At 44.3% G+C, this 72,089-nt stretch overlaps 1 protein-coding gene across 6 annotated transcripts; it reads left to right on the top strand.

The window, feature by feature from the left end:
- Positions 1-36,321: 36,321 nt before the first annotated feature.
- C11H18orf21 (chromosome 11 C18orf21 homolog) lies at positions 36,322-68,063 on the top strand. Of its 6 annotated transcripts, none has more exons than XR_008597846.1 (7): positions 36,322-36,403; positions 38,326-38,348; positions 38,782-38,984; positions 39,920-40,089; positions 41,696-41,945; positions 66,435-66,565; positions 67,694-68,063. XR_008597846.1 is itself a non-coding variant. In XM_054991708.1 (5 exons), the coding sequence occupies exons 1-5, from the start codon at positions 36,327-36,329 to the stop codon at positions 41,847-41,849; spliced, it is 627 nt and encodes a 208-aa protein (XP_054847683.1). In that variant the 5' UTR covers positions 36,322-36,326; the 3' UTR covers positions 41,850-42,055. The 6 variants fall into 6 exon arrangements, 1 of the variants encoding a protein (XP_054847683.1); XR_008597847.1 differs by lacking the exons at positions 66,435-66,565; positions 67,694-68,063 and adding exons at positions 46,684-46,966; positions 48,071-48,269; XR_008597848.1 differs by lacking the exons at positions 66,435-66,565; positions 67,694-68,063 and adding exons at positions 46,684-47,159; positions 48,071-48,269.
- The last annotated feature ends 4,026 nt before the right edge of the window (positions 68,064-72,089 follow it).

Below are 72,089 nucleotides of genomic sequence, written 5' to 3'. Positions count from 1 at the left end.
TTGCCAAAAGAAGGGGCACATAGCACGCATAAGCAGGGTGCCCATGAGCAGAGGTTCCCTGCTGCAGATGCCGCACCAAAAGCGGCTGGAACAGAAAGGTTCTTTCTGGCCTGAAGAATGCCACTCCATGACCAAGTGTTCCAGCTGAACCACAGTCCTGAACACCCAAATACCTACCAGAGAGAAATCAGGGTAACGGTGCACATCAAAAGGGATGCCATGCAAGACGGAGGTTGACACTGGGTCGACGCTCTCAATCATCTCAACGGACACCTTCCACCAAGTGTGTCCCAGAAAAATAGACTGACAGCTCGAGCCGTGCGACATATACTTGATGGACTTCCAGGGTCGTCACGTTCTGGTGGTGGGTGTCGGCAAGTTCAAAGTCAGTTTTAAAGACTTTCGTGGTCCCCTCTGCCTGGTTGTCATTGAGGGCCACCACACAAGTTTGCTGGGACTTGATTGGTTTGAGGCATTGGGAATCCACATCACCAGCATCCAAGAAATCAGCCACTCGGACATCGAGGCTGTTTGTTCTGAATTCCCAACCATATTCGATTGCTCCTTGGGGCAGTACACCGGACCACCAGTATCCTTCGACCTGGACCCTACAGTGCTGCTGATCCATTTGAAAGCTCGTGTTCCCTTTGCTCTCAAGCCACGAATTGATGAGGACCGGCTGGTCACACTAGACCGGCTGGTCACACGCCCATTGGGAGACTCTCATTGTCATGCCCATCAAGGCCAACGGGACAGTACCTATCTGCACGGACTATAAGTGCACCCTTAACAAGGCACAGCAACAGTAAGCTCATCTGGTGCTGGTAGTAAGTCACCTCCTGGCATCACTAGCAGGGGGCAAGATCTTTGCAAAGATCAACCTGCCACAAACATACCAGCAGCTTCCAGTAGATGACACCACTGTGGAAGCACAGACCATCATGACTCATAGAGGTGCATTCAAGGTGAAGTGGCTCCAGTTTGGGGTCAGTGTGGCACCTGGAATTTTTCAAGGACTTATGGAGGGACTGCTCAAGGGCATCCCTGGTGTCATTCTGTACTTTGATGACGTCCTGATTGCGGGAATGTCCTCTATAGAACTTGCTGGCCGTCTGCAACAGGTACTCTGTTGCCTCCAGGACGCCAGACTCAAAGTTAAGAAGGAAAAGTGTCAGTTCAGCGTGTCTCACGTAGAATTCCTGAGATTCCTGATTGATGCTGATGGCATCCACCCCATAGCCAGTAAAGTGCAGGCCATTCGCAGTGCACCAACACCTTGCTCCAAGAAAGAACTCCAAGCATTTCTTGGGCTCCTGAATTTCTACCACTCTTTCCTGCTACACAAGGCACCACTAGCCAAGCCACTGCATAGATTACTTGAGAAGAAAGTGCCCTGGGTCTGGGGTTGGAAGCACGACCAGGTATTCACTGCAGTTAAGGACCTCCTTTCGTCAGACAGCATACTCACCCATTATGACAAACTCAAGCCTCTCATGCTCACCTGCGATGCCTCACCTTATGGAATTGGCGCAGTCCTGAGCCATCGAATGCCTGAGGGGCGAGAGGCCCCTATCGCTTACTTTTCCAGGACCTTATCACGGGCGGAATGGAACTATGCTCAGATTGACAAAGAGGCTCTTGCTCTGGTCGCTGGTGTCAAGAAGTTCCACAACTATGTTTATGGATGGCACTTGGAGATTACCACAGATCACAAAACACTCCTAGGCCTTTTTGCACCAGACTGACAGACCCCACAGGTCGTGTCCCTGAGAATGCTGCACTGGTTGGTTTTCCTGTCTGCTTATGATTATGAACTTTTCTATTTTCCAGGCAAAGCCTTGAGACATGATGTTGCCCTTAGTCGCTTGCCACTACAGGGCCCAACCGCAGACCCCGCTCCTGCTCTTGAGTTCATGAAGCTGGAAGACCTGCCCCAACCACCTCTCCATATGGCAGACATCGCAGCCCACTCTGCTAAGGACCCAATGCAGTCTCAGGTTCTCACCTGGGTGTGGAGGGGGTGGCCTGCAGGCCAGCAAGACACTGAGTTCCAGCCCTTCAGCTCCCACCAGCATGAGCTATCTGTCCACAAGAGATGCCTACTCTGGAGGAACAGGGTCATCATTCCGCCCAGGCTGCATCAGCGTGTGCTGGAGGCACTTCATGTGGAACACCTGGGGATTGTCAAGATGAAGGCTCTGGCCCACAGCTATGTGTGGTGGCCAGGGAAGACCAAGCTGTGGAAGGATGGGTCCAGACCTGTCAGCTCTGTCAAGAGTCTCGCCTCAACATGCCACAGGCCCCAGTACACCCATAGGACACTGTGGTTGTGGCTCCACATTGACTTTGCTGGACCTCTTCAGGAGCAAGTTTTTCTCATTGTAGTGGACTCCTTTTGGAAGAGGCTGGAAGTAATCCCTGTATCGACCATGATGTCCACGGTGGTCATCCGCTCGCTAAGGCGTCTGTTTGTGACCCACGGCCTGCCAGATGCCACAGTCTCAGACAACAGAGCACAATTCACTTCCCAGGAATTCCAGAGATTCTTCGAGAACAATGCCATCCAACACATCACTTCACTGCCGTTCCACCAATCAATGAATGGATAGGCCAAAAGAATGGTGAGGGCCATTAAAGACTCACTCTGTAGATTAAGCTAGGGGGATTTGAGTCAGCAGTTGGCTGACTACTTATTGCGGCAGCACATCACGTTGCACTCCTCCATGGGATGGAGCCCAGCAGAGCTCTTGATGGGGCGACAACTAACAACCCTGCTCACTCGGCTCCACCCAGACTTAGATCCAGACACCTGGAGGGAGCCAGAGGTTTCAGAAACGCCCAGGTGGTTCCAGCAGAGTTACTTAGTTTACGCCAGAAACTACAGGGAAGGGCTGATCTGGGTTCCAGCTTCAGTGCTCAGGACCGTCTATATGAGCAGGATTGCGTAGGTCTCAGCGGCTTTGCCATCCCTTGGCATACCTTAGCGACTTCGTTTGCGATGGGGTAGCCCAAACTTAGGGGGGAGGGGTGTTATGTATTGCTTGAGTAGGGATGAAGGCTCCTGAGGCCCACAAGAGGTCTTTTGTGCTGGATAACTGTTGCCTTATAGTCCAATCACTGTGCTGCAAGTAGTTACTTTATATATAGTTCATGCAAATGTAGGGTTCCAGCTGCTTACCTTGTATTGGTTGTTGTTAAAAATGGGTGTGGTTTCTGCAAGTATCAGTTAGTTACTGTTGAGCCTGAGTGTTGTCTGTCTGCTTCCAATAAAAATGTTTACTATAATAAAGAGCTGTTAATCTCAATATATAATACACATGCTCCGCAGCTCCCTGCCTGCCTCTCCTCTCCTTTCCGTCCCATTGGCCAGGAAAGTGCGGGGGTGGGGGGGAAGTGGGGGGTAGGGAATCCATAGGTGTAGGGCACATTTGGGATTCACACAATCTGATTGGAGACTTTAAATGTACTTGGACTTTTTGCATGTTGAGCTCAAGATAACTTGTTATGGATGGATTTTCTTTGATGACTTTGTTCACATTGATTTGCATATGTAATTAATTTAATTCAGGCTGTATTGTGGTTTGGTTTATTTCACTACAGCATTTGGTCCAGGTCTACTTCAATTTGAGGCATGAGCACTTTATATTATAAAAAAATCCATAGGAATGGAGTTTACCTAGCACTTTGCACTTTATAACACTGAATCTAAATTTTGCTGTAAATGCTAGCCCTTGATGCTAGCCCTTGTGCCACAGTTTTACATGCATCTAATGTTATATAAAAAACAACTTGCAAATTTTTTGGAAAGAAAACTTATTCCATTGTATTACTGATTATACCATTAGTTAATTGGTCGCCTGGTTTGTTTCATATTCAGCACATTTGGGAGGGAGCAACATGATGATGCTTACAGTCAAATCCAAGTCTTAAAAGTAAAACAGAAACAAGGGGTACAGCAATATGTAGTATGATCACTAACAACTGCTGGCACCACACAAAGATGTGGGGGTATGAAAAATGGGCAGGGGCTCACTGATCCTGGATGCCCTCATTTCAAAGAAAAAAAGTTCTACACAGAGGGTTTAGGCCTCCTCTATTTCCAGAGCCCAGATGCAATGTCAAAACTTGATCATATTGAGAGAGCTTCAGTTTTAATAGGTGACCATCTCTTTCATCAAATGCCTCCAGCTGGGGCAGATTGGCCATTTTACTTGCAGGGAAATTTCCTGGTAGGCAGAAGAGGCCCATTGGGTGGCAAAGTGGCAGCAACTCTAGCAGTGGCTCAAGGCACACTTGGCTCAAACCCTTCATTAGAAATACAGATCCCATTCCCCCTGTGGGGGCAGGGGATCCCCCATTCCCAGCCGCCGCCCCATGCCACCTCTTACCTGGCTGGCCAGAATAGGGGGAGGTATGGGGAACCCTGCAACATGCTCCCATGTGCTCGGGAGGACTTTCTTGTCACTCCAGGAATGATGTCATTCCCAGTGCAACAAGGAAGTGAAAGCCCCTCATGGGACTGATTTGAAAAAAAATTGGGTAGTTTAAAAAGACAGAACCAGCAGAGATTGCTCCTCAGGAGGTTTATTAATTTCATCTTTGCCTCCCCCAAGGCTCTGTCAATTTCACCTCCCCTTCCAGGTGAAGATGAAATTAACAAACCCTCTGAGGAGCTATCTCTGACAGTTCTGGCTTTTTAAATTACCCTCATGTAGAGAGGTGAAATTGACAGAGCCTTTGGCTTTATCTTTTTAAACTACGCTTCCTGGCTAACCTTTGTGATATGAGATTTCTTACTTGAGGCCTTGGCAAGCACAAAAACAAATTGGGGCAAAATTCCTTTCCGGCCACATCACACATCGTAAGTCCATTCTTCTGGAGGATGGCTGCGCCAAGAACTGTATCAGATTGTCTGGAAGTATTGAAATGTTTGCTCACAGATTGTCCATTTTGTGTGTGCACGAACTCATGCTAAGTTCCATCTGCCCTGCCATCCCTTTAAAACGAGGCTGGCAATTTGGCTCCTGTGGATCAGTTCTGCAAACTCTGGTGCATTCACCTGAGAGAGAGAGAGAGAGAGAGAGAGAGAGCGCTGCCACTACAGGAACAGATCCACGAGAACCAGCCCACTTTATTCACTGAGGGAAAAGGCAGGAATGAGTAACAGCAATTACGATTCTGAAGTCTCCAGTCTAATAAAAGTGCATTGCAAAAAGTTAACATTTTATTGGTCATATGAACTCTGAAACCTGAAATTGATGCATCCGAATTCACCAATGAATTTCTGAAATTGTAATCTTTCATCAAAATCTGAACCATGCCTCTTCTTTATTTATTTACAAAATTTGCATGCCTCCTTTTTACCCATTTAGAGCAGATTGGTTAAATTGATTGCTTAAACAAAATTCTATAAAAATTATTCTATTCTACTGCAAGATCTCTCAGATACTGTTAATATTGAAAGCTATAGCACTGTGTCAAATATTCACTGTTACATGTAAAGAAGGATCAAAGCTAATGCCACAGCAAAATCTTTGGATGCCTAATACAGGTACTTAAGAGCCAGGGATCAGCAAACATCTGGAGAGTATTTGCATGTCAGGAGATAATATTCATCCAAAAAATGTGGAGAAGTGTGAAAATTATTTGGGCCAAATTCATTTCAGTTCTACCAGTCAATACTCTGGTCACACTTACCAGCAACTTTCCAGTAAGTTGCTGGCCAACTTACTGGCAAGCTGGTTTCCAGGGGCACAAGATGAGGGCAAGCTGCTGAGGATTCTGCTGTGGCTGGGCCCTGGCTACTTGCCAGCCCCTGTGTGACCAAGTGGGAGCCTATCCCAGGGCAGGGCCCGGCCAGTCAGTCGAGAGCGGCCAGCCGGGCTAGGGGGCATACCCTGCACATCACAATAAGCTTTTACTTCTCTCATGCTTCCCCCCAGATGCTGAGGGACAAATTCATAATTTGTTGGGTTGAAAGGCTGTAATTCCAAGTATTGCTAATTCCATTCTGCATCTTATTTGTTAAATTTTTAAATGGTGTCTCAGGAATCAAGAATCATCTTTTAAAGAATATACAACATCCCATAACCGTGCTGAACATCTTTACTCTTATTTTATGAGCCAAGAAGTGAATTATTGTTTCTCACTTTCCATGAAAATGCTTTGCAGCAATTGAATGGTAAGATTTACTTGTCTTGGGTCCTGATTGTATTACGGCATTCTTGAGGCAATCTGGAATGCTCACTTTTCTTATTCCACAACACATCTAAGACACACTAACAGGCAGAGTAACTTACTTACTTTTGACTTCTCTAAACATGAGTTGTTTTTCATTTGAAAACCAGGAGGCTAGATAGAGGTATACAACAAGTATGTTTGGAGCAAACAGCAAGTAGTGTTTCAACAATGGACTCCCAAGAAAAAAAGTCCACTCCTTAGTCACCTGAAAAAACTGACTGGCTGATGCAACAACATATTCTGTGCTGTTTGTGTGGTATGAGAGAGACTTGCTATTCATTCATTTGGGCAGTTATTTAAGCAAAGCTGTTGTGTAACGCTAATGGGGGGAAAGGCAGCATCTCTTAGCAGGGGAGCATATTTTTGCTGGCTTCTTAAAGCATCTGCATTTGCTGGCAGTCGTAACATTTCTGCTTTCTTATGGGACCAACTGTGGTGCTGTGACCTCTTTCAGCTGTCTCATGGAAATGCAGCTGTCGCTTCTGATGAAAATGGGAGGCAAACTTCACTGCTATAGCTTGGAAGGCAAACTAAGCACCCATGCTCGGTGGTTCTGTATGAGTCAATGACCTGGGCAATCTTCTTGATTGCAAGGAGATGAAGCCAGAACAGCGACTCATCCAGACACTCAACTGGCAATCTTCTCTCTTGCATCACCCTATTGTACAGTGTGGGAAGTCTTGTGTTTGAGAATCTATATGTCTGAATCCAAGGCTATAAATAGCATGTGCCTAAGGGGGTTCCCAATCTGACATTCTTCCCCTTTCTGGGATCCAGTACCACATACACTGAAATCCAAATAGGAGATTTTTTTTGTAACATGAGTATAGAAGTTAAAAGCTTAAAACAGGACTTACCTCTGGGCTGAAATTTGTGAGGTCTGATTGGTAAAACTCTGGAGGGAGTTAAGAATGATTTGGGACCTTTATGGATAACTGCTGCTGGAACGCCAAGTTCTCAAGAGTGGAGCAATTGCTAGAAGTTAGAGAGGGCAGGGCTTCCTGCCTCACAAACCTTTCGTGCCACTAGGGGGAGCTCCTGGAGGGAGCAAGGCCCTAGTGCTCTTGAGGTCCCTCCACTTCTACCACCAAATCTCTTGCCTGCCCTCTTCCTCTGAGCAGAAATGGAGAGAAGCTCTGCCTCAAACCTTCCTGCAACTCACAGTAGAGTTGCCAGGCCTGACCTGACCTGGCAACCAGTGAGAGACAGGGGTTGCAGTAGGGGTTGCAGGTCCCCTTGCCCTTCTGATGAGAGGGAGGGACCTGACACTTCCTTTTGTATGTGTGCTCCCATGATGTCACTTCCAAGAGAGATCTTATTGCACAAGCCCCATGAGTGCTCCCAGGCTTCACATCGGGCCAATTTGGCACTCCTAGGGTCTGTGCAATGATGTCACTCTCCCAGGAATAGTGTCATCACACCATGCCAGGAATGCACACCGAGAGACACATTCCAATGACATTTCCCCTGCTACCCAGGTGTCTAGGGATCTCAGGTGCCTGCCGGTGGCGGGCAAACTCCCAGGAGTTTGCCTCCTTGCCTGCCAACCTACTAGTGATTGGTGGGAGGTGGCAAGCTTCCAGAGATTGCCTGCCGCCAGCAGGCTCCCCAGCAATGCACGCTGCATGCGCGCTTCCAACAGGCACAACCATGTCACTCCTGGAAGTAACGACATCACGCCAGATGCAGGAGTGCTTCCGTACTTTGTTTAGGCCAATCTTGGTCCCAAATGGGCAGAATCAGCTCCACATGGAGCAAGGGAGAGCTCACGTGGCTAGCGTGATGACTGTCATGTTCTGACTGTGTTTCATGTATGTTCAATCCAAAGAGACTCCATTTTAATCCTGTCAGTGTTTTAAGTGCTTCTTTTGCAGGTGACAAGCAGTTCAGTAGAAGATATCTTAGAGAAGAGGAATGTTATGACTACAACCTTTCCAGTCTTGGGAAGCTTTCGTTTTCTCAGCCTCGGGCCGTTTGTTTTGAGAACTGAGGGGGAGGATGAGGCCTACAGGGATTTGCTATTCTGTACCTTAGCCTTTGCCTGTCATTCGTAACAATACTCGTGTATCAGCCAAGATCCTAGTATCTTGGATAGTGGACTATAATGGTTGTTTATATTCAGTAAATCTTTTGGAATCAATGGATCCTTGTCTCATTGCAAGAGGTAGTCTGGATTACAACTTTTAGCAAGCCACTGTCTGACATTTTGTTACAAATCACATCTGTTCCAATGCCTAAGCCGGGGGAGACGGATACCAAGGCTGCGTCCAACAGGGACCCTTTGTTTGATCCTTATGCCTCCAACTCGGAAGGACTGGAACCTTCAAATCAACCCGTTCCGGGGGGAACGGTGTCAAGCCGTACAACGGTGTATACCCTCGTGTCTGAAGGAGTGGGAGCTCGACCAAGGGCGGCGGCGGAACCCCTGATATCGCTACCCACAACGAGGCAGTGGGGTTTGAGGCCGAGAGAGATGAGGGAGAGGAGAGCGAGTACGGTGTTTTCCAGATCGCAAATGGATGGGAATCGAGTGGTCGGTTCGTCAGTGGAAGTGTCCAGTAGTCAACCATGGTATTACTGGAATAGAGAATCCCACCAAATACAGTGGGACCTAAGAGGTTCTGAAAGTACCCAAGTATGGGAAACCTCCCGTCACGATCTGATGAGTTGGGACTACGCAGAAGTCACCCCATGGACTGGGCAGCGCGAGTCGAGTGATCAAAGTTGGCAACAGTTACAAAGCCGAACTTTAGCTGTGGATGCTGGAATTTCAGCAATAACGGGACTAGCGAAAGGAATCCTGGCAGGCATATCGGAGGAAGGAGAAGGGGCCACCGGAATGGGAGAGGTTCAGCCATGGCCCCAAGCTGCCGCTTCCTGTGCGGAATATATAGAGACTACACAATTTCCAACTAAACAGCTCCGGGATTCACCAGAGGAGGATGTGGATACCTCCGTTCCAAGACGTGCAAATATTGGAAGAAAGAATCAGTAGCATGGAAGAGAGTTTGGCACATGCGGTTCATTTGTTGTCAGTGCTGGTCGTAAAAGGCTCGGGAGAAGAGCCCCTGCAAGAAGAGCACACCAGAGTTTCGATCAGTCGAGGGGTGGCAGCTCTTCAAAGACTCTTACCTGGAATACATCCAGCACCAGACCCGATTCCCCCTCAGGAAGAGCAACCGGTCTTGCCAGCTGATGATCAGCAAGAACCGGTGATACCACCACCTGAACGACCCCAGGACCTCCAAGAAGAGGTACCAGAAGGCCCACCAGGAGACAAAGGAGGAGGAGGTCCGCATGTTCAAACTCCTCTCCAGCCTCAGGAACTGCCAATCCTCCCAGGAGAACAACCTCTGCAGCCAGGGGAGCTTCCTCCGGGACTCCCACCGCCTCTTCAACCTCTTCAACCACAAGAACCTCTTCCACGAGGTCCAGCACCAGGGCAAGTACCACAAGGTCCTCCACCTTTGCGTCCGCAAGGCCCCCCTCCACTTCCACGAGGTCCTCCGGCCCCGAGACCGCAAGGACCATTGCCAAGGCCACAGGGTCCTCCGCCTCTGAGACCACAGAGGCCCCCGCAGCCAAGACCCCAACAACTTCCAATGCAGCCCATCCCCGCAGACCTGACCTACAGCCGAGACAGGGGCCAGCACCTTTACTGTACTACCCACTCCCGTCACCAGTCGCCAGACCTCAAGAGCTACCGATGGAATGAGTAAAGCTAGAAGCTACGTTCGATGGGGACCCTGCGAAGTTGGGATTTTTTCTCGTACAAGCGCTACAAATCTTCAATCGTTGGGGGACACTTGTTTGAGGACGAAGCTAGTCAAATTGAACACCTGGGGTCCCGGTTGCAAGGAAAGGCGGCGGAATGGTATGTAGCATTGTATGAATTGGGGGCCCCAGAATTAGATTCCTTACAGGGATTGGTAGCCGCACTCCGAGCCCAATATGAGGATCCCTTGGAGGACAGCAGAGCCCGAACGGAATTACAAACCATTAGACAAGGCAGTATGTCGGCCAGAGACTATGTTACTAAATTCTGACAACTAGCTGCCAAATGTCCAAGGTGTGAGGAATCTACCAAAATAATTTTGTTCAAACAAGGCATGAATCCCAAATTGCTGGACCGAGCCCTTATGCAAGATAATCCCCCTACACTCTTGGGTTGGATTCAACTGGCATGTGAAGTAGAAAACTGCATGCAGGAAGTATGGCTCATAGAGCAACAGCAAGCGACAGGGCACCAGCGGACTCCAATAATTGTAAGAGGGGGAAGGGGAGCAGGATACGCAGCCAGAGGAGCGAGAGATGCTAGATGGCAACAAGGACTATACCTGCATTGTGGCCAAGGCGGTCACTTCGTTCCACAATGTCCACTCAGGCCTGTGCAAAGAACTCCGTTCCCACCACGGCGAACAGCTTCTACCACCCCTCCCCCACCATACCGCCCAATGCCAACTCCACGGACTATGAGGGGGCGAGGTACTTCCCGAAGGAATCCTCCCGAGAAAGGATTAGAACTGGAAGAAATTATGGACCTTGATCCAACCACTCTAATCAGTGAAGAAGGACCCGAGAGCCCCAGTTCAGGAAACGAGATGGATCTGTCGTAAACGGACCCAAACGGCAGATCAAGCCCCAGTCGGTTCCCACAGTGGAAAGACCTCGAGGGTCCATATTATTCATGCCTGTTACCTTAGTTAATCCTGAAAGAAAAACTCATATTCGTGTACAAGCTCTCATTGATTCTGGATGCTCCAGAGACATTATTGCACCTGCTCTAGTAAATGGATCCCAATGAAAGAACTCAAAACTCCAGTTATTTTTGAACAAATGGATGGTACTAATATGAACCCAGTCACCACTGAAACAATACCTGTAATCACAGGCATGGGTCAGCATTGGGAAACAAGATCATTTGTAATTAGCTCTACAGCTAAGTACCCTCTGATTTTGGGGAGCAGATGATTGTGGGACCACAACTCAGACATAAACTGGACAGCTGGAAGCATTATTTTTAAACATGATAGCTGTAAAAATCATCGTTGGAACCAAAATTGGGATAACAATCCTACCCTTATGGAACAAGCACTCTTTACCCAAGAAGAAATTAATCAAATACCTAAGGAATACAAAGCTTATTTGCAAGCCTTCACAGAAGAGGAGGCCAACACTTTACCTCCACATAGGAGGACAGATTGTGCAGTAGAAATCATTCCTGGAGCCACCTTACCCAAAGGCAGACTATATCCGATGAGCCCAATAGAAAGAGAGGAGCTCCGCAAATTCATTGACACTAATCTCCACAGAGGATTTATCCGACCAGCAAATAGTCCTCATGCCGCTCCAGTACTATTTGTAAAAAAGAAAGATGGAGGATTAAGACTGTGCACCGACTTCAGAGGACTTAATGCACTCTCCTCCACAAACGCCTATCCCATACCTCTCATCAGAGATCTACTCAACGTCGTGGCACAAGGTAAGATCTTCACGAAATTGGACTTAAAAGATGCCTACTTCTACATTCGTATAAGGGAGGGGGATGAATGGAAAACCGTGTACAATACGTCCTTAGGGCAATACAAATATTTAGTTATGCCTTTTGGCCTGGCTGGGGCCCCTTCGGTTTTCATGTCCATGATCAATGAAGTATTGCACGACTTTTTATATAAAGGAGTAGTTGTTTACCTAGATGATGTCTTAATTTACTCTGAAACAGAAGAAGAACACATATATTTAGTACAACAAGTCTTAACTACTCTAATGTGCAACAAATTGCCCATCAAATTGTCTAAATGTGAATTCCACAAAACTGAACTCAATTATTTAGGATACTGCATTTCAAAAGATGGACTAAAAATGGATCCGGGCAAAGTGAAAGCAGTCCAAGAATGGCAAACCCCCACAAACCGTAAAGAACTGCAATCCTTTCTGGGGTTTGCCAACTTCTACAGAGAATTTATACAAAACTTTGCCCGAATAACTCTTCCCCTCACGGAACTATTAAAAACAAAAAACAAAGGGGAACAAGCAAAAAAGCCACACGCTAAACTACCGTGGACACCACAATGCCAATTAGCTTTTGATCACTTAAAGCAGCAATTCATATCCGAACCAGTGCTGCAACACCCCAATGAAAATCAACCATTCATAGTACAGGTGGACGCCAGCGATGCGGCGATTGGGGGTGTCCTCCTACAGCGGGGGGAGGACAATATTCTTAGACCTTGTGCTTATCTTTCTCGAACATTTTCTGAATCAGAGAGAAATTGGAATGTTTGGGAAAAAGAAGCTTTTGCTGTAAAGGTGGCGCTCTCCTCTTGGAGACATTGGCTAGAAGGGGCCCGCCATCCTTTTGAAGTTTGGACTGATCACAAAAATTCAGAAGCTTTACATAGTCCTCAGAGATTAAATGCCAAAGAGTTGAGATGGGCAGAATACTTTTCAAAATTCAATTTCACCCTCAGATTCCTGCCCGGTAAAACGAATTTCCTTGCAGACGCCCTATCGCGCATGCCCCAACTCAGAAGCAGGAGGGAGGAGACCGTGGACACGGTCTTCTCACCTATGCAATTAGGAGGAGTGGTCATGACGTGCAGCCGCGCAACGCAACCTCCTCAATCAGATCAGGGGTGGAGACAAAAACTGAAAAGCGAAGTGGAAAAGGAGGGGGAGAATGTGCCCAAAGAGAAACTAATTCGATCTGTGCAAGGGGAATGGCTTTGGGGTGATCGATTTTATGTACCAGCCAGTTTAAGGAAAGAAGTGTTGCAACGCTGTCATGATGCCCCAATCGCCGGCTATTACGGATATTTAAAAATGCTCCATTTAGTGCAAAGGCAATTTTGGTGGCCAGGCTTGCGCAAAGACGTGTCACAATATGTGGCTTCCTGCCCCATTTGCCTCAGCGCCAAAACACGAAAAGGCAAGCCTCCTGGACTTTTACAACCCCTTGAAACCCCACATAGACCGTGGGAAATCATTTCTATGGATTTCATCACAGATCTTCCCCCCTCCAAAAATCACACCTGCATTTTGGTCGTAGTGGATCTGTTTTCAAAGCAAGCCCATTTAATTCCTTGTACCACTATGCCTTCAGCAAAAAAGTTAGCAGACATTTTTCTGAAATATATTGTAAAACTTCATTCTTTTCCATCGAAGGTGATATCAGACCGCGGCGGACAGTTCGTTGCCAACTTCTGGCGGGAGCTTCTTCAACTTATGGGTATTGAACAAGGTTTAAGCTCCGCCCACCATCCGCAAACTGACGGGCAATCGGAAAAAACTAATCAATTATTAGAACAATTTCTCCGCTGCTACATCAATTTCCAAAAAGACAATTGGATTGACTTATTGCCTTTAGCAGAATTTTCCTACAACAACAGTGTGCATACGTCTACCGGAGAAACACCTTTCAAAGTAGTTTATGGCTATGACTTTAAAACATTTCCTTTTGAAGCTCTTCCCCCCGCTACACCTTCTAAAGATGTTTCAGAATGGTGGGGGGAGGCAGCACAGCAATGGACTCTTATTCAAAAACATCTTGACAGAGCTAAGCAGGATTATAAGAAATACGCCGATTGCCATCGTGTGGCTGAGCGGGAATTGCATCCTGGAGATCTTGTCTATTTATTCAGTAAAAATTTGAAAATTGCACAAACAAGCCTTAAATTGGCGTTAAAATTTTTAGGACCTTTCCCTGTTCGTAAAGTAATCAACAAAGTGACTGTAGCACTTGATTTGCCAAAGAATCTACGTCACATCCATCCCACTTTCCACATCAGCTTATTGAAAGAAGGCCCCCCCCAGCAAATCAATGGCACACCCGCGCTCCTCCCAGACCTACCTTAATTGATGATCAAATTCATTACGAAGTACAACAAATTTTGGACTCTAAAAACAAACGCAATAAGTTGTTTTACCTTATCAGATGGAAAGACTTTGACTCTGGGTATGATGAATGGGTGGAATCTATTCATGTTCATGCTCCTAGATTGTTAAAAGCGTTTCACACCCTGTACCCTCTCAAACCTGGGGGAGGGACATTTTAGAGGGGGCAGAATGTCATGTTCTGACTGTGTTTCATGTATGTTCAATCCAAAGAGACTCCATTTTAATCCTGTCAGTGTTTTAAGTGCTTCTTTTGCAGGTGACAAGCAGTTCAGTAGAAGATATCTTAGAGAAGAGGAATGTTATGACTACAACCTTTCCAGTCTTGGGAAGCTTTCGTTTTCTCAGCCTCGGGCCGTTTGTTTTGAGAACTGAGGGGGAGGATGAGGCCTACAGGGATTTGCTATTCTGTACCTTAGCCTTTGCCTGTCATTCGTAACAATACTCGTGTATCAGCCAAGATCCTAGTATCTTGGATAGTGGACTATAATGGTTGTTTATATTCAGTAAATCTTTTGGAATCAATGGATCCTTGTCTCATTGCAAGAGGTAGTCTGGATTACAACTTTTAGCAAGCCACTGTCTGACAATGACATCACTTCCAAGAGTGATGTCACTTTGCAGGCACTGAAGCACATGCATGCTCTGCATGTGCAACCCCCCCCCCACGCTGCTGCCACAAGGTAACTGCCAGGTCCCCCCCCCCCACTGTTCACCTGACAACCCTACGGGTGATTGGTGGCAAGGGAGAAGAGACTGGGAGTGGAGGATCCCCCGCCCCCACCAGGGGACCGGCAACTGTAGGTTGCTGGGACATGAAAGGCAGCCATCAGTGATGTCAGCATTGGTTTTACCAGAAGCGATGTCACTCCTCACTAGGAATTGTTAGAAACTCTATGGCAAATCCCAGAGAGGTGTGACATCACTTACAGGTTTTCCCCAAAAGTGACACCACATGGTCACACCATAGGTCTGATTGCCATTTTTTCCTTCTGCTGCTATAGCAGCTGGTAACAGGAGCTGGGGGCAATGGATCTCCCACTTCACTGTTGGACTGGCAACCCGAGTTTAGAGACAAAGAGCAGACCAGCAGGTGGAGAAGAGTGACTATGCTTACTCTTTGTTGCTATTGCAGCTGATTTGCTGCCCAAGTGGAAGGGATAAGTGCCTAGTTCTGCATCTGGCTGCTATAGGGTCCCCAACACTGCCTCGACAAACACTGGAAGATTTGGGATGTAGTGACTGGAGAAGGCAGTTTTGGGGGCTGATGTGATGCCATTTCTTGGTGATGCTCTTGACTGCCTCCCTTAGTCTCTATGGTCTTTACCACAGAACTAGAGGAAATTCCCACAGCAGCACTTCCTTTTGTTCTTATATTTAAATATAAATAGCCTTTTGGAACTAGTGTTGGACTTTTGTATCTCAGAATTTGAAATATCATTTCCATTTCCAGCATGTCTTAGCCTGCAGTCACAGCTACTAGACAGAACTTTCTCTCACCCACAAGCGTATACACGTAGACACTTAAGAGATCGCATTTTAAGCAGCTGAATAACCCTTGTCTAACATTTTAGGTGTCATATTGATACATGTTTGAGCTCAGTACCTTATCTCCTGTGCTATCCTAAATGCAACAGGCAGTAATTGTGTATAGGTATTTATTTAGCAAAGTTTGATTGTGTTGTTCTTTTATAAATAATACTCAATATGGTGCATAACATTTCTTCAAAAACAAACAATACAATAAAATCCCCACAATTCTCCCTACCACTTCTCACCTTTCCTGGAGGGAGAAAAAAGGTACAGAAATGTGCTGATGTACTCCAGAGAGCCCACGAGCGCAGGCATGTTGCACCTAGAATGACATCATTCCTGGCACAACACGGAAGTAATTGGTCGCACTGGGTGCCAATTGAGTGAAAATAGGCCTGCAATTTAGAGGCCAATATTCACTCAATCAGCCCTGGCATGACCCATTACTTCCGTGTCGTGCCAGGAATGACATCATTCCTGGCATGACATGGAGCATTCCAGAGAGCATGCACACAAGGTTAGTGCCCCCCCGAGACCCCCACACCTCCTGTTCCTCAGTTTAGCCCCCCCCCCAGAGACCTGACAACCCTACAATACAACCACCCATCTGAATACCACACTAAAACAGCAGCAAGCAAGAAAAAGTCTAAATAGCACTGAAAGTAATAATGCTTACAAAAAAGCAGCTACCACAAGTATAAAACACAAATAAGATAGCATTATAGGAGAGTAAAGATCAAAGACAATCAGAGCTCTAAAGCAGCAGAATTTAAATTGCAGAAGTAGAAAAAAATCCAGTGAATCAACAAATGGGGCAAAGCTTTCCAAAACAAAAGTCTGAACTGCCTTTGGAAGGCCAAAATGGCATAACACATCTCCTGGGCAGGCCACTGAGAGGGGTGGGGGGAGAGACAATTCCAGGAGTCTGGATCATCCTGGGAGGTCACACTCTAGGGTCAAGTCATATGATTTTTTTTCATTGGGGGGGGGGGGTAAAGGGATTTTTGTCTGGGGGTGGGTCTTGTGGCAAATCCCAAGGCAGAGAACTCTGTTCGGTGGGGGCCAGCCTCACCTCAGCGAATGTAGGCACAGAGAGAAAGGCACCAGAATATGATCTCAAGCATGGAGTGCAGATATGGAACTAGTATTTCAAGTGCCTCAATATGAAGACATTTCAGGCTTTCAAGGTCAAAACTGCCACTTTTGAGTTGGGCCTGGAAATACAATCTCTACCAGTGCCATTGGGATAAAATGGTAGGCTTTTTCAATCAGCTGGTGTTTTCAGACATTCTTTGAAGTTGGCCCCACATAATGTGCATCAACATATCTGATTTTCAACATAGCCCCATCTGTGGATAGTTAAATCTAGAAAATGGAGCTGTAAACAGCGAAGACATAACTTTTTACAAACTTGAGGAAAACCCCACAAAAATCTGAAATCTACAAAAAAGGGGGGGAGGGGTTAAAGCCCTTTAGAATGATAGCAATGCCTATACTTTTAAGAAATGAATGTCCTCAATGACTGTTGAGGAGCCCCATGGCGCAGAGTGGTAAGCGGCAGTACTGCAGCCCAAGCTCTGCTCACAACCTGAGTTCGATCCTGGCGGAAGCCGGGTTCAGGTAGCCGGCTCAAGGTTGACTCAGCCTTCCATCCTTCCGAGGTTGGTAAAATGAGTACCCAGTTCCTGGGGGTAAAGTATAGATGATTGGGGAAGCCAATGGCAAACCACCCCGTAACAAAAGTCTGCTAAGAAAACATCGTGATGCAACGTCCCCCCATGGGTCAGTAATGACTCAGTGCTTGCATAGCAGTGCTTTACCTACCTTTACCTACTCAGTGCTTTACCTACTGTTGCTAGGCAACAACATTGGTCACACTAGCTTTCAAGCCTTGGTTTCTGTCAATACAAGGCAAGGAGTTAGGGCCCTTTCCAGGGCTGTTTTGGCCATGCCCAGGAGCAACCACTGGCCACCGTGCTACCACCAGACTGGCTTGACTCACCAAGGTTGGGCTGCATGCAGCAGCAGCCACCTTACAATAGCCAGAGTGGCTTAATGGCTAGAGTTTGAATCCTTACTCTTCAGTGGAAGTGACTTATGTGCTTAGTCTGTGTCACAGGATTGTTGTGAGGATAAAATGGAGGAGCAAGAATGGTGTAAGCTGCTTTGGGTCACCATTGCGGAGAAACGCAGGGTATAAATGAAGCAAATAAATAATAAATATAGCTGAAAATGAGGACAGACAAAAGTAGGGATGTCACACACACACACACACACACACACCATCTCATCAATCTGGTGCACATACGTGGTAGATGCTTTAGCAGTTTTCAAAAGATCTATGGTTTTACCCAACTCGAGAGCAGAGAATGTAGCCTGTCATCTGAGGGTATCATGCCTGCAATGCATATAATGCTTAGTTGCTATTCAAAGGACTTTACTGACTGGCTACATGACTGTGTTGCTAATGACTCATTTCAACTTTAAGAGATGGGCTTAGAAGAAAGAGGCAGAGCCTGGCCTTGCTTACTTATTTACATTCCCAGTTAAGCATGTTTGAACAGTCAGCTGTTATAGTTTATCTGATTTTTCTTTGAGCCAGTGAGCACTTTTATGCTGCCCAAACTTTTAGCGTGATAATGAATGCTATATTTGGAGCCTCCAATTTCTCCTAATTGGTTGCAAGCTCTCTGACAGTGTGTGTGTTTTCCACGAACATTTCTCCTTTCTACCCTTCCCTTTTGTTTGAATCATACTTACGGGGTGTGTCCTTTGTTCTGTTTTCTCTGCTGTGGGCATCATTTGGCTCTCCTTGACCTGTTTTGTTCTGATAACGTTTAGTGTCATGTTGGTGACTTAAGAGAGCAACCCTAAGCATGCCTCTTCAACAGTCCCATTTTATTCATTGGGGCTTACTCCCAGGAAAATGTCTGAGGGCTTGCAGTCTATGCCAGCATTACTCTGGTTTTACTGGTGTCAGACTGATGTGTAAGTGCAACAATTGGCCTCTTCACAGGCTGTCCATTTATTTCCTGGCCCCGTTTAGGGTGTCGATCCTTCACTTCGAAGGCCTTCTTGACATGGAGCTGGCAGTAGGGTTGCCAGTTCCAGGCTGGGAAATTACTGGAGTTTTAGGGATGGATCCTGGGGCCAGTGGGGTTTAGGGAGGAGAGGGAGCTCAGCCAGGTATAATGCCATAAAGCATTACTCCACCCTCCCCGCCTTGTGTTGGCTCTCTCTATTCAGTTCCTGTGAGGGCAAAGCCACTTACGAGACTCAATAGCTCTTTAGGCTTGTCCCACCTCCACTTGCAGCCTCAAATAGGAACTGTTGTTTTCTAGCTTAGCATATTACCATAGGGTGAGAAAGCAATTTAATGACTCTTATTCTATTTGAGTGTTGTTTGAGATGCACTTGAAGGAAGCAGCTGGCTGCTGCCCGGCATCTTTCTCCAAGGGCATTCTTCACTCTAACAATCCTGAGAGCCAACTCCAGACTACAACGAAGCCACGTTGCTAAGGTCTCCTTAGCTTTAGGAGAGCTAAAACTGACTGCTTGGAAGTTCACGTTTAACTGTCTCTCACAGCAGGCAAGCCTTCCTAGGCTAGCAGTCATCTGGCTGTGGGTGATTTTGCAGAAGATCCTTCCTGAATGTCCATTTGTCTTAACAGAAACTCTGTGAGAAGTGCTCACCTTCCTGAGTGAAACTGGGGAACAGCCCCCTGGCCTCTGCACAGGCAGTCTAGTGGTCCAGTCCCTGTTCTCCGGAAGCAGAATGGAAAAATCATGTTCTTGATCACACAGAAATGTGGTGCACTTTTAGCAAGCAAATAGTCCTTTGGTTTCTTTCTGCCTCACAGACAACAAATCCCGCCTTTTCTCAGCTTATATTATAGGTTTCATTTGGTATGCTGATCAAGACTTTCACAGGAGAATTGGAATCTATAATATTTGGGAAGAATTTTTGTCAAGCTCCTGAAGGGTGACGGATTGACAAGGCTGGAGATGGAAGATTAATGGGGGCTCCAGCTGTTTTCCCCCTTAATTCCTAATTTGCATTTTAAACACTTAGGCTCTACTTTTATTGTACTTGTTCCCACTGAACAACTCTATTTTGTTTCCAGGTGGGCAGATGTCTGAAGCTAATTAGATGCTTGGAAGACTCGCTTAGATCAAATTGGAACTGTAAGTGCTTGCCTGCACAAGCATGTCAGAGAACAACATTACCAAGGCAACCGGAATGAGGAAAGAAGAGACTGCACAGCACTGTGATAAGTCAGCGTTCCAGAGTTTACAGTTCTGAAATGCACCCCAACTTCTCACCCCAGACAATCCTCTGAAAGTCCACCAACTATCATGGCCATGTACAAATCATAGCAACAGCTTGACATTATCTCTTCAAATGTATTCTTTTTTTAAAATGGCCAAAACGTTAAGATTAACTGGAGAAAGAGACTGTTGAACCAACGACTTGCCATTTTTTCCCAATCCTCAAGTTCTCGCTCTGAAACTTCAGCTTCCCAGTTTGGAAACTGCAGAAGGGAAGGCCTCAGGGTTCCTCAAAAAGGAAGAGCAGTATTTTGATGAGTTAACATGAAGGCTCACAGCAGCTTTTCTACTGATGTGTCACAGTCATGGATATGGCCAGGAACATAGGGGAGCACTTGCTGTTCTTGACCAAAAAGATCATGGAAGAAGTTCTGCAGGCCAGAATGCTCCAAGATTCCCACTGAAACGGAGATGCTTCAAACCTTGTCAAATTAACTAAGGAATAAAACCAGGTGTCATGTCTGTATCCCTACATCCATGCCATTGTTCTATGTGTTCTATGTGTTGAACCGTTGCTAAGATTGTACCTTGATTTCATTTTGCAAATGCTCTAGCCATCACTTTCATTTCTCCCTCTAGCAGCCTGAGAACGCAGCTGTCTTATCTTTTCTTTCTTTGAAGCTTACAGGAGTGACCTTGCACTGTCTGAAATGTTACAGTTTACTTTCATGCATTCCCAGACCCTTTCCCACGCAAACCTGTGGTCTAGCTGGGAGGGGGGAAATGAGTGGGTATTTAGAGTTGTACTTTCCTCAAGTCTTTATTCCTATCAAGGAAACATGTACTGCTTAGATGCTTTCTTGTCTCTGAGTAATTCTATGGACATATATATGGAAAAGATTGGAATTCTGAATAAAACCATTTAACCGAGAGCTTGGACTTCTTGTTGCAATGGTACAGGGACCTGTCTACCATATCCTGTCATCCATAGCCTGACATTTTGATAGGAATCTTTCAATTTTCCTCTGCACCTGCAACCCTTTGGAGAATGGCTACCAGCTTTACATCGTCAGTGCCTGACCTGGGGCCAACAGTGCCAGAGGAGCCCATCAATCCACTGGGAACTTGTGAGCCTCCGGAAGGGACTTCCAGAGAGTTGGCACCTGAGACCCACGCAAATTTGGACCACCTTATGGACTATAATATATCTGCAATGAGGGGACTTAGCGCTGCAGGGACCCTCCTGATGTATCTTGAACTGGGAGCAATCCCCAAAGCCGGGTTTACCTACTACCACTGGAATCTACCACCCACGTGCGAGTGGGGCCCTCGTAGATCCCTAACTGCAGAAGAGAGAATGCAATGCCATGGAACAATGTACTTTCAGAGTTATATTGAAATGGGCGGAATGCTGGTGAGCCGGTGGCGAGGGGAGCAGCCGCTCCAATGGGCCACGCGGGGTGGTGTATAATGCCCCCGCAGATAGCTGAGACCAGCGAGTACTGCTTGTTATGAGACATAGCGGAGGATTTACAAATATCAGGGGACCCTGGATTACCCCCTGGAAACACTGGAATATTGTGGAGTTACCACTGAGACAGGAACAAATCCTTTGGACTTCTGTAAGTCGGGAGCTGCGGCCGGGCCAAACACCCAGGATTGGGGCCAGATGCTACGGCTACCTGCACTGCAGGGCAAAGCAACACAATCGGTGTTGTTGGATTTACAAATACAGGGGGACCATGGATTAACCCCTGGTGATGGGTTGGTGGATTATACCATCGAGGAAGAGATGGAATCCATAGAATCAAGCGACTTAAAGGCTGCGGCCGGGCCAGAAATCCCTGTCGGGGGCCAGACACTGCAAACTGTGAGAGACAGGCTGCATCCAAATCAGGAGGAGTTAGCGCACGCCTTGAGGATACATCAAGAATGGGAGTGAAACCTCCTCAAAGAGCAAAAGAACATAAGACCACTGGGAGCATACGGGGAACCAAGGAAAACCCCTATCCTGCCACAATTGGGGAGAGCCCCACAAATTGGACAGTGCCCAACAAACTTTACAGAGATGGCGCTGCTGGGAAGAGGAAGAGCGCTTTTAATGATTCCTGCCCAATTCGGGGATGACCAAGTAGTTCCCTCAATTTCAGGGGTAACAACAGGAACAGAGGGATGGAGTATCATTCCACCTTCTCCCTTAGTGACTGCACCGAATGTACCCTCCCAGGGAGTAGGGATGGGTCAGTATAGAACAGCACAACCATTGAACACTCCTCCAATTGTGGGTGGTGTCTCTGAGTAATTCTATGGACACATATATGGAAAAGATTGGATTTCTGAATAAAACCATTTAACCAAGAGCTTGGACTTCTTGTTGTAATGGTACAGGGACCTGTCTACCATATCCTGTCATCCACAGCCTGACACCAGGGATACAACAAAGAAGTAAACTGGATACCTGGATGGGAATATCTAGCTTGGCAGAGTTGGTATTCTCATGGTCCTGGGGAAAGGGTCTTAGCACTGAAGTCAATCACAAGCTTGAACATCAATCAGAAAGGTGATGTGGCTGCAGAAAAGTCTGATGCAATTTTAATAGAAGCATAATATCTAAATCCCAAGATGTAGTATTTCTGCTCTACTCTGACCTCATTTTGAGTACTGTGTCCATTTGTGTGGACATAAGTTTGATACCAAAAATTACGATGTTCAAAAACCAGTGGGAGAACATTTAAATCTGCCAGGACATTCCATCACTGACCTAAGAGTAGCAGTTCTCAAGCAGAGAAGATTCAAAGGGAAATTACAATGCAAGAAGGCTGAAATTGAGTTTATTTGTAAATCTGGAACAATGGAGTCTCCAGGGTTGAACAAGAGCTGAGGATTTTTCTTGCATTACAGATGCTAATTTTCTGCACTTCACACCCAGGCTTTATCAAGCTAATTACATGTATTGTAGCTAGCTTCCTGACACTCTACTTTACAATACCCCTCCCACCCTCTGCCTGGATTATAAGGGCACCTTCCTTTTCCCAGTCCTTGTATCTGATGAAGGGAGCTCTTGCTCTCAGAAGCTCATGCTCTGGAAATCTAGTTGGTCTCTAAGGTGTTACTGGACCTGCATGTTGCTCTTCTACTACAGACCAACACGGTTCCCCATCTGAAACATTTAAGAGGAGTCTTTTCAGCCTGCTTCTCCAGCATCTTCCCCTCTTCCTTACCCATACAACTGGCCAAACGCAGCCTCTCCAATGGCAAGCCAGCCTGAGGGCTGTGCAAGTTCAGATAACATTGCTTCTTGAACACTTTGCTTCCTAACTGTTCTGTGTTGAGCAAACCCCCACCTGTCCCTCAACCAAGACCGATTCTCTGACCAAGCCACCCAAGAGACTCTCAGGGCAGCATAATGAGGAGGCTTCCATTGGGGCTGCCCTTCCTTCTGGCCATACATGGCATGGGAAGGCAGCCGTCATCTTCCACCTGGTCCCACACCACAAGGGCTTGCTTTGCACCTGGCTGCAGCACAGCATTGTTTGGGGCAAGAGAATACCTTGAACCAGCCCTCTCCTGTGCCGAAAGGCACAGCCCGCCTTACTGATCTCACAGGGGGAGGGGGGTATAATTTCTTGCATTTCCAGTATGAACATATCTCCAGTATTGAAGCACTGATATAAGAATCATGGCATCATATTCAAAGTCAGGCTTGATTGAATGCTTGGCAGTCCCTGCAAATGTTCTGACCCACATTAACATTTCCTCTCAAAGCATGTAAGCTGGCTAAAGAAGCCGGCAGGGAAACAGACTACTTTACTGGGAACATGGAATTTGAGGTCAGAATCCAACACCAACCTATTCGTTGAACAAGTATTGTTGCAGAGTAAAGAATTATGGACACATACATGTTTTAGCTTCTAGAACAAATGTTTACTATATATAGGGGAAAATAGGGTACATTGGAGAAAAAATAAAGAATAGCTAACTTAGAGCTAAACTACGAGAGACAAATTACATGAGGACGCACATGTGAAGGGTGTTGCAATGTTTGCCGGGAAGCTGAGTTTTAAAAGACAGGTCTGAAGGCTGTCAATTTCCCCTCTCTATAGAGCCACAAAAATTGCTCCTCAGAGGGTTTGTTAACTTCCTCCTTGCTTCCTAGAAAGGGAAGTGAAACTGACAGAGCCTTCAGGAGGTGAAGAGGAAATAAACCCTCTGAGGAGCGATCTTTGCTATATAGAGAGGGGAAATGGACAGAGCCTTCCGATCTGTCTTTTAAAACTCAGCTTCCTGGCTAACATTGCAACACCCTTCACGTGCGTGTCCTTGTGTAATTCTTCTCTTGTAGCTTAGCTCTTAATTTCTACATCCTTACATCCTGATGATTTAAAGGTAATGGTCTAACTAACTGGAGAGCAATGGTGTCTTGAGAACAGGAAAGAATGTCAATTGACCCCCAATAAAACTGGTCAGCCAATAATCAATCCTAGATCTGTTCATTTAGCACGCAACTCCCCTTTTACCCTGGCAGGAAGAACAACTTGTCATCTAACTGGTCTCATGCAAACTAGTTGTGTCTAACTTAACACAAACAAATTAACTCTTTCATGACTGAAGAGAATGACCCTTGTAAGAATCCCAACACTAATTCTACAGGCTGAGATATTTCTTTTTAGCTGCCTTTCTTTGGGGATTCATTTATACAAGAATGTGGTGATTCCTCAGATATCCCATCAAACCGAATAATAAGCGTCTACTTAGGAGGCCTTCCTCTCCAAGTGGCTCTTGCTGGGGCTTATTGTTTGCAACTAGCTCAGTTGAAGCTACGGAATACACAGCGCTGTCACAAAGCACGGGCAGGCAAACCGAATGTTTCCTGGGATGATAAAAATTACTTTTGTGATGAAACTGTTCTGGCTGCATTGTTCTTTTATTGTAAGCGGTGATATTTTATTCTGGGCTTCTCATTTTCAAAAAACATTAAATATAGCATGTGTGGAAAAGAAAAGCAGACATTAAAGTCATCATTGCTTTCTGCAGGGTAATCTTGTCAGCAGCATTGAACCAAAAACAATGACAGCAGAGGTTTAAATTATGAATTCAGAAAATAATAATCATGAAAAATGAATACTACAGGAGCCTGCCCTTCCATCCTCTCCATCAGAAAAACAAGACAACCCCCCCCCCCACAGCCCCACCAGGAGCAGTTTCTTTATTCAGAATGAAAAGAAAACAGAGAGGTATCTAAAAACTGCCTTGCTCTGCCTACTGCTATCTTTCTATCCTGCTGTTTTTCCACAGTGCTGGTGTTCAAACTGTGTCCCAGGGAAACTTGGGATTCTTCTGAAGTTCCTCAATGAGGAAATCAGTCATGCTGGAAAAGCTTCAGAAAGACTGTTGAGCTGCAAGGGAACCGCCATTGTGGAGTGTTGAATGCACTTGGAGTTCATGTATTGACTCCTCTGTCCCTTGCGCACTCTACATTGCAAAGGAACACTGTAGCAGGTAGGCAGGACTTCTTGGAAATGAGAGGGAAACAGTTCCCTGAAAGTCTGAAATCCACTGTTCTATGGATCTGTTGCACTCTTGATACCAGGCTTCAGCAGTATATGATTTGTCTACCCAAACCCCACCTGCCATCAGTGGATTGCAGTTTGCCAGGGGTGCAACAATCCGGCGTTTTTGCTGTCTTAGGTAGACTGAGAAACCAGAAGCTTTACTAAGTCACTGGTGGACCACTGGGCTTGGTGGGTCAGATGTGGTATGAGACAATGCCACAGATTTGCACTCTTTCCTTGTGTGGAAATGACTGCAAATACTCAGGGCATGATCAAGCAGCTGGGGAAAACAACTGTCACCCAACACCAACCATTTAATTGAGGAGCAGAGTTGTCAAGAAGCATCCAGCCATTAGGAAAGCTACAGAGGGCAGGGCCTGGAATACAATCAATTACAGAATGTATATTGGTGAGCTCTTCAGGGATCAGAAAAGAACATAGCTATTTGAGCTATTTGAGCTAGGTCAACCTCAAGGTAGGGCTGGGGAGTTCTCCTGGAACTCAACTGATCTCCAGAGTACAGAGATTAGTTCCCCTTGAGGGAAATGGCAGCTTCAGAAGGTGGATAATGTGATATACCATGGAGTCTAGAAGAAACTGAAGTCCTAGAGTGACATCTAGAATTGCCAACTTCCTGCTGGGGGTGGGAGATCAGTTTCTGTTGCCTGCCACCACTCAGCCCAGGCAAAATGGGGGGCAGGGGGGGCGGGGAGCATTTAGTGTCCATGGTATGATGATGTTGATTCTGGTGCAACCTAGAAGTGATGTCATCATACCAAGTGACACTCTAGCATTCACCCTAGCAAATGCTAAAGCATCAACCCCCCAATGTGATGATGCCACTTCCAGGTCAGACACAAAGTGACATCATTCACCACAGACACTGATCGCTCCCCGCAAGGAAGTCTCCATCAATCTGAAGTCCTCCCAGTCACCAGGCTGTACCTGGCAACCCCAGTGACATCACATCCCTATCCAGCTCTCTCCCCTCTCCAAACTCTATCATCACAAGGCACCATCTGTAACTCTCTAGGAATTTCCCAAGCCAGAATTGGCAGCCTAAATTAGGCCCATTGTTTTGGTTTGTTTAGTCTGCGGATCACCTCACTTCTTACTTTATAGCCACCAAGTGGGAATTTACTTGAAAGACCTGTTGTAAGATAGTATATAAAATACTGCCCAAGACAGTCACCTGCTGCCTCCTCTTAAATCTCACCATTGACGTGCATCAAGCTGTCGCCTGCATGCACAGCAAAACAGACGGTGTTTATAGGTTCTGCAACTTTTCACCTGCAAAGACTATATACTTAAATAAGCCTGGAAGCGGAGGAAAGATTTCCATGAAGCACTTTCCACATTCAGAAAGTATCATATAAATGCTAAGTATTTTAAAGCAACAAACTGATTTTCATGCAGGAAAACTGAAACCATCATCAGCGCTTAAGATGAACTAAATCACTCTAGTTGACAATGAACCATATTAAAACTCAACAACTCTACCTTTCACTGTAAGTGTAATTGTCAGTTTAAAAAAATTGTTCCCCTACATGAAAAGTAGAGTTGCCATCTGCCTGCTGGATGCAGAAGATCTCCTGCCCCCTAGAAGGAGTTGCCTGCTGGCACTCCAGTGGCTGGTGGGTAGGAAAACAATGCTATCAGTGACAGCGTGACATCACCCAGGAGTGACATCTCTGTAGGAATCACAGAAACGTTATGATTTTACCACAGAAAGACATGACATCACTTGTGGGTTTTCCTGGAAGAGATGTCATGCCATCACCAACAGCTGCCTCCCCCATGTCCCAGTTCTCTCCACCCCACCCCCCCCAGTCTCGTACTGGTTACCAGGCCATGCCTGGCAACTCTATGTGCAAGGGAGACTTTTGCACTGTAAATCTGTACATTTTAGAGCTTTTTAGTAATTTTCATCTAGATGGTTCCAAGTTAATAGACTTTAACTTTAAATGAAGCTGAAATTTGAAAGAATTTAAGTCTGGGAGGGGTTACATGCTTGTATTAATTATATACTTCAAATCTAGCTAATTTCTGTTTACTATTGTAAGAGTCAATACCGAGCTGAACAAAAGACACAATAGCAGAACAAACTGTGTGTGGGGTGGTGGTGGTGGTGGTGGTGGAATATTTTCAGGAGTGGGTATAATTGGAATCTTACCCCAGATTCCCCCCTCTGCAATTCCTTAAATTTGTCAGGGGTTCAGGCAGGATAATCTGTCCCTTTCCCTTCAACGGACTCTCCAAGACTGCTGAAGTATACTTGGTTCTCGCCAGCCCTTTCGAGAGGGGAGATCTTATTCTTTCAGTTCCTTTACAAAGTTATATTGTACATACTTCAGGAGCCCCCACAGTGTGTCGAAAAGCTCTGCCTTTTCGGTAGGTGGACTTGTTCTTATTGGCATTATGAGGGCCAGTCATGGTACAGCATGCAGCAAAGGGAAGAAGGTCAGGAACTCGTCTCAGAAGAGTCTTGCTATTTCTTGGAGATTCTCCTATAAGTGATCTGTCGGCACCTTTAAAACATACACACACACACGTTGCCATTCTCTAGCTGGGGTCTGAAGTTGCCCTGGAATTACAAGCAGATCTCCAGGAGCTTCAGGGTGGGGGTGGGGGGCTGGAGACACAGAAAACTGCCATTGCCGCATACTTTGAATTGATGGCATGGCATTGGTGATGCTCTAGGAATTATCCAAATTTCTATGGGTTTTACCATACAGATTTGGAAAATTCCTAGTGTTGCCTGACAACTGACACATCACAGATGGTCCAATGCGAGTTTTCTTCCTTGTCTGGCTCTTGCTGTCCCACTGAGTATTAAAAGCCCAGAGGCTGGGAGGTTGCTTGCTGTAGTGGGCAACATGGTCTCCTTATTTCCAGATGCCAGAAATCAGTCCCCTGGAGAAAATGGCAGTTTCGGTGGGTGGATTCGATGGCAACGCAATCCCACAGAGCTTCCTCCTTTCCCCAAACTCTGCCTTCCCCAGGGACTCTCCCAAAATCTCCAGGAATTTCCCAGGCCAGGGCTGACAACATTAATGCATATGTAGCAGGAGCAACCCCAGCTCTCAGGACTTGGGGCTGTTTGCCTGTTCACCTCCACTGTTGTACACCAGTATATTTGTTTATCTCAGATTGATGCCCATTTCATGAACTTTATGTATCCGTAACATGGGACATAATCCATCCAAAGTGAAGCACTTTTAAGACTGCAGCCTAAATACACTTCATTGTAAGCAAGGCCTGAGGAACACAGAGGATTTGCTCTGGACTAGGTTGCACATGCCTCAGTTTGAGTGAACTATTTGGAGCCAATTCCCAAGTAAGCCTACTCAAAAATAAACGTGTATTGGGTAGCAGCATTAAGTATGTCCTAAACTCGGGCCAGTGAACCCAGATGCTCAGTAAGCTCTTGCCCTGCCCAGGGCTGGAAATGCACATGCTTTCTCAGTCAAGCCCCCCTCCCCCATCTGAGCAGGAGTCTGGAGCAGACTTAACCCTTTCTTTACTCTGAACTTTGCTTCCTTCTTGTTTCACTTCTTTTGCTTGTATCCTCTCCTTGCATTGAAAGAGTTAACAGAAATCTTCTGTGGTCTCTGAGCAGAGGAGTGGATCCCAAGAATATGCATTTATTCCAAAGTTTATAGAATGGGTGAGGGAGGATCCTCACAAGAGCAGAAGAACTAATTCATGCACCCAATCTGTGCTTCCTTGTTAAAGCAAGCAAAGGAACATATTTACATAGCTCAGCATCTCCCAAACAGCTGTCTTTGGGCAATATCAGTACAGCTCATGCCGGCCCATCTATACCCCTGGCAAGTTCCTTCGTGTCTGAACATCTTTCCAAACATTGTCCACTTATATGCCAACAATTCCTTCTCCCTGTTACCTATAGATCAGACTTCCTACACCTTACTGGCCAGCCCAGGGCAACCTCCTCCCTTAGGATGGATCTGCTTACCTGGTTCACCGGCCAGGGCTCTAGGAAATCCTCTTTGTTATGTTCCATCTCCAGTCTGTCTTTGCATCTTCCTGTAAGTTCTAGTTAAGTTACCAGAAAATATTTTGAGGGAGAAGTGTCCTCTCTTCGATGTTGTTGAGTTTTATCTGCAGTCCTTACAGATAGAGCCCCACTAGTAAACTGAACAAGCGATGCTCCCGACTCCTCTTTTTCATCTCTGTTTTTTTAGTAAACATATTATCACCCGCAACATTCTTAAGATGCATGTCCAATGGTACATCTCTATTGCCCTCTACTGGCCACTAAGATCACATACCTATGCAACAGATGTTAAAGAGCAGATCTGTTCTACACTAATGTTTTCTTGCTGCCTTGGTTAAATGCATGCAAACATGAACACTAACCATTCTGCTTCTTCATTTCCCTAGTCTGCATTAGATTTATTTTAGGTGTACAGCTTGCTGCATAGCCACACACAAAACACTTGACAGTAGAAGGTGCTAAAACAAATTTGCTAACTGAATGTGCCTCCATACTGGATGACTGTAAAGCAACAAATATTACACCATTTTTTAAAAAGGGTGTTGGGGATGGGTTGCAGGAAATTACAGCCAGTTAGCCTAATGTCTGCCCCAGGTAAATTACTAGAAACTGTTGTTAAAGATAAACTTATTGAGCACATAGAAAACCAAAGCCTTCTGATGGGAAATCAGCTTGGCTTCTAATAAAGGAAAGTTTTGCCTCACCGACATTTTGGAGTTCTTTGAGAAGGTTAACAAGCATGAGGATAAGGGTGATCCAGTAGATACTATATAACTGGACTTTCATAAGGCTTTTGACAAACTACCTGACCAAAGACTACTGGGTAAGCTTCTGAGGGCCAAGCTACACATGACGAATGACACTTGAACGGCAAGTGGATTGAGTGGAGGGCAAGTGAACAGGGAGAAATACACTTGCTGTTCAAGTGTCATTCGTCATGTGTAGCTTGGCCCTCAGTCAGGAGATAAGAGGACAGGTCTTTATATGGATTAAACACTGGTTAAACAAAAGGAAGCAGAGATCAGGAATAAATGTACAGTTCTTGAAATGGAAGTAAGCAAGCAATGTAGTCCTATAAGGATCGACATGGGGTATTTGTTCATAAATGATCTGGAATGATGTAGTGGCCACCCTGACCTGGATAGCCCAGCTGTGCCTGATCTCATCAGATCTCAGAAGCTAAGCAGGGTTGGCCTTGGTTAGTAATTGGATAGGAGACCTCCAACGAAGACCAGGATTGCAGAGGCAGGCAATGGCAAACCACCTCTGATAGTCTCTTGCCATGAAAACCCCACTAGGGGTCGCCATAAATCAGCTATGACTTGAGGGTGCTCTCCACCACCTCTGTAGTGGCCAAGTTTGCAGACTATGCCAAATTATTCGGGATGGTGAAAATCAAGAGCTACAGGAGGTTCTCTATAAACTGAGTAAGTGGGCAACAACGTAGCGAATGTAGTTCAATGCGGGTGTAAGATGATGCACACTGGAACAAAACAACGCAATTTTAAACTGGCCTAGACTGAGACGGAACAAGAGAGATCTTGGAGTTGTGGTGGATAGCTGAAAACATTGACTCCATGTGCAGTAGTGGTGAAAAAGGTAAACTTCATGCTCGAGATTATTAGAAAAGGAACAGAAAATAAAACAGCCAATATTGTATTGCCCTTGTGTGAGGCCTCATTTGGAGTACTCTGTGCAGTTCTAGTTATTGTATCTCAAAGAGGATATTGCAGAGACCTATGAGGACAGGCTGGGACTTTTCAGTTTAGAAAAAAAAACAACTGAAGGGGGTTGAGATAAAGGTTATAAAAGTGTGTATTGGGTAGACTAAGAGAATAAGGAGAATTTTTCTCTCTCTCTCGCCCATAATGCTAACACTCGGGGGCACCCAATGAATTTGATAGGCAACAACTTCAGGACAAACTAAAGCAAATACTTCTTTTCTCAGCAGGTAATTAAACTGTAGATTTCACTGCCAGTGGATATAGTGATGGCCACATGCATGGGTGGCTTTAAAAAGAGCTAGACAATCCAGGGAGGTTAGATCCATCAATAGCTACCAGCTATGGTGAGTGGGCACCTCCCTATGCACAGGCAGTCAGCCTCCGAAAAGCAGTGCCAGGAGGTGACCTCAGGGGAAGGCCTGAGCCTCTGGGCCCTGTTGCCCTCTGTAGTAACTGGCTGGCCACTCCATGAGACAGGATGCTGGGCCCGATGGACCACTGGTCCGATTCAGCAGGGCTCTTCTGAGGTTCTTAAGAAAGAACTGTATTGCGAGCTCACCTTCTAAGAACATCGAAACATTGAATGGGGCACCTTAAGTTCATTATATATGAGCTGTTTTCCTTCTAGCTTTTATGGTAATTATATGGGAACAACATATATTCACTTTTCCAGTGACCTCTCTCCCTTGCTAGCAGACACAGCGACTTTCCTGGCAGGAATGAAACACATCCTGTGTTAAAAGAAAAGAGAAGAAAGGCTGCATGTCACAGAGACAAGCCCCAAACAAGCAAGAGTGCTTTTGCTCACCTGTGCCTGTTTTTTTCTCCTCCTTTCACCTCAGGGTGAAATGTAGAATGTAACCTCCCAGAAACTTTCCTTGTAATCTCTGGAAATACCATGGAACGTGACAGAAGGATTGGTATTTCTATCACCCCTTAGCAAAGTGGCCCATTATGGTCATGAAAGTGGCAAAATTTAACCATAAGCTAGAGAGAAGCAGGCAGTTTCTATGTGTTCAGAGGGCTCTCTCTGCCTGCAGATTGGCCATGACTTTGTAAACTGACCGAAGAACGCCACCCCCACCCCCGCCAAGAAACAACTGCATATAACTCAAGAACAGAACACGCTGTAGAGTAATCCAGGGTCTAGCTCACATATTGTGCACAAAAATTATACCAGAGCTGTTTTTGCCTGTGAGTCCTATTTTGTGGGTCCCTTAGACTTGGGGAAAGTAATGTTATCATTTGGTTCTTTCAAGATGGTGGCTCTAATTCAAAGTGGCTGCCAAACATATTACTGCCAAACATAAGGCCAGAAGGAATAATGACGATAAAAGTAGAAAATCATAGAAAATTCACAGAGTATGGGGAAAGGAATTTGCAACCTCTATATTACCACATTATTGTCATGCAACCAAATACCCATTCCCAAACTGCATGCTGAATGTGGCCAGCACCCGTGGATCAGCATCTTCCTCCCAAGAAACAGGGCTGCGGCACAGAGGCAGAGCATCTACTTTGCACGCTGGCAGTCCGAACTCGGTCCCCGGCATCTCCAATTAAAAGGATCTGGGGATGTGGAAGACCTGAGACCACGGAGAACCTCTGCCCAAGGAAACAACAATGACCTTGACAGACCACAGGAGCGACATGGATAAGGCAGTTTCACGTGCTTGGGATCTGTAATCTCTTTGATGGTCTCAGACGAGCGTTTCATGTCCCCAGATCCACCAGTCAACCTAAAAGACAAGTATATTTTGAGGAAACGTTGCCTTTCCATCTTTCTTGATTGACAAATAGGTCAGAAACAATCTTGATCCAAGAAAGCCTGTGACACTGAAACAGGTTTAACAATGTACAACAGAACACAGCTGGTAACCATCACCAATAAGCATGGGTGACACTGCCCCCTTGCTGGGGCTGCTGCCCATCCATCCATAGTAGAGTTGCCAGAGCCCCTTATCATCCTCCTGGTGGGTGGGGGGACCTGGAACTTACCTTGACAATCTTTTCCTGTGCCCACAAAGCACATGCATGCTCCCAGCAGGGCATGACGACTGGCCTCCAGGGGCCTGGTCATGCCGTCAGTCCTGCCATCCCCAGGCCTCAGTAGAGTTGCCAACCCCCTTCTGGGAACGGGGCTCACCTGGTCCCAATCAGCCCCCCCCCCCCAAGCTGCTCAGTCGGCCAGTGGGGGAAGAAATGGTGGGAAATAAGTGGCACGCCTTGCTGGGGCATTTGCCAGTGATGCTGGCAATGCACTGATTTCACATCTTGTATGCCCAGAAGTGACATCATCACATCACTGGCTGAAGTCCTGGTATTGAAGCAAAAATCATAGAGTTTTTGCCCAAATACAAGAGCAGCTCCAGTGGGCCAGCGACATGATGATGTCACTTCCATAAGTCATATCAGTATGTTGCCAGTGATGTCATTAGTTTACATCACTGATGAGTGCCCTGGCAGCAAGTAAGTCCTGTCCCCACCCTCTGTTGTGTCATTCTCACCCTGTTGTCAGGGGGGAGGAGAGGGCTGTACCACTTGATTACAGATTCCTGCTCCTTCAGCTCCGGAGAAGGGCCAATACTTCCTCCTTAGTCTGTTGTGGAATCTGCCTTTTATGGGTTGATCTTTTTCCCAGTCTCCCCAAACTTTCCTTCCTTCTCGATGGGAAGAGTGGCACCCTAGTCAGAGAAGGGAAGAGCAGCCTCCTACTCCAGGATAAGCCCTGATTTGATCTCATGCCAGCTTCCAATTGCCTACCCTCAGGAGGCCCTCCCCCCACTCGAAACCGCTACCACAGCCGACTCTCTTTCTGCTGGCCGCCCAACCCTCCTGATGTGCTGTTGCCGCCCTCCCCCTTTCTGGGCCAGACTTTTGGGTCCCTGCTGTGGTGAGCAGGGCCACTCTTCTATCAGGAAGGCTACAGGTGCTAGGGTGGGGCACTGAAGAGTCTCTGGGCAGGCCTGTCTCCAGACAGCATACAATTCCTCCATCTTACTTCATGAACTGCAGCCATGCCATCCACTATGCAAGTGGTTCTACTCTTCCTTTGTGGGGTATGTTACTAGCAACAGCATCTCTACTGGTTCGAATCCCACCACTGCCATGAGCTCAGTAGGTGGCCTTGGGTGAGCCCCTCCTCTCAGTTCCAGCTCCCCAGCTGTATTGTAGGGATAATAACAACACTAACTTGTTCACCGCTCTGGGTGGGGCACTAATCTGTCTAGAAGAGCAATGTATAAGCGCAGTTGTTGTTGTTGTTAGGGTTTCACCAACATTTTTAACAGCTCTTACTAACTTCAAGGGATGCTTCAAGGACCCATCTGCATAGACTATGGCAGGATTTCCCAGCAATTCAGAGATGAAAACTATTCACATTGTATCCTCCATTGATCATCTAATGAAAAGTAGAACTAGGATCTAAGATGTATCTGAACTTGAAACTGTTCTTTGTTCAGCTACCATGCTATTGTTTTAAGATATGTTTGGCATGTAGGATCCAAGAAAGATTTTATTTGGAGAGCCAGTATGGCATAATGGTGAGAGTGTTGGATTAGGCTCCGAGATGCCCAGGTTTGAATTCCCACTCTGCCTTGGATGAATGACCTTGGGCCAGTCACACCCTCAGCCTAACTTACCTCACAGGGTTGTTGTGAGGATAAAATGGAGGAGAGGAGAATGATGCCAGCCATTTTCGGAAGAAAGGTGGGTACAAATTAAGAAAATAAATAAATGTGTGTTATTTCCAAGTATTATACTCAAAATGGGTTGTGCTTATCCTCACCCATTTGTTTGATACATAACACATTTCAGCTAATGTTGAAGGGTTGCTACAACAGGTATGATAATGAGGGAACTGAGTACACCTTTGATTGAAACTTTTTTTTAAAAAATGCACACCTATGGTTACCAGGAAGAACACCTCCCCGCCCCCCCCACCAGTTGCCTTTCTCTTGTTTGCAGCTAGCCTAAGTGCATCTGCAAAATTCATGTATACTTCTATGCCTCTGATGAAGTGTTCTGACTCATGAAAAGCTTATGCTAGAATAAATTTTGCTAGCCTACTTTTTCTGTAGCTACAAACTAACATGGTTCCCCCTCTGGAATTTCCTCCTTCTGTATAAATCTCAGTAGCTTTTTAAAGAATTCAATGAATTCTACAAGCTGTTGGACATCCCAATATTCATCTTTATTCATTCTACTTTTGGACCACTCTGTGTGCTTGGTAGATAAAACTACTTTTATATTACTAGTAACATTTCAAAACTGTTATTTTGCATTTAGTGTAAATTTACATCAGATGCCATCAGCCTTTGCACTCACGTCTATGACAGCTCCATCAATTTTTGACGAACGATTTATTATCTGCTCCACTGCACGACCCACAGAGAGTTGATTGAAAGTTCCACAGCGTTTTTAAGACAAAAAAATGCCAGTATAGATTCTAGAGTTTACTTTTGATGCACTTTCAGAAAGCAAGCTTATCTGCAAGGCAAATTTTGCATAATGCTGATGGCCAAATGAGGGGGTGTGGGAGTCATGTTTTGGAATGATAGACAATATTTATCTATGATTCCATCGTGCTCTCTTCTAATGAAATTTAACAATATTTCAACCATGTCATGTCAAGGGATATGTTCCACAATTTAACTTTTTTTTGGCAATGGGACATAGTGTTCAATGAACTCATCCCGTTACCTTTCAAGGATTTCATTTCCAACATATTATTATTATTATTAATTAAAATGCTTATATCTTGCTTTTTGGCAGTGTCTCCAAGATGGCTTATAAAAATATAAAATTTTCCATCTAGGCAATAATAAAATACTATATACTATAAAAACACAGAATTAAAATCCACAAAGCATGGTAATGAGGGAAGCATCAAGAGTAAGCATAAAAAAAGAACAAACCAGTCTCCAGAAATGATTTGAAATCTAGCAAAACAAAAATCTAGCACTCCCGTTCTCTTCCGCAGCCCGGAACCTTCGCGCAGGGTTGCTGTTCCCGCCCGGAAGGGGACGCCTCTCGCGCCCTGTTTCCGGCTCCGGCTCCGGGATCTCCGCGTCGCGTTGCCAGGGCCGTGCGAGGTACATGGGCAGGCGGCGCTTCCTGGAGGCGGCCGCCCGGCGGCTGGCGGGCGCTTGCCCGGCCCAGGCGCGGTTTTTAATGTAAGGCCCGTTCCGCTGTCGCCCTTCTGGGCCCGGAAGCCCTCTCGGGCCAGCGGTGGCTTCTCCTCCCTCTGTCCGGCTGTGGCCCTCCTGGAGTGTCTGGTTGGAGGCCGGCCTGGGCCTGGGCCTGGGCCTGGGCTGGGCTGGGCTGGGCTGGGCGGCCCCTCTCCCGCCCCCTCAAGGGTTTCGTGCGGGCCCGGCCATGATTTTCAGGGGCCGTCCAGACTGGGGAGTAAGCGGCTGTTTTTTTAGGCGCGTCTCGGGTTGTCAGCTCCAGCTTTGGGGGATTCCTGGAGATTTGGGGGCGGGGGCTGAGGATGTCATTGATAGGGTTGCCAGCCTCCAGGTGGTGGCTGAAGATCTCCCGGAATTACAGCTGGTTTCCAGGTGACAAAAACCAGTTCTCTTGGCAACCCTCTTGGCTGGGGGGACTGGGCTCAGCAGGGCTGTACTGCCAAAGAGCTCCCCCCACCACCACCCTCCGGAGCTGCTGTCCTTGCAGCTGAACAATCTCTGCAGTTCAGAGGATCCTTGTAATTCCAGATCTCCAGGCTCCACCGGGATGTACATTGGAGTCTGAAAAATTGGATTTTTGCACTCAGTCTTTGAATATTTTTGGTTTGACCTTGTTTGAGTATAGATGAATATATGAAATTTTGTTATGATTAATTGATCTATGCAATCAATGTGAATGTGTACTTTTCCTATATATACAGCCTTGGGTCATCTGAACTGGTTAAGTGGTTTGTTTAAGATCCCCTTTGATTGTTTCCTTTTTTTCACAGCGATTGTATTTTTTTGTTAACCCACCTGGTAGTTGGCAGTCTGGTCTGCCCTTTTTTTAGTTCATTTTATTCCCGTCCTTCGTCCAAGGAGTTTAGGGTGGCATTCATGTCACTCTGCATCTCCAGTTAATTCTCTCAATAAACCTGTGGTGTAGGTTAAGCTGAGAGAGTGTGGGCCCGGCCATGACTATGAGGAGGATTCGAACCCCAGATCCCTGACTGACACTAGCCACTGTGCCATGCAGGCTAAAATAATTTGGTTTAAATCCAGACTGAGTTCAGCAATTTTAAAGCATAGTTTTTACATTGGGAGGGATTGAGGCACGTGGAAATCAGAGAGTTGACAGTTTCGGATTAGGCAGTGTCCACAGTATTTCCACGCCAGTTGTCCACTTAGTGGATCTTACAGCTTTGAAAAAATTGGGAGAGATGAAGAAAGAAGAAAAGAGGCGGTGCAAACAGGAGGCCTAGGCTATGTTAAGGATCAAATATCCATTTTTCAAGACAGTCTAGCCATATCTTGCCCTTGTTTGTTCAAGGGAAGTAAGGTGGCTTACAGTTCCTGAGAAATCTTTCATCAAGGCATTGACTAGACCCAGATCTGCTTAGCTTCAGCAAACTTCCCTTGCTGGCACTTCTTTGTTGCTTCATTGATAGAGTGAATAGATTGAGATAAAAGGTAGCATTTCTCTTATTCTTGTAACTTTGGTTTTGGCATCTCCAGTATGTCCTCCAATATTAATATGGGAGGATAGTTGTTGGCTTTTAAACCCTTAAAAGGGGATTGAGCCAATTCATGGCAGATAGGTCCACAAGTAGCTGGTAGCCCTGAATGCTGGCTGGATCTTCCATTTTTGGAGACAGTGTGCTTCTGAATGCCAGGGCAACAGGAGAGTGTGGCTTTGAACTTCCAGAGCATCCAGTCAGCTTTTGAGAGAAACAGGGTGCTAGACTTGATGGGCCAGTGATCTAACGCAGGGCTGCTCTATTTTCTTACGATTACTGAGAAAATAGGCAGAGCACGTTTACTCAAAAAAGTACTACAAAAAAGATTGTGCTTGTGAAACAGAGAACAGGCTTAATGGGAGTGGTAATTGTGTAAGTAATGCCGCTTCTTTTTCTTTGCCTTTCCTTCAGGTGGACACTCAGCAACATAGAAGGTGAGTCACGTGAGAAGACTGCTTCCTTGCCCAGTATAGAGAGCAACGGGAGGGGCTGTATCTGCAGGCTGGTTTCCAAAATGATGGGCTTCTTCAGCTTTACTTTATTTGTAGCCACTTATTCTTTGTGCCACAGGTCCTGGGAGGAGATGAAATCAGATTCTCAAAATAATGGGGACTATAAGTAATTCTGCTCCAAATGTGGAATTTTTGGGTTCTTGCAGGTTTATTAAGTTTTGATGTTCTTGGGTTCTTGCAGGTTTATTATGTTTTGATGTTTCCTAATAAATGACTAGGCCTGGAAGTTTGAAGAAAGGGAAGGCAGATAACAGAGCTCCCAGGGCCCCCAACTCCACTTTGAGAAATCCTGGACTAACCAATAAAATATCTTGAGAAAAGAACAACTTCCTAATGTTGCTTTTATTTTTTACAGGCAAAAATGAGAACAATGCAGATCAAGTGTGCCGTTACTGTTTCCAGTTTCTTCTTCCTGGTAACCATAGGGTACGTCTAAAACCCAAAATGAGAATAACACCACAGATACAGAAGTTACTTAATCTAGAAGCAAAGAAATTCAAACTTAATCTCAAACAAGGAAAACTGCTGAAGAAGTACAAAGAATCAAAAAGTGTTCTGGTAAGAATAAATTCTGTTGTGTGGAACAAAATAAGATCACTCTCTGCAACATAACTACATCATGAAGATGCACTATGTGAATCAAAACTGATCAAAAAATATGGAAATTTACAGAGGGGGAAGGATCAGAAAGATGATGTGGAAAATCCTTATTAGAGGCCTGTGTATAACAAAAGCTAATGTTATTTCTTTAATGGTTTAGATGTAATGTCAAATAAAAAAAAAATTGTTGTATGAATGAGGCCTGTTACTGTATTTCTCCCCCCCCCCATCCCCCACATAGAGTAACTTACTATTTTTCAGTTCACAGCAGGATTTGAACTCATAAAAACAGTATGGGTTCCAGTTTTAGTTTTCAGAGAAAGCCCCACAGCTCGCCTATTCAGATGTAACAGTAAGTTATGATCTCCATGAAACCTAAAGCCACTAATTGATTTCAAATGGCAGGGCTTGATACGATGTGAATAAATACTATTCACATTATATCAAGCCATGGTTCTTGTGAAGACAGAGGGTATCCAACTGAGGGGTGATTCCCCCCAGCAGACCTGGAGGCAGGGTTAACTTACAGATTCCTGTCTCCAACAGTGGGAGTTTGCTTCCTTCCTTTGCAAAGAGAGCAGGATTTCAGAGGGAGCTGTATATTAGCGTTCCTAGGCCTTTCTTTTCTTTGCAACTTCTTGTTCCTTTATCTACCCCTTTCTGCTTTGGAATGCCTATACCCTTCTTACTGTCATTATTTTTTCCTGCTTTCAAAGTAGCTGTATTGATGGTGATGCGGCAAAAAAATGAGATTTCATCTGCTGTCTCTTCTGAAGGCAGTTTGTGGAGGGTACTGCTGAACTGTGAATTTTCACCAAATTAGTAGTTTTGGCATATGTATATTTTTAGAAGTGGCGGGTTGAATAGGAGCTGGTTTTTCCTTCTCTCTATAGCTAATCACTTGCAATACGTGCATGAAGACAACAAGGCATTATGGAAAAAGCAGAGAATGTTGGAATATGAAAATATCAACCTTTGAAACTCCAACACCTTTGAATAAAACTACACCTTTCAGCCACAGTCATTCAGCATCTAAAAGAAAGAAACTGACACCAGCTTCCAGGTATTTATTTCCTATACATAGAGATGGTAAGCAAACAATAATTAACTAAGTAAGCTATAAACGTTTGGGTGGATTTATTTATGTCATTTATTGTAGTAACGACACGAGACAGGATCTGGATGCAAAGTCTGTCCCTCCAAGATGGAGGCGAGAGTTTTATTGAGAAAGCTTTCAGGAACCCGGAAAAGAGCAATGCCCATATATGTCTATAGCAACCGTTACACATTCTCAATCAGTCACAGGCAGATGGGCAAGTATGCTGTGATCATGCTTTTGTCTTATCTATGAAGCGTAGCGAGAGGAACACAGTGGACCTTAAAAGACATGTAAGAATATTACTTAGAGTGTATGGGAATGTTGTGCTCTGAGAATGATGAGAGACTTATTGTTACACATTTAAACTACTCCCTGAGTCTTCCCGTGTGGCATGCCAACTGACCAGGAGATCAGGAATGTAGTAATGTAAAGAGCAATTAATGGAGGCTGTGTGGCATGCCTACTCCGGCCTACAATTTATACCCCGTTTTCCTCCCCAATGGGGACCCAAAGCGCCTGACAACATTCTCCCCGTCTTTATTTTATCCTCACAACTACCTTGTAAGGTACGTGATTTGTTTAGAAAAGTTCTATGCTCTCTCTTCAGGGAACCTTACTGAGGTAGCTTACAAAACGATTTGGTCATGTGTGTGTGGGGAAAGTATCTGTGGCCAGAGGGCTGCACAGAATGGAGGAAGTACAGCTGTCGGTGCTGTGAGGTATAGTGGACTCCCTCCCCTTACCTGGGTGGGCTGTTTTGTCCTTGAAGACCTAGTTGCAAGCATGCAGTTGAGGTCCTGGCAATGATCTGGATCTGCAGCCACGTTTATGTCCTTTTTGTCCTTTGCAATTGTTGTGCAAAATGTCCCATCACTGAAGCCCACCCTTGTGTGCCTCTTGTTTTTTTTGTCTTGGTATATGACATTTAATATATAAAATCTATCTTTTGCTGATCAGCAGAGGCAGTGTGCCATGATTCAGGGCAAGCTAAGTGGAAGCCCTATTTTCTGCTGTGACTAGAGAAGAGACAATTGAGCATTCATCGTTGCCTTTGATATGAGTGTGCTGCCTCATCTCACCTCCTTGGTTGGAATAACAAGGTTGTCCCTGTGCTGGGCTGGATTCCTGAATTAGCATGGGGTGCAAACTAACATGCTGTCCCTCTCCTGCCACCTTTTCTGCTCTGCCTAGTTTCCCCCATCACGGTTGTGGAGTCTTCCAAGCATAAGGGATACGCCACTGGTAGTCTCCTGCTGGAGTAAATGTGTTCGTATGGTGTTGTGTGTTTCCATAAATAAGCATAGGTTGCTTATGCCAGCAGAAAGGGATTTAGGAGCATTGCTCTCCTTCCTACTGAGTGTAACTCAAGAATGGAATCACTTTCTGTGTATCAGTTGAAAACCACACTGGCAAAGTGTGAATATATATGAAAGTTTATTTTAAAATACGTAAGACCCTTTTTCTATGGATGTTTGTATATGGGAACATTTGTTTCACACCTAGTTTATCAACATTAATGCTGTTGTTGACAATCTTAGTTCTTAATATCGTGTATCATCTTCCACTTCAGAACTTCTACACCTGGGCAGTCAACACCTCGTTTCTCCTCCAAGAGTCCCAAAAACGCCAAATCTAACTTCAGTCGACTGAAGAGGCTGCTTAGCCTTGAAGAGAAGAAAAAAAATGATAAAGGGGACCTGAAGAACTTCTTATTGTCACTTTAAAATCTTAATCAACATACCGTGTAATTGAGGCCGTGAAAAGGAATTCAGTTTGTTCAAGAAATGGTTATATTGTAGAAGGAACGAAGATTGTTAACTGTACGTACACAGAGAATACTGTCATGTACTTTGCATGGGGCTGGCTTTGAGGATTATTTATGATGTGCACCTAGGTCCAAATGTGGAAATATATTATACCTATTTCATTGGCTCTGGCTGGTAGTTATTTTCTGACCCAAATCACTGCTGATTTCTCTCTAAATCTCTTAAGTGGTTTTGGAACCCCACAGTATTTCAGGGATCACCATCTGCCACAGAGACCTTGTTCAGGCACTGCTCACTTACAGAGGTCCTCAGCTTTCCAGAGATTTTGCCTGGTCTCATCCCTTGCAAGTCCTTTTGCTGACGGATGAAGAGGTTCCTTTTAAAGAGCCCTTTGCCATTTAAGCGGTTGCTTTTGCTTAGTCTGGAATCATTTGTAATTTAGGGCTGCGCGACATCGCATTGGAGACCTGTGATCAGCCCTTTCTCCGCTGCAGCTGATGGCAGAAAACAGCCACTAGGGAGGGGGAGAAGCTCACTGCAGTTTCTGTAGTGAGCTTAACTTTTAGTCATGCCTGTATAATGGGGGTTCCTGATCTTTTTGAGCCTGCAGGCACCTTTGGAAATGTGACAGGGTGGTGGGCACAATCACAAAATGGTTGCTGCAGGAGGTGAAACTAATCAAAAAAGGTCCGGGAGTGAGGTTATGTATAACTGACTGAAGACACTGTCTTCAGCATTTCAGGCAGAAGCTGTGTTAAACGATGCTTTTAAAAATGAACGTACATACAAGTATTTGCTCATTTGGGAGTCTTTCTCCTTCAGACCACCCCCAAAATTACTGGCATTGATTGTGTGGGCCTAGCGTTGGATGCCGAGGAGAGGTTGGCAATATGCGTGGTGTACTGACCGCCTACTGCACCTGCATCTTCCCTGTCTGGTCTGTTGGAGGCGGTGGCCGGCTGGGCCCTGGAATTCCCGAGACACTTGGTTATTGGGGATTTCAGCGTCCATGCTGACGACAACGCCTCCACGCAGGCCATTGACCTGGTGTCCTCCATGGCGGCCCTAGGACTCTCCCAGTTGGTTCACCAAGAAGCTTCGCCAGATGAAGCGGTCTCTGAGACGACTAGAGCGAGTGTGGAGGTGGGGGCACGACGAAGAGGCAAGAACATCTTATAGGATGTTTATGAAAGCCTATGAGTTGGCAGTGAAAGCAGCAAAGAGGGATTTCTTTGCTGCTTCCATGGCGTCCGCTAGCTCACGCCCGGCTCAATTATTTCGAACAGTTCGGTCCTTGGTCTCCCTCTCTCAGGGAGACCACCAAATTCTTAATTCGACTATTGGCTGCGAGGCTTTTGCGAGCTATTTTGCAGGCAAAAACTTGTCCCTTCACCGTGGCCTGCCGCCCACTGTTGATACAGTAAGGGAACTGGAGACCCCTTGGCCGTTTTCTGGGTCTGTATTAGATCATTTCAGGTTGCTCTCCTGGGATGAAGTTGACAGGATCCTGCAGGGGATGAGGCCAACCACCTCTCCTCTGGACCCTTGCCCATCCTGGCTGGTGAAGGCCAGCTTGGAGGGGCTACGGGACCATTTGGAGGCCATTGTTAACATCTCCCTGAGCTCTGGGGTTTTTCCAGGAGTGTTAACGGAGGCGGTGGTGCGGCCCCTCCTGAAAAAAACCATCTTTGGACCCCACCAACCCGTCCAGTTACCGTCCAGTGTCGAACCTCCCGTTCCTGGGCAAGGTGATTGAGTGGGTGGTGGCGGTACAACTGAAGAATTCCTGAATAATGCTGTAGTCCTGGACCCATTCCAGTCTGGCTTCCGTCCTGGCCATGGGACGGAGATGGCCTTGGTTGCCCTCACAGATGACCTTCACAGGCATCTGGATAGAGGTGGGTCGGCGCTGCTTGTGTTACTCGATCTCACAGCAGTGTTTGACACGGTCGACTATGATTTGTTGGACAGCTGTACAGTGGCTGGTCTCCTTTCTCCAGGGTCAAGATTGTTTTTTTGCATTGTTTTAGTATTGCTCATTTGTGCATCCCACTGTGCCAAGGGGGGGTGGGGGAGGTGAGTCCCACAAGTTAATAATGCATTCTGAAAGTTAGTAAAGCAGACTGAAGGCAGCCATTCTGAAGAACTTTGAGAGAGGCAAGTTAGACTACAATCCAATCCAATCCAATCCAATATACTTTATTGCTTCAGCACAGTCATAGCAAATAACAAAAAAGTACAATACTATTAATACGAATTACTACATCCTAAAATTTAAACCAAAGTTAACAAATCTCCATCTAGAACTCTAAATCCATAAAACCCATACATCATATAATATAGTGTAATAAGTACTACTAAGAGGAACTTATTGTTACCTTTAGAATAAAACTTACTTCAATAGTCTTAACTGTATTTTGTTTTCCGATGTTACAAACTTTGCCACTTGCATTGTAATCCATTTATCCTTATCTACCGGCAGCACCGCTAATTTGTCTTGCTCTGACCTCCCTGGCACCCGTTGCAGAATACCCGTTGCAGGCAGCCAGTCCTTTGCCTGCTTCATGTGGCAATGACTCAACCATCAAAAAGAAGCCCTGCTGCGAGAGCTTCTTCCTCCAGATGGAGTCAGCCAAAATGAACTTGTAAAAATGAACCCCTCTCCCTCCATGCTAAGGGACTTTATATCTTCACTTTCCCCACCCCCTTGTGGGCTGAAGAATCTTTTCTTGAAATCTCCAAGAGGATATAGTCTACCCCCTTGCACTTCCAAGTCTCTCTATCCCTAGATTCCACCTAAGGCATAAGCTGAATATTTCATCGTCGCCAGTCAGGTCATCCATTAGCATTTCTATAGCTTTGATGGTTGAGATGCTTGGATGTCAGAAACTGGGATTTGGACAATGTGATCATGAAATGCAAGAACTTTCGGGATGCCAGCTCTGGGTTGGGCAATGCCTGAAATTTTGGGGACGGAAAGGACTTCAGCAGGATATAATGCCATAGATTCCACCCTCCAAAGTTTCCACTTCTTCCAGGGAATTTGATCTCGATACTCTAGGGATCCCCTGCTAGGTACTCTAGAGATTCCCTGCTAGGGATTGGGAGTGGGTTTTCCCCCACTTTCACCTTCAACCCCCCTCCACAACTCACCTGGCTGGCAGGGGAGAAAGGTGTGGGAATGGGCCTCCCAGGCGCACTCTTGGGGTGGCGCGACAACGTCACTCCCAGGAGTGATGTTATTGTACCACCTGAGAGCATGCATGCATTTTGCAGTGGGCTGATTTGGGCCCCAAATGGGCCAACTAAGGCTCGTTTGAGGCCCATATTGGTCCGTTGTGAAGTGCATGCATGTTTCTGCACCTGCGTGATGACGTCACCCGGAAATACCATCGCCGGAAGTGATATCATTACACAAATGTGGGGGCAGTGCACGCAAAGCGCGTGCAAGTGAATCATGCTGGACTGCGAGCAAGGTACGTTCCAGGTCCCCAGCCTCCCACTGGGGTAGTAAGGGGACCTGGCAACCCTAGGGTGCTTCTGCAATCAGTTGTAATACTAGGAGATCTCCAGGCCTTACCAGGAGACTGGCAACCCTATGTAAATCCCTAGCCTTCACATGTACAAGTGTACACAGGAAGGCTTGCTCTATGTGACCAGGAACACTGGCAAATGACCTCAGAGGGCACTATTTGTTCCATTGGTGGGTGTGTGTGTGTGTGTGCACATGCTCTGGAGTGTGACTGACAGTCCTTGTTGCAGTCACCTGTTAAATGTGATGCCTCGTTTGTGCCTTAGTGGATGTGTGTGAGGTTTTGTCTTATCGCAATGTGCTCTGTGGCAGAATGTTTCATGCTAGCATTGTGGCTTCCAAAGCCACTTCACAGCAGTTTTGCAGCATCTTAATTCAGCAGTGTATGCGCTGTATTGAACTTGTTGCTTTCCTGGGAAGGGCACAGGAGGTGAAAAACCCAAAAGACAATGAAACAAGCTCAGTCTTGTTATTTGTATCAATCTCAGTTTTGCTCCACTTCATCCAGATATATAAATATATAGTCCCTAAAGAACAGAAGTGTCTCATGTTATGTCACTAAAGTCCATGTTCTGTATCCCTTTTCAGACTTTCATATTCCATGTACTAGCAACACAAGGGGATCATGTCTCTTATTTTTCAACCTCCCTACCTTAATAATAATAACATTCAATTTATACACCGCCCTTCAGGACAACTTAATGCCCACTCAGAGCGGTTTACGAAGCATGTTATTATTATCCCCACAACCAGGGCCGATTCCAGATGGCTAACGTTCACGCGGGACATCGCGCCTCGTTGTGGGGAAAATGCGAAATATCGCGTTTCCTCGTGCGAGTTTTGCGCGTCGTTGTGCGACGTTGCGCAAAACTCGTGCGAGGAAACGCGATATTTCGCATTTTCCCCGCAACGAGGCGCGACGTTCCGCGTGAACGTTAGCCATCTAGAATCGGCCCAGGGCTTTTTTCCAGCAGGAATGTGGTAGAACGGAGTTCTGGCACCTCTTATAAATGGACACATGGCTGGTAGCCCTGCCCCCTGATCTCCAGAAAGAGGGGAGTTTAGATTGCCCTCCGCACTGCTTGGCGGTGGGGAGGGCAGTCTAAACACCCCTCTGTCTGGAGATCAGGGGGCGGGACCACTGGCTATGTGACCATTTTCACTTAGGGCAATTTAAACTTTAAAAAATTCCCCTCTTGTTCCAGCTGACCCAAAGTGACATCATTGTGTGGTCTTGAGTCCAACCACCTCTTTTTCCAGAAAAAAAGACCTGCCTACAACAAACACCCTGTGAGGTGGGTGGGGCTGAAAGAGCTCCAAAGAGCTGTGACTAGCCCAAGGTCACCCAGCTGGCTTCAAGCAGAAGAGTGGGGGATCAAACCTGGCTCTCCAGATTAGAGTCCTGCCACTCTTAACTACTACACCAAACTGGCTCCCTTCCTGATACCTGAATAGCTGCTGCCATTCGGAGTAAACAGTACCAATAAGCCAATCCAATATCAGGCTGCCTTGAGTCACAGTATAAAGGGGGTCTACAAATTAAGTAAGTAGATAAATATTTTTTCTCATGCTAGATTTATATTACTGTTTTTTAATATTTCATTTTTTTAATTTTTTTTTATTTTTACATTTTTATTGAAGTAAAACAAGTGCAATGTACAAACTTATATCCATACAACAAGTAGGTTCAACAGTAACGAAGGGGGAGGAGATGAAACAGGAGACAGTTAAAGCAGGTAAGGTCAACAATATACATTTTGTCAGAATTATACAGTTATAATATGAAACCTCTAGCGAGGGTTATTGCTTGAAGTGCTTTTGATTTGGGTTGAATATTATTGTTATCAACATAGTCAAAAAACGGAAGCCATTTTTCCATAAACTTAGAGTTTACCGGAAATTGTTCTGCTATCTGAAAGTCGTTGTGGATTTTTTTCTAGGATGAAATGATTCCATACTTTTTCAAACCGTGAATCTACAGAGGGTGCCTTTTCTTTTTTCCATTCTAGCGCTATTTCATTTTTTGCTACCACAAGAAATGTTGCAATCAATTCTCTCCTAATCTTAGGAATGTTTAGGTCTCCCCACTGACTTAAAAAATGATTTTTGGGTCCAGAGGAATTACATACCCTGTGATTGCCTTAACTGCCTCAATCATTTCTTCCCAGAATTTTTTTATGATTGCACATTCCCACCAGCAGTAGGCAAACGAGCCTATTTCCCCACATTTTTTCCAACACAGTGGTGAAGCTGAGGGAAATAAGTGTGATAGTTTCTTCGGTGTAAGGTACCACCTGTGGATAATCTTAAATGATTGTATCTTGGTTTGGATAACCTTTGAATTAAATATATCAGAAGACCAAACCTTTTTCCATGTCTCTGTAGAACGGTCTATATTGCAGTCATTGGCCCAGCTAGATTGGCAGGGTAATTGCTCCTTATTCACTGTTTTTAATAAGATGGAGTACAGTATAGAGATCATTCCTTTTTTCTGTGATGTGTATGCTTGTAGGACTTGTTCAAACTCTGTCAGAGGTGTTTTCATTATTGTATTTAGGCCGAATTGTTCTGTCATATTTTTTATCTGTAAATACCTAAACCATAACAGTCTTTGCTTTAGTTTGCCTTCTAATTCTGTTTTCCCTAGGATACCTGTGTGTGAGACTATATCAGCTATTCATGTCATTTTGGCCTGTTGGAACAGAGTTGTAAATGGAGGTTCTTGGCCTGGAGGGAACCAAGTTTGGTTGATAAAGGATGAAAATCTGGACTTCCCTGGGACTAGTTTATCTTTGTATTTATCCCATAACTGCAGTATTGCTAATAAAAACCTGTTGTTGCAAATATTTTTGGGTCTGTTTATTTGCTTGTTCCATATTACATCGTTGAAGGAAAGTTTGGGAATTAGAGCCTGGGAGAGGTTGACCCATTCTGATGTATTGGTTACAGAAATGAGTTGAAGTAAGTTGAGTAGTCTTATCGCTACATGGTATAAATTAAGGTCTGGAAAATTAAATCCCCCCTCTCCAGTTTTCCTTCTCAGCGTGGAATATGAGATCCTTGGATGTTTATTTTGCCAAAGGAATCGATTGAGCAGAGTTTGCCATTGTGTAATTAGTGTTTAGGGGATCATTCCTGGAATTGCCCTAAATATGAAAAGAAATTTGGGTAAAATAAAAGCTTTTATTAGGTGGAATCTATCGTACCAGCTGAGATTAAGCTTATCCCACTTAGTGATATCTGATTTTACTTGATTTACTATTCTTTCGTGATTTAATTTGATGAGGTCATTCAGATTGGAAGAAATATTGATACCAAGGTATGTTAGGTGTTTTGAAGCCCATTGATATTTATATTGCTTTTCTATTTGTTTTCCGGTACTATATGCCAAATTGATAGGGAGGATTTGTGACTTTGCTTGATTAACAACCAGTCCAGAGATACCACCGAATACAGAAAGTAGGGAATGAAGAGATGTCAAGGAGGTTGTCGGGTTAGTTAGGTAGATTAGCATGTCATCAGCAAATAGTGATATTTTGAAACTGCATTTTTCAATGGGGATTCCTTTAATATTTGTATCGTCTCTTAGAGCTATTGCAAATGGTTCCAATGCTATTGCAAATAGTATGGGGGACAATGGGCAGCCCTGTCTAGTGCCTCTATTAATTACTATTTTTTCTGAGCGTAGTCCATTCAGTTTGATATTTACTGTGGGTTGTGAATAAATAGCTTTAATAGTATTTAGGAAATTTTCTCCGAAACCTAAGAATTGAAGGGTATTGCACAGGTACTTTTTTTCAACCGAATCAAATGCTTTTTGTATATCCAAAGACAAAAACAAGGCTTCTATCTTGTTATTTTTGCAATGTTCAATCAAATTCAAAGTTTTAAAGATATTATCTGTGATCTCCCTTTTAGGCATAAAGCCGGCCTGATTTGTATGAATATAATTAGTTATGAATGAATTTAAGCGTCTCACCAAAATTGAAGTAAAAAGCTTATAATCATGATTAAGAAGCGAGATTGGACGATAGGAAGCCGCCTTCATTGGGTCTTTTCCTTGTTTATGTATCACGACTATATCTGCCATGGTCCAAGTGGGGGGTAATTTACCCTCTTTTAAAACCAAATTGCATGAGTCAGTTAAGCGTTGGGCTAATAAAACCGCATATTTTTTATAAAATTCTGATGGGTATCCATCAGGACCTGTGGCTTTGTTGTTTTTGGCCAGTTTAATCGCTTCTAAGGTCTCCTGTAATGAGATAGGTTTTTCTAAATAGCTTTGTGATTCTCCTCCAATTTTTTGACATTTTTAAGCGAATTTAAGAAATCCATTATCTTATTTTGTTCTGGCTTTTTTGTTGAATATAAATTTGTATAGAATTCTTTAAATATTTGTAGAATCGATTTGGAGCTGTGGCAGTTTACCCCATTTTTGTCTTGAAGTAGATGAATATAATTATTCATGTTTTTCTGTTTTATTTTGTTTGATAAGTTTCTTAGGGCTTTGGAGGTATTAAACCAATATTTTTGCTTTGTCTTAAGTAAATTTCTATATACACCATTGGTTTCTAGCGTTTCTAGAATTTTGCGTTGGGCAGTTAATTCCTGATACGTTTTTTTGCTTCCTGTAAGTTTATGTTTATTTTCCAAATTTTTAATAGCCTCTGTTAGTTCCCGCCTGTATTTTATCTTTTCTCTGTTTATTTTTGCCGAGAGCGCAATAATGTGCCCTCTGGCCACTGTCTTAATCGTGTCCCAAAGAATATTAGCTCCTATTCCCTCTGTGTTGTTATCAGCTATGACTGTTCCTATTATCCTTTCTATTTCCTTGGCTGGCTGACTGTTATAGAGTAGGTGTTTTGGCATACACCATTGTGTGTAGTCCTGGTTTTGTATTTTGGACTTTACAGTTACATTGACCCACGAATGGTCCGATATTAGACAGGAGCCAATTTGGGAATCACTTACGTGATCTATTAATGAGTTAGAAACTAAAATAAAATCAATCCTTGTGTATGAGTTATGTCTCTGGGAGTAGTAGGTAAAGTAGTAGGTAAAGTCCTTCTCCCCCACATCCGTAAGATTATATTTTTGTAGGATAGGTTTGAGTTTAGACTTTTTGTCTTTTTGGTTACTTTTCCTTCCAAAGTTTGATTTATCCCATTTGTAGTCGATTATGTAGTTAAAGTCTCCCCCCACTATGAGATGGCCTTCCTGGAAATCCTTTAATTTTCCTAGTGCTTCTTCCATAAAATTTAGTTGTTGGGTGTTGGGGGCATAAATGGATGCGAAAGTATAACTTTGGTCTCCTATTAAACCTTTAATAAAAATGAATCGCCCTTTGGCATCTTTAAGAGTTTTTTGTGTTGAAATGGGAGATCCTTTGTTAATAAAATCGCTACCCCTCGTGACTTAGAGTTACCTGCTGCATAATACTGTGAGTGGATCCAACGTGCCTTTAAGATGTCTGTATCGTTGTTTTTAGCATGAGTTTCCTGCAAGAAAATTATTTGAGATTTAGTCTTAGCCAATGCTGCAATAACTCTCCTTCGTTTTATAGGATTCCCCAAACCTCTTACATTCAGAGTGGTCATTTTAAACATAGAAGCCATATTATAATATCTATATCACTGTTCCAACTACAAAACACAGATTTCAATCAGATACCTTTAGGAAGAAGATTAACAGTATACAGTATACAAGTAGATATCTTACTCTGTTTTCACCCTCTTATTTCAAGAACCCTTATATCTGTCTCTTGTGGTTTATTACTATTATCGATCTAGTATAGTAAAATAGATGTTTATTTTCTTTCGTTTTCTTAGCCTCTTTTTTTTTTAACTAACCGAACTAACTCCCCCCCTTTTTCCCTCTCTCCCACCTTTCCTTCTTTTTTGTATTTTTTATTTTTTTATTATTTATTTTGATTAACCTGTAGTAAACACTTTAACTATCTATAGCACACTAAAAACAATTACCTTCTTATACACTTCTTATACACTTGTTTGCTCCTGTTCTCTTCTAAGTCTTACTATCCCTCCTTTTCTTTCCCCTAGTTGTGAACCTTTTTTCAGCACTAATTTGTAACTTCTTACCCTATCCCCCCTTTCCCCCTCCCCTTGTCCCTTAATATAACAATTAATTCAGTAAACACACTTATATAATTTTTTAGATGGATTAACTCTCAGTATCGGTGTTCTCAGCTGGTCCCAGAACTTTCAAACTGGTGCGTTGTTCCTACGCCCCAGTTTTGGAAAACAAGGTTCCCAAATGAAAAGTTCTCTTACCACGGAGCTGAGCTGAGGTCTCTTTGGTTACATACATACACTCTAACCCTGACATTCCGCCTCCTCTAAGATGCCCCTCCCCCAGGCTTATGCAGATAACGATTATGAAAAGCCTTAATTAACTTAGGAGCATGAACATGTACAGAGTGCACCCATTCATCAAACCCAGAGTCAAAGTCTTTCCATCTGATAAGATAAAACAGTTGATTTCTTTTAAGCTTAGAGTCCAAAATTTGTTGTACTTCATAATGGGTTTGATCATCGATTAAGGTTGGGATAGGAGGGGCTCGAGTGTGCCATTGGTCTGCTGGTGGAGCCCTTTTTAACAGGCTGACATGGAAGGTATCATGAACATGGCGCAAGTTCTTTGGCAAATTTAAGGCAACAGTCACTTTGTTGATTACTTTACGAACAGGAAAGGGTCCCAGAAATTTCAAAACTAATTTGCGGCTGGTTTGAGTTACTTTCAAGTTTTTTGTTGAGAGGTAAACAAGGTCTCCTGGTTGTAATTCCCATTCGGCCACACGACGGCGGTCTGCGTATTTTTTGTAATCCTGTTTGGCTTTGTCGAGGTGTTTTTTAATTAGAGTCCATTGTTGAGTAGCTTCCCCCCACCAGTCTGAAACGTCCTTGGTTACCGAAGTAGGAGGGGGGAGCGCTTCAAACGGGAAGGGTTTGAAGTGGAAGCCATAAACGACCTTAAAGGGAGTTTCTCCAGTGGAGGCATGTACACTGTTATTATACGAGAATTCTGCTAGGGGAAGTAAATCAACCCAGTTGTCCTGTTGGAAATTAATATAACAGCGGAGGAATTGTTCCAATATTTGATTAGTTTTTTCAGACTGTCCGTCGGTTTGCGGATGATGACTTGAACTTAAACCTTGCTCAATTCCCATAAATTGTAGAAGCTCCCGCCAGAAGTTGGCAACGAACTGCCCGCCGCGATCCGAAATCACCTTTGATGGAAAAGAATGTAGTTTTACAATGTGTTTTAAAAAGATATCTGCCAGTTTTCAAGCCGAAGGTATAGTGGTGCAAGGTATAAAATGAGCTTGTTTGGAAAATAAATCCACTACGACTAAAATACAATTGTGACCCTTGGAGGGGGGGTAGGTCGGTAATAAAATCCATGGATATTGTTTCCCATGGTCTGCTTGGCGTTTCTAAAGGTTGTAACAGTCCCGGCGGTTTGCCTTTGCGGGATTTGGCACTAAGACAAATGGGGCATGACACTACATATTGAGAAATGTCTTTGCGCATGCCCGGCCACCAAAATTGCCATTGTACTAAATGGAGTGTCTTTAAGTACCCATAGTGTCCAGCCGTAGGGGCATCGTGACAGCGTTGTAATACTTCTTTCCTTAAACTACTGGGTACATAGAAGCGGTCTCCCCAAAGCCATTCTCCTTGTTCTGATTGTTGCAATTTTTCCTTGGGTACGTTCCCCCCCTCCTTTTCCACTTCAGCTTTCAGTTTTAGTCTCCACCCTTGATCGGGTTGGGGAGGTTGGGTGGTGCGACTGCGCATGGTCACCACTCCCCCTAATTGCGTAGGCGAAAAGACGGTGTCTATCGTCTCCTCCCTTTTGCTCTTGTGCTGGGGCATGCGCGATAGAGCATCGGCAAGAAAGTTAGTTTTGCCAGGCAAAAAATTGAAAGTGAAATTGAATTTAGAGAAATATTCCGCCCAGCGCAGTTGTTTAGCATTAAGTCTTCTGGGACTGCGTAAGGCTTCTAAATTTTTGTGGTCTGTCCATACTTCAAAAGGATGATGGGCTCCTTCCAGCAAGTGCCTCCAGGCGGCAAGTGCTGCTTTTACAGCGAAAGCCTCCTTCTCCCAAACATTCCAATTTCTTTCAGCTTCAGAAAATTTCCGAGATAGAAAGGCACAGGGCTTAAGTTTACCGTCCTCCCCCCTCTGCAAGAGGACGCCTCCAATCGCAGTGTCGCTGGCATCAACCTGTACTACGAAGGGGCGATTTTCATCGGGGTGTTGTAGGACGGGTTCAGAAACGAATTGAGTTTTAAGGTGATTGAACGCCGCTTGGTTTTTAACAGTTCGGTTAGGGGAAGTGTTATTTGAGCAAAGTTCGCTATGAATTCTCTGTAGAAGTTGGCAAAGCCCAAGAAAGATTGCAATTCTTTGCGGGTAGAGGGTGTTTGCCAATTTTGTACGGCTTGTACTTTGCTTGGGTCCATTTTCAGACCATCTTTAGAGATACAGTATCCCAGATAAGTGAGTTCTGTTTTGTGAAACTCACATTTGGACAGTTTAATGGGTAACTTGTTACACATTAGAGTAGTCAGGACTTTTTTCACAAGCTCTACATGTTCTTCCGATTCTGAATAAATTAAAATGTCATCTAGGTACACTACTACTCCTTTGTATAAGAATTCATGCAATACTTCATTGATCATGGACATGTAAACCGAAGGGGCCCCGGCCAGACTGAACGGCATAACCAAATATTCATACTGGCCGAGGGGTGTATTAAAAGCGGTTTTCCATTCATCGCCTGCTCTGATACGAACGTGGAAGTAAGCGTCTTTTAAATCCAATTTTGTAAAGATCTTACCTTGTGCCACGACGTTGAGTAAATCCCGGATGAGTGGGATGGGGTAGGCGTTGCTGGAGGATACTGCGTTTAGTCCCCTAAAGTCTGTGCAAAGTCTTAGTCCCCCATCTTTCTTCTTAACGAAAAGTACTGGAGCAGCATGCGGACTGTTAGCAGGTCGGATAAATCCTCTTTGAAGATTGGTGTCAATGAATTTGCGGAATTCTTCCCTTTCGTTAGGGCTCATGGGGTACAGTCTGCCTTTGGGCAAAGATGCACCCGGTAATATCTCCACGGCACAGTCTGTCCTCCTGTGGGGAGGTAAAGAGTTGGCTTCTTCTTCAGTGAAAGCTTGAGTGTAAGCCCGGTACTGTTTGGGTATTTGGTTGATTTCTTCTTGAGTTAGAAGAGCTTGCTCACTGAGGGTAGGGTTGTTACCCCAATTTTGATTCCAACGGTGATTTTTACAAGTGTCATGGGAAAAAGTGATACTTCCAACTGCCCAGTCTATGTAGGGGTTGTGATCCCACAACCATCTGCTTCCCAGAATCAATGGATATTTGGCGGTGGCACTAATTACGAACGATCTTGTCTCCCAATGTTGTCCCATGCCTGTGATGACCGGCGCGGTTTCAGTAGTGACAGGATTCATGTTAGTGCCATCCGTTTGTTCAAAAATGACTGGAGTTTCCAGCTCTTTAATGGGAAGTACTAATCCATTTACTAAGGCTGGTGCAATGATGTCTCTAGAGCAGCCCGAATCTATGAGAGCTTGAATGCGGACATGCGTTTTTCTATCTGGATTCACCAATGTTACTGGTATGAAGAGTATGGACCCATGAGGTCTGTTCAAAGTAGGAACTGATTGATATTTGACCTGCCGTTTGGGTCCTTTTACGACAGATCCATTTCGTTTCCCGAGGCAGGACTCTCTGGATTTTCCTCTCCGGTTAGAGCTGTTGAATCATAGTCCATGATTTCTTCTAACTCTAACCCTCTCTCGGGAGGATTTCTACGAGAAGCCTCTCTGCCTCTTGTAGATCTAGGAGCTGGCATCGGGCGGGGTGGCGCAGGTGGAGCGGCGGGGGCTGGATGTCTTAGTTGGAGCGGAGCTCTTTGCACAGGCCGGTACGGACATTGCGACGCAAAGTGACCACTTTGGCCACACTGCAGGCACAATCCTTGTTGCCATCTAGCATCTCTCGCTCCTCTGGTAGCATATCCAGCCCCTCTGCCTCCTCTCACCAGAACGGAAGAGCGCCTTTGCCCAGCGTGTTGCTGTTGCTCAACTAAGCGCACTTCTTGCATGCGGTTTTCTACTTCACAAGTTAACTGAATCCACCCCAATAGGGTGGGGGGATTATCTTGCATAAGGGCTCTATCCAATAACTTGGGATTCATGCCTTGCTTGAATAGGATGATTTTGGTGGATTCCTCACACCTTGGGCATTTGGCGGCAAGCTGTCGGAATTTTGTAACATAGTCTCTAGCGGACATGTTGCCTTGCCTAATGGATTGCAATTCCGTCCTAGCTCTTGTCTCCTCTAAGGGATCTTCATATTGGGCTCGTAGTGCATCCACTAGCCCTTGAAGCGTATTTAACTCGAGGGCACCTATATCATAAAGGGCTACATACCAATCTGCAGCTTTTCCTTGAAGGCGGGATCCTAAGTGTTCGATTTGGCTGGCTTCATCTCCAAATAAATGTCCCCACCGATTAAAGAATTGTGAGGCTTGCATGAGAAAAAATCCTAATTTAGAAGGATCTCCATCAAACGTGGCTTCCAACTTCACCCAACCCAGCGGTAATTCCTGCTGCCTGGCCGCTGGCGCTGGTACCAGATAGTAATCGAGAGGTACCGGTTGCGGCTGTGGTTGAAACGGAGGTTGTTGGGGCCTTGGTTGTGGAAGCTGCGGAGGAGGGCCCCCCGGAATTGGTTGTAGCGGTGGAGGGGGTCCCCTTGGTGCAGGCAACATCGGCGCTGGTTGTAGTGGTGCCGGTTGTATTGGTAATGGTTGGACGGGAGGAGTACCTCGTGGTGCGGGCAATAGTGGTACTGGTGGCAGCGGTGCTGGGGGCATCCCTCTTGGTGCGGGCAATAACGGCGCTGGTTGTAGCGGTGTTGGGGGTGTCCCTCGTGGTGTGGGTAATAGTGGTACTGGTTGCAGTGGCACGGGCTGTAATGGGGGAGGAGTGCCTCTTGGGATGGGGGTTCCTCTTGGCCCAGGCGTTTGTAGCGGCCGAGGAGTAGTTCCCCTTCCAATCGGTCCTGGCAGCGGAGTGAGACGCGGAGTGGTGCCTCTTTGCAACGGCGCCAATAGTCTCGGTAGAAAGGGTTGTTCCCCCCCTCCCGGACGTTGGTGGTGGAATAATTGGCGGTGTGGCGGGAGCTTCTCCTGGAGGACGTTCCAGTGTACCCCTCGGGGTTGTCGGAGGTTCTTCTAAAGGTACTCCCCCATCGTCTCCATTCTCTTCCACCTCGTCTTCTACATCTGGGTTAGCACAGGTATCCTCACTTATCTCCGGAGTGGAGTCCGGTGGTTCATCAGGTTGCTGCAGTATATCCTGTACTGGAAGCGGTTGACCTGGTGCTCCAACCTCAGTCCTTGGGATATACTTTTGCAAGTTAGACAGGCTTTGACTGATGTTGTGCAGTCCTGCTGGCAATTCCCGGTTTTCTTCCGAACCCCCAACCACGAGTACCGACAGAAGGTGGACTGCATGGGCCAGACTCTCTTCCATGCTCGTCAGCCTTTCCTCTAAAATTTGTACACGACCCGAATTCCTTTCAGTGGCTTCGGTATCGGCATACTTATGAGGTGGTTCCTCGGTGGCTTGCGAGGTCTCCACATATTCAGCATATGATTCCACACAGGCTGCCCCGGGCCAAGGTCTTATTTCCCCCATGCCTTGGGCCCCTGCACCTTGCTCTTCTTGAGATCTCCCTGCCAAGATCCCTTTCGCTAATCCCGTAACCGCTGAAATTCCAGCGTCAATCGCTACGGTTCGGCTTTGTAATTGTATCCACGTGTGTTCACTCAGGTCTTGTTGCCCCGTCCACGGGGTAACTTCTGCATAGTCCCAACTTAGTACATCGCGGCGGGACGTTTCCCATTCCGATTGGTTGGCTTCTCTATTCCAGTAATACCATGGTTGGCTACTGGTATGCTCTGCAATTACTTCTAAACTCCGTCGGCCGTCCATCGGGGGTTGCATGAACACTGTACTTGCCCTTCTTTCTCTCGCGTCCCTTGGCCTCGAACCCCACTGCGTCGGAGTCGGCAAGGATATCAACGGATCTGCGGCGGCGATGGGCCTGGTATCCGCTCTGCTGGGTGCAAGAGTATAAATCGTAGTAACGGAGGACCCCGTCCCCCTTGGAACGGGTCCTTGAGGTTCCAGTCCTTGAGGGCCGGGGGAGGCATATGGATCAAACAAAGGGTCCCTGTCGGAAACGGCTTTGGAATCCGTCTGCATTGGAAAAGTTTGATTCGTAACAAAATGTCAGATCTGTGGCTAGATAATGTCTATACTCCAGACTACCTTCTGCAATCAGACAAGAGTCTGTTGTTTTCAAAAAGTTTACTGAAGAAAGTATTCATTATAGTCCACTGGCCTAGATACAATATCCAGGCTGGTACACGTGTATTGTTACAAATGACAGGCAAAGCATGAGGTACAAAGTATCAGATCCCAGCAGACCCCATAGTTCTCAAAACAATCCCTTTGAAGCTGAGAAAGCGAAAGTTTCCCAAGGCTGGAAAAGCGATAGCCAAAACAATCCTCTTCTGTGAGATAGCTGCTGGGAACATCTTGGCACCTGTGAACAAAGCGCTTAGAATACTGAAAGAATTAATATGGAGTCTCTTTGGTTACATACATACACTCTAACCCTGACAGCCTGAACCCAAGCCCTCCTCTGCTTCAAGCTGGTTAGCAAGCCATCTTGTGATTACTGGCATGAGTTCTTCATTTTTTATCAAAAGCTCATCAATCCCTCGTATTTTTAGGAAATTTTGCCTCATATTGGCTTCCAAATTAATTAGCCTCTCCTGGTGGTTTTCGATGTCCTTATGTAAGGTGCTTACTTCCCTCCGTGCAGAAGAGCTCGCCTCTAGGGCTCTATCTGCTTTCTGGTTAACTGCTTTCAGATCAAGTTTTATTTCATCTAGCTGTGCTGTTAAAGGGGCGATCATATTGGCAATTTGGGCTATTATCTCAGTCTTTAGCTTAGCCAGTTGTGGGTCTAAGATTATTTCTGTGACGTTTACCTCATTTGCTGCGTTTATAATCTTTCCGTCCGCCATCTTGGATTGCTCCGTCGTCGTTTCTTCACACTGCCCGCTCTCTTTTCATGCTGCAAAGAACGTTTGTAAGTTTCTGGCTACTTTCGATTCGTTTTTCTTCTTCTTGGCGATTGAGTTTCTCATTATATGTAGTCCAAATGTTTTGTCGTGCCGTTTAAATGGGAGATTTGAGGGTCGGGAGGAGCAGAGCTCTCTCAGCACGCGTCCATCCCGAAGTCAGCGACGCCACGCCCCCCTAATGTTTCATTTTTTAAAAAATTTGTAAGCCATCTGGGGTGACCTCCTGAAGAGGCAGCGTAAAAATATTATAAATAAATAAGTAAATAAATAGGGACACGTCTAGTCATGGTAGGGACGTGCAAGCATTGGCAAGAACAGGGTCAAGTGGGAACAAGCTGACAACTTCTGGAATGACCAACTGCAATCCAGGCAGTTTCATCTGTTCCCATAAAGCAAGAAACCGTGAGCGATCACCTTTCCCTTTCAGCTCTTTTTCTTTCATGCATTGAAAGTGTTTTGCAGAACAACTTCTTTTTAAAATGTATCAGCTCGGAGAAGGTAATTGTCCAGGGTTGACAACAATACTGTACATATATTTGGATATTTATTCACGAGATCAAATTGATAAAACAGGTTCCTTCTTGCTTCCTGATTTATCTGCTGTTCGGGGATCCGTGGTGTATGCACTGCCTGGCTATAACTGTCTCGGATGATACAGGGATAAGATGAATACCTTCTACTGATTTCAGGTACAAGTACGAAAGTGTAATCATAACTCACTTCAGAACCAAGTGATACATATTTATATTTTGCCTATCACTGCCTAGCAAGCCTTTTGCCTCTTTATTTTTTTCATTCGTAGACCCTGGGTGCCCATCAATCATGTTTTCCATTTGTTAATACTGTTGTCAGTCACAGGAAATTTATTGTGGTATGACTTACGAGTCCAGCCAATCGAGCTCAGCTTCAACTCTCCATCCTGTGTGCTCTGCTACATAGCGGGCAGGCAGTCCGTGGGGCGATTCTTTCCTTGTGCCACATCAGTGAGATACCAAGGAGGGCATAACTGACCAGCTGGACACGAGCTTCTGCCCAGCAGGCTATTGCAGCAGAGAGAAGGCCACTTTTCAGTGTCTCTGTCCTGAGCCACATTTATCTGCCTACGCCAAAAGGGATGCCCGTGAGATCGTACCCCGCATTCTGCTGGGACAAGCCATAACTCTGATGAATTAAACGGTGACCAGCATCCTTCCTGCTTTCCGGCAATGCCTACCTTTAAAACAGAAAAAGGATAAAATGTCCAGTATTAAGTTTTGCACAAGTTAATGCGCTCTCTTATGCATTCTCAGAACAACCCTGCAGATTTGCCATTCCTCTTTTGTGGTCAGGAAACAGACGCCAAGAGTAGGTGACTTTCCCCCACAGTGAACCTGTGTGAATCTGCATTTCTCAGTCCCAGTGCAATGCTGATCTCTGAATCTTTGGGTCTGTGAAAAGTCCATGTGTGTGCACACGCATGCACACACACACAAAGTATCCTTTGGCTTGTGGAGTGCTGGTGTTCAACCACTAAAGACAAATGCCAGTGTTGACAGATCTGAAAATATATTGTCGAAGGCTTTCATGGCTGGAGAACGATGGTTGTTGTGGATTTTCCGGGCTGTATCTCAGAGTTTGACACTGAGAGATCCCTGTCTTTCAGTGCTACACCTCTGAAGATGCCAGTCACAGCTGCTGGCAAAACGTCAGGAACTACAATGCCAAGACCATGGCAATACAGCCCGGAAAAACCACAATAACCATAGATCTGAAAATACTTTGAGAGTCTTTGCTGCTGTATGCTCTCATTTCTTTGATGCTACGGTTGTTGCTTGACTGCTTTTACAGGTGTTTTTTCTTGAAGTCTTACAAACTCTGCAAAACTTTATTCATGAGATTTCAGGGGGCTATGGTCTGATGCCACATTTTCCCCACTTTTCCAATGGCTTTCAGTTCTCTGACAAAGCATGTCCCCTCTCCCCCTCCAGTCTTCCTTATTTTCCTTCAGCTGTGTCTCTCTTCCTGGACCAACCAGCCTTCCTCCCCTTGCAGGACCTAAAGGAGGTGACCCTCTTTGGTCAAAATGTCAATAGCTACCGAGACACCTCTGAGATCCAGTTCCTATCAGCAGCGCCAGCCCCCCGAGCTGCAGCTTCAGCACTGTCTACAAAACCAAACAGGGTGGCTTGCGCTTCGCAGGCCTTTTGTACTGGGTGTCCCTGGTCGACTCTGAAATGAGGATCTGCTTCACTTCCCTGCACCCCAAAGATTTCCCAGATGAGATGGATTTCTCCCAGGGCCAGCAGTTCTGGCCTTGACTAATGGGGTTTCTTCCAAGAGAATAGTGGTTGCCAGGTGAACAGCATCTCTTCCTGGCAGGTCTTTCAGTTCATGCAGGAAAGGCACAACCTTTGCAGGCAGCTCCATGGTCCTGCCCAAAGTGGCAGTACTTGTGCCCTGGAGGCCATGAGGAGAGGGTAAGCAAGAGACGGAGCTTGGCTGGCTGCTTGGAGGCCATGAGATCTGGCCTGCCTAGTTTTTATCGAGGGAGGGTATAAACAAAATGGTTTTCAAGTTATAAGAAGGTAGAGGTATTCCACATCTTGTTGTGGCTACTTCCCCCCCATTAAAATATGTAGTAGCCAAGCATGTAGAGCCTGTATGATGTAATGTACAGTCTTCAAGGAGTGGCTGGATGAATACTTGTGGAGATGCTCTAGGCTGTTCCTGGATTGGGCGGGGGGAGGGGTTGGACTAGATGGCCTGTAAGACACCTTCCAAGTCTACGATTCTATGATCTGAGTTCTTGCTGGGTGACCTTGCCCCATTCTCACTCTTTCAGCCTATCCTACCTGACAGGGCTATTGTGAAGATTGAATGGGGGAAAACCATGTATGCTGCTCCGAGCTCCTTGGAGAAAGGGAGGGTTAAAAATGTACTAGAAGGTATTTAAGCACCCATGCTTCTGTGGACACGCATGCTTCAGCATCTGCATTGCATACTCGGCCTTTGCCTTCCTGATACACCCAAGAGGCTTACATGGAGCTGGTGTACCACCAGGTAGGCACCTCCTCTGCTCCCCCTTTGATAGACTTGACCCCCAGGGCTGAGGCTGAAACATGCAAAGGCTTTTCACAAAAAGAAGAATGTCAAAGATAAGTCTTTTGGCCTCTCTGCTTTGTGCCTGTTTGAAAGGAGTCCTGGTAGGGGTTTCTGGGAACAGGCTTCTGAGCAGAATTGCATTGGTTATTTTGTTGATTTTTTATAATTCTTAGCTGCATACACTATGAACAAGTTGCTCTCTTGCATATCTGTCTGAGATCAACCTGTGGATTTTGCGGCTGGCTGGAGAGATAGCAAGAGAACAGAATCCTGTGGCCAAGTCTGCACATGGAGATCCTTTTCAGTCCCGTACTGGATTCTGAGACATCCGCCACTTTTTTCCTGTGGCCTAGAAGCTTAGATTTTGGAGAGTATATTGAGCCAGGGCCATTCTCTGTTGGAGAACTTCACCACAGGAAAACCTTTAATTGAAACTGCAACAGGGGACACTGAACTCGAGCCCTTTTGCATGCATAGCAGAACCTCTGCCTCTGAGCCACAGTTTCTCATGGGTGTGTGAGCCCAGAGTGTTTTTCATCATGGGCTTTTCATTTTGAAATTACGTGCCTCCTGCATTTCCATCCATGAGAGGAATCACAGTGGCTAGCAGTAATGATAATAGCAGTTACAGTACTGATCAAATCATTAGCCACTTGGCCGTAATGCATAAGCCCTGATTTGGGGGACATTGGCTAAGGCCCCCCAGGACTTTACAGCTACATGGCATGTGCAACTGCTCTGCATGGGTGACAGCATAGTTTTAGGGAGAGACAGTGCAAGCAGGAAATCTTGATGGGAGAAGCGCTCCTGCCTCACCACTAGCCTTGCATTTAAATTACAGCAAAAGAAATGCAAGGAAGGATTTGGGGATTGTTATTTTATTTTGATTTTTAACTGTAAATGTTTTCAATCTTGTAGCACATGCTGCCTTGAACCTCAAGGGAAGGTTTCTTAATGTGCTTTAATAAATTAATTTATGAAATTAACGTATTTGTAATTATTTCAAGTGTGTGTGTGTCTTTAAATGGTTGGTGAAGAATGGGGGTGAAAGAGAAGGATGAGTGAGTGATATGATTGGCTGATGACTGAGAGTGTGGGTGGAGTGAACTGATGTGTCAGTTACTGAGTGGAGAGAAAAGATTCAGTCTGAGCAAAGCAGGCAACTTGTGTGGACGCCTGAAAGGATTCTTGTTTAGTTCAGTTAGGCAAATCTGTGTGAAGCCTGAACTGTGTATGTTTGTAAAAGAACATTCAGTCAGGGCAAGAGAGGCAAACTGTGTGTGTGCCTGAGAGAAGATCTGAGTGACTGTGTCTATGAAAAGTAACTTTAAGAACAAATAACACTCTTTTGAAACTATCAAGCTTAAGAAATAATATGAGACCCTGGCAATTGAAAAAGAAAAGGGAAAAATGAGTTATAGGGAAGGTAACAGAAGAAGGAACAGAAATAATGGACCACCAAGGGATAAAAAGAGCTTTTTATAAATATTATGCAAAATTATTCCAAAAGAAAATGACAGATTTAGACAAAATAGAAGCATATTTGGAAAGAGCAAAACTACCAAAGATTTCCAAGACAATGAGAGACATTTTGAATGTTCCAGTAACAGAAGGAGAAATTTTAGATGCTATAGAATCAACTAAAATAGGGAAAGCACAGGGTCCGGATGGAATTTCAGCAAAATTTTATAAAGTAATGAAAAAAAACTTGGTGCAGCCTCTACAAAAGTTGATGAATGAAATTATTAAGAAGAAAAATCTCCCGAAGACCTGGAATGAAGCAAATATCTCACTGATTCCAAAAGAGTCACAAGATTTATTAAATGTTAAAAGTTACAGGCCAATATCTTTATTAAACAATGACTATAAAATTTTTGCAAGAATTATAGCGGAAAAGCTTAAGAAATTTTTAATGGAATTTGTAGGGGAGGAGCAGGCCGAATTTTTACTGAATAGACAAATTAGGGATAACCCGAGAGTGGTGTTGGATGCCATTGAATATTATGATAAACATCCAGAAAAAGAAGTAGGCCTGTTTTTTGCTGATGCTGAGAAAGCCTTTGACAATTTGAATTGGCATTTTATGTTTTTGACGATGGAAAAGATGGAAATGGAGCAAGATTTTATTAATGCAGTGAAAGCTATATATTTTGAACAAAATGCATCATTAGTGGTAAATGGTGACCTGACAGAAAAATTTGAGGTAAGAAAAGGTACAAGACAAGGATGTCCGCTTTCACCGTTATTTGTCAGTGTTGGAAATACTTTTGAGGCAAATAAGAGATGATGACAATATTAAGGGTATAAAACTCAAAGGGTTTTCTTATAAGTTCAGAGCGTTTGCAGACGATGTAATGTTTATAGCAGAAGATCCAATCCAGACATTACCAATATTGTTAGATAAAGTTAAAGAGTTTGGAGATCTGGCAGGATTTACTATTAATAGATTAAAGTCGAAATTGCTCTGCAAAAATATGACAAAAAAGAAACAAGAACAATTAATGAATGTTTCAAAGTGTGAAGTGGTTCAAAAAACAAAATACCTGGGGATAGAAGTATCAGCTAAGAATATAGATCTATTTAAAAATAATTATGAAAAACTGTGGTCACAGATAGAGACCTGTTGAAATGGAACAAATTGAATCTGTCATTGTTGGGACGTATCTCAGTTGTTAAAATGAATGTATTACCGAGAATGATGTTTCTGTTACAAATGATTCCAATTGTTAAAGAAATGAAGCATTCTGACAAATGGCAAAGAAGAATTTCAGATTTTATCTGGGCTGGGAGGAAACCGAGAATTAAGATGAAGGTACTGTGTGACGCAAAAGAAAGGGGAGGCTTGCAACTACCAAATTTGAGACTGTATTATGAAGCAATTTGCTTGGTCTGGTTGAAAGAATGGGTTAAATTATCTAATTTAAAATTATTAGCTTTGGAAGAGTTCAATAACTTGTTTGGTTGGCATGCGTATCTATGGTATGAGAAATATAAAATGGATGGTATGTTTCGGCATCATTTTGTGAGAAGGAATATCTACATGATTTGGCAAAAACATAAGAAATTTCTGGGTGAAAAAAGACCTATGTGGATTGTACCGGCGGAAGTGGTGAACCCAAATATGTATTATAAAGGGGAAGACTGGTTAACTTATAAGGAGTTATTGAGTGGGGAGAAAGATACCCTTCAGATAAAAAGTAAAGATGAGTTACCATTTGAGTACGGCTGGTTACAATATAGGCAAATCAAGGATATATTTGAAACTGACAAAAGAAATGTAGGTTTCAGAATAAAAAACACAGAACTAGGAGAGATTTTGTTTGGTGAAGAAGTGAAAATGATTTCTAAATTGTATAAAATTTTGCTAACATGGTATACGCAGGATGAGGTAGTTAAAACACAAATGGTGAAATGGGCAATAAACTTTAATAAAGATGTTACAATGGAAAGCTGGGAATTTTTGTGGAGAAATACTTTGAAGATATCCACATGTAACAATTTGAAAGAGAATGGATATAAGATGATTTATAGATGATATTTAACACCGAAAAAATTAGCAAATGCAAACAGTGAAATGTCAAATAAATGCTGGGAATGTAAAAAATATGAGGGCTCTTTTTACCATATGTGGAGGACCTGTGAAAAGGCCAAAATGTTTTGGTCTAAGATTTATGGAGAAATGCTGTCAATTATGAAATATAATTTATTGAAGAGCCCGGAAATGTTGCTGTTAGGATTGAATATGCAAGAAGTTAACATGAAGGACAGAACTCTGTTATACTATATGACTGTTGCAGCAAGAATTTTGTATGCACAATACTGGAAACAAGAAGACATACCAGAAGTTGAGGAATGGATCCAAAAGCTATTGTATATGGCGGAAATGGACAAATTGACAAGGAAACAGAGAGCAGAATCCAAATGAATTTTTAATTGACTGGAAGAAACTTAAGGACTATGTGGAAAATAAATGGGACGTGAGATGACAACTGTGGACTTTAGATAGTTACTAAGTGATAAGAGCTATGAGAATGAACATGGACTTTACCTTTGATAATAGGGACTATAGAGTAATTAGAGATAACGATAAGAAATTAAGGGGTTTTAGTGCTGTTGGAAGTCAAAAAGGGAAAAGGGGGAGGGAGAAGGGATGGGGGAGCATATACTTTAAATATAAGGGTACATGACTATGTATCGTATATTGTGTTGTATGTTAACCCATTCAATAAAAATCTTTTTTTTTAAAAAAAGAAATAATATGAGACCAATACACTTACTGTATAAATAAAAAATTATTTTGTTTTTTCCCCCAACCCAGAGTATTTGTTATTCCCATATCCCATTCCTATCCTCAGGGCCATATAGTCCCACGAAGGAGCCTGATGTTTGGGCATGTAATAAAAGGGGAAATTTAAGTTATTTTGGAATATAATTCCTAGTGGGAGCAATCTACTGAGAGGGTGTAAAAGAAGAAAAGGGATAAAGGCAAAATCTAACTGAGAGAAAGAAAGGGGTTGTAACAGTATTAGTTTATTGATTTAATTTATTAAAATGTTTTATTACATAAACAGATGTCGAGCTAACAAGGAATAATCACAGCAAATAAATAGCAAAGCCAGGAGCTACTTCCTTGACTTTCTGGAGTCAGTTCTTCAGCTCCTCCCTGTTTTCCTTCCCTGGGTCAGGGTTCCCATGGAGCTTTCTGTTTTGTGTGGCAGGAGTCAGCCTCAGCAGTGATTTCATTGCTGTTTTCTGCGGAGAGACAGAAGCCGATCATCAGCAGTCGATGTCCTTCCTGCGCCAGGTCCACTACAACATGACCTTCATCTTTGCCTACAGCATGTGACAGGTGAGAGCCCGATCCATGTGAAATGCTGAGGAACCATGGGTTCTGGACACTGCAAACAGGGTGGAAAGTTCAGTGGTTGCCTCCTTGACATTTATCAACTGCAGAACTGGTGATTCTGGTTCCAGTAACTGGTATAGAATAAAGACATGTCCATTAAACTTGGGCATGCAGGTTTGCTTCTCCCCCCCCCCCATTTTTATTATTAATTCCAGAAGGGGCATTTTCAGGATTGAGGTTTTTTTAACTGTATAGTTTTGTTTCTTTCATTACTGATTCACTTTCATAACTGGTTTCAGTGGAAGATACCCCTTCCCTTTTCTCAGGTCTGTACCTTCATGGTTTCCCATCCAAATTGGATAAAACTTGGAGTGATTGTAGTATTTCCTGAGGACACCCACATTGCCGTATTTCAGACAGATAGAATAAAGCCCTCTTCACTTTTGAGCCAACGAAAGACACCCGTGTTAAAACAGGGTTGTACATACCTGTAACTATTGTTCACCAAGTTCTTCTGTGCTGACACACAGGTGCAGGCCAGCCACCAGAACATTCTTAACTGCTTTCTTGAGCTCCAAAGAGGCTGTTGCTCACGAGCTTATAGCAACCGTTTCCTGCCCAAACGGTTACACGCACTAATGGCAAGCAATGGCCCCTTCCCTCAGTTCTCCTAAGCCACCGCAACCCATCATGAGAGCTAGTATTGGAGTTCACAGTGGGGTAGGAGGGGATGTGTGTCAGCACAGAAGAATTCAATGAACAATAGTTATAGGTATGTACAACCCTGTTTTCATCACCGTTCTTCTGTGCCTCCACACATGGGAGAGTACCAAGCTAAAGATGCTGAGGAGGCGGGGTGAAACTCCAACTCAACTTTATTAAACATAACTTCAAATATGACAGCAATTAATGTCAAAGGTAAACAAGTTCTCATGCAAACACATAACAGAAAGTGAGCAATGAGAGCAAGAGGCTCCGCAACTAACTCCCCAACAGAGTATCCTCCCCAAACGAATAGTCAATACCGTTGAATACAACACTAGCTTATCTCATGAACCATTGCAGTGCCATAAACCATTTTGCATAAAATCTCCAATTGTATTAATTAATTTAGTGCTTTTTTTTTTAAAGGAAAATAAGGATTGAAGAACAGCTCTGGCTACTGCAATATCCTGATTCGCATTGATACCCATAGCATAATGCTTCACGAATGTGTCGGCAGAAGACCACGTTGCTGCTTTGCAAATGTTAACAATTGGAACACCCCTGAGCAAGGCAGATGACGCTTCCTGAGACCTCGTAGAACAAGCCTTAAGAAGCAATGGACATTTTATTCCAGCCATTGCATACACCTTAACAATGGCCGAAACAATCCATTGGGACACTGTCTGCAGAGATGCTTTTTTGCCCTTGTCTTTGTCCCCAAAACAAATAAACTGATGCGGACTATTATGGAAGCCCTTTGTCCTATCTAAATAAAAGGCTAAAGCCCTTCTAAGATCTGAAGTGTGAAGAACTTTTTCTCCCTTAGTCTCTGTGTTAGGAAAAAACACGGGTAATGTAATATCCTGTGCAAGATGAAAAGCAGTTACTACTTTTGGTAGAAATTGAAGGCATGGTTGTAAAACCACCTTGTTAGCATGAAATTTCGAGAAGGGAGGGTCAGCCTGAAGGGCTGCTAACTCACTCACTCTCCTGGCTGAAGTTACAGCCACCAAAAAAGCAACCATATATGACAGCAAATCTAAAGAGCATGTTGCTAGTGGTTCAAACGGTGGTAGCATCAATCTTGCTAATACTAAAGACCACTGAGGTATCGGCGGTGCTACAGGTGGGTATAGGTTAAACATTCCTTTCAAAAACTGGCAGGATTTGAAATCGGAAAATACAGTATGGCCCTCAACCTGCTCGTGAAATGCAGAAATAGCAGCTAGATGCACCTTCAAGGATGTAACCATTAGCCCTTGATTTTTCAACTCACACAGATAATCAAAGACTAAACTCAATTGGCACTTAGAAGGCACTGCCTCGGCCAAAACAGTGCCACCAGAATGCAATTGGTATTGTCTTTCTCTGTTTTGCACAAAACCCTTGCCACTAATGGGAATGGGGGAATATATAATGTAGCTTGTGGGTCTACACAAACTGGAAAGCATCCCCAATGGACAGGGGGTCGCTCCCTGCCCTTGAACAAAACACTTGAGCCTTGGCATTTTTTGATGTAGCAAAGACATCTCTGTCTGGTGAACCCCAGATCCAAAAAATCGAACCAATGTATTCTTCGTTTAATGTTCATTCGTGGTCCAACATCAGTACCCTGCTGAGCACATCCGCCCGAACATTGTTGGATCCTGCTATGTGTATAGCCTGAATTGTTACACCGTTCTGAATCACCCATTGCCAGATGAGTGTGGCCTCCTTGCAGAGAGTCATTGATGCAGTACCACCTTGTAGGTTTATGTAATACATTGCAGTTGTGTTGTCCGTCTGCACCAAAACATGACGATTCCGGAGAAGCGCTGCAAAGGACACAAGTGCAAAATGTATCGCTCTTAATTCTAATGAATTAATGTGTAGCCTTCTTTCTCTCTCTGACCATACATCCTGAACAAACAAAGACCCACAATGGGCCCCCCAGCCTTGCAATGATGCATCTGTAGTCACCGTGATGTCAGGGTGCAAATGCCCAAATGGGATTCCCTTAAGCAAATTGTCATCCTCTAACCACCAGTTAAGGGATGACAGTATGGTCCTAGGCACTGAAAACCTCAAGCAGGGAGAGTGCTGCATAGGATTATATCTACGTACAAACCAATTCTGAAGTGACCTCATGTGAAGTCATGCAAATGGCACCACTGATGTTGTAGCTGCCATACGCCCCAACAAACATTGAATTGTGTGCACAGACTGGAAACGATTCTTCTTTAAGATAGAAATTATGCCCTTAATTGACTTAGCTCCTTCATGGGGCAACAATGCTTTTGCCACCATAGAGTCCAATACTGCACCAATATAAGACACCGTTTGACAGGGAACAAGCTTTGATTTTTCAAAATTTATAAGCAGACCTAAGCGCCGGCAAGTGCTTACTACTAAGTCTACATCTTGCAGTAGTTTAGCCTCTGAGCCTGCCACAATAAGCCAATCATCCAAGTACAGAAAAATGGTACAGCCCTGTTGTTGAAGACACCACAGGTGCTACACACTTTGTGAACAGCCGTGGTGCTGTGGACAGGCCAAAGGGGAGTACTCTATAACGGAATACCCTTTGTTGGTAAACAAAACCTAAGTACTTCCTATGCTCCTTTCGTATTCCTATACGAAAATAAGTGCCCTTCAGGTCAAGGACAGCAAACCAATTACCTTCCTTCAGTAAGGAAATAACTGAAGATAAGGTGACCATCTAAAATTTTGTAACCTTAAGGAAAGCATTAAGGCCCCTTAAATCTAGAATAGGACGTAAACCCCTGTCTTTCTTGGGGACCAGGAAGAAACGAGAAAAGAAGCCCTTCCCAGACTCCTCATATGACACTTCTTCAATAGCACTTTTGGCCAGAAGAGATATGATTTCATCCTCTAGTTCAACCAAGTTATTATTTACTGCCATTGAAGGCCCAATACACACAGGCAACTAAGCGAACGCCAACCCATAACCTTTATTAACAATCATTAAGACCCATGACCTGTTCCAAAAACAGCTAATTAGTAAAGAAGGAACAGATTGATATTTGGACAAGAGAAAGTTACCAAAAATCTCGGATTCCATGAGGACAACTTTGAACACTCCAATAACTGAAGAAGAAATTTTAAAATCTATAGATTCGATGAAACTGGATAAAGCACCAGGTCCAGATGGAATTTCAGCTAAATTTTACAAAATTTTGAAAAAAGACTTGGTGCAAGTTTTACAAAATTTGATGAATGAGATAATGAGGAAAAAGGGAGTACCAAAAACATGGAATGAAGCTAATATCTCACTGATCCCAAAGGAAGCGCAGGATTTAACAGATGTTAAAAATTACAGGCCTACATCTTTGTTAAATAATGACTATAAGATTTTTGCAAGAGTTTTGGCGGAAAGACTGAAAATATTTATAATGGATTTTATTGGAGAAGAACAAGCAGGGTTTTTACCTACTAGACAAATAAGGGATAATTTGAGAGTTGTTATTGATGCTATAGAATATTACGATAAACACCCTGAAAAAGAGGTAGCCTTTCTGTTTGCGGATGCAGAGAAGGCCTTCGACAATTTAAATTGGGATTTCATGTCTTTAGTAATGGAAAAGATGAGTCTGGGTCAAGAGTTTATAGAAGCTATAAAGGCAATTTATCAGGACCAGCAAGCAACATAGTGTATAAATAATGATTTGACAACAAAGTTCGAGGTAAGAAAAGGTACGCGTCAAGGATGCCCACTTTCACCATTGTTGTTTGTTATGGTACTGGAAATATTGTTAAGACAGATAAGAGAAGATCAAAGTATTAAAGGTATAAAACTTAAAGGCTTCTCCTATCAATTCAGAGCATTTGCAGGTGATGTGATGTTTATTATTGAGGAACCTGTCCAGATATTACCATTATTATTAAACAGGATTAAAGAGTTTGGGGATCTGGCAGGTTTTTATATTAACAAATCAAAATCTAAATTGCTCTGTAAAAATATGACGAAAGCGAAACAGGTTGAACTAATGAATCTCACGGAGTGTGAAGTGGTCCAAAAAACAAAATATTTGGGAGCAGAATTAACAATGAAAAACATTGACTTATTTAAGAATAACTATGAAAAATTATGGGCTCAACTGGAAAAAGATTTGACAAAGTGGAACAGATTGAATCTGTTGTTGGGTCATATAGCAGTTGTGAAAATGAATGTATTGCCAAGAGTGATGTTCTTATTACAAAGAATCCCAATTGTAAAAGAGAAAAAGCAATTTCACAAATGGCAAAGGAAATTATTAAACTTTGTATGGGCCGAGAAAAAACCAAGAGTTAAGATGAAAGTGCTGTGTGATGCAAAAGAAAGAGGTGGCCTACAACTACCAAATCTGAGACTATATCATGAAGCGATATGTTTGACATGGTTGAGAGATTGGGTTAACTTAACTAATCGTAAATTGTTAACATTGGAGGGTCATAATAATCTTTTTGGTTGGCATGCATATTTATGGTATGACAAATATAAAATGGATGGTCTGTTTCTGCATCATTACGTAAGGAAAAATGTATTCTCGGTTTGGCAAAAATATAAAAAATATATAGAGGAGAAAAGACCTTTATGGATAATTCCAGCAGAGGTGATAAAACCATAGACAGAATATCAAGGAGAAGATTGGATAACATACAAGGACTTGTTGCAGATGGAAGGAGTTACAGTCAAAATGAAGAAAGAAGAAGAGATACCTTTTAAATATGGATGGCTACAATATAGACAAATTAAAGACTTATTTGAATCAGATAAAAGGAAAGTGGGTTTCAGAACTAGGAACTCAGAATTAGAAGAACTTCTGCTAGGGAATGAAACAAA

The sequence above is a fragment of the Eublepharis macularius genome, chromosome 11, assembly GCF_028583425.1.
Source record: "Eublepharis macularius isolate TG4126 chromosome 11, MPM_Emac_v1.0, whole genome shotgun sequence".
Taxonomy (NCBI): Eukaryota; Metazoa; Chordata; class Lepidosauria; order Squamata; family Eublepharidae; genus Eublepharis; species Eublepharis macularius.
The sequence above is the reverse complement of the archived record's forward strand: the minus strand, read 5'-3'. Positions and strand labels throughout refer to the sequence as shown.

What these genes read in the sequence shown, in the direction of transcription:
- C11H18orf21 (XM_054991708.1), top strand. Translation starts at nt 36,327, where the DNA reads ATGGGCAGGCGGCGCTTCCTGGAGGCGGCCGCCCGGCGGCTGGCGGGC. An exon ending in AAGAATCAAAAAGTGTTCTG is followed by an intron (nt 38,985 to 39,919) that starts GTAAGAATAAAT and finishes TTCTCTCTATAG; the next exon opens with CTAATCACTTGCAATACGTG. An exon ending in AAACTGACACCAGCTTCCAG is followed by an intron (nt 40,090 to 41,695) that starts GTATTTATTTCC and finishes CTTCCACTTCAG; the next exon opens with AACTTCTACACCTGGGCAGT.